Below are 72089 nucleotides of genomic sequence, written 5' to 3' on the forward strand. Positions count from 1 at the left end.
TTTATCCATCAGAAAGAATGATATTGTACCATTCATGAGGAAATGGAAAGACTTGGAAATAATTATAGTAAACAAAGAGAGCCAGATCCAGAGAAACATAGGCTACATGGTTTTCTTCATTTGCGTAGCTAGAATGAGACTATAAATCTACAGGTAAACACACTGGGTGGTAAGCAAGGAGTTACAAAGGAACTGACTGAAGTATAATGAACTCTATGGAGAGCATAAAAAGTGTAATTCTTTAAAAAGATGAAGTCAAAGCTCAATAAAATAAGGACCAGAAATTAGTACTTGCAAGAGGGTAGGGTGGGACCAAGGGGAAAGGAGTAGAAGAATGAAGGAGAAAGTGAGGAGAATACAGGAAAGAATTCAACACAGAATTTAGAAGTATAAGGAAGAGGGTAAGGAAATATAAAGAAGGGAGGTGAATATGTTGAAGTGACGACATAGATCAAGATGCATTGTACATATAAATGGTTTTGTTAAATGGCAAAAAATTCAGTACATAACCTAAAATTAAGGTAAGTAAGGAAAGGGGTAGGATGAGGGAGGGGGAGGGAGGGAAGAATGTTGAAAGGGGTGGCATTGATCAAGATGCACTGTATTCACAATCTGCTTGGGTGAATGGAAACTCATTTGTACAACTGCTTAAAGATAAAAATATTCAAAATAAAATGTTATCAGTTAGAGAGAAACATCTTGCATAATTACAATTTAGTATAAACAACACATTCCATGAGAGAATTTTTGCTTTTTAAGAGATAAGGCATAGTTCTGATCAATGTGCTCTCAGGGAGATGCAATGAGGTATTGACCCCATGTTCATATGTACAAATATGGATTTTGATGTTCATGCAATAATCTTTCAAGTACAATGATGCAAACTTAAATTTTATAATTAGGATGTAGATTAAGCATAGCATAGAATCACAAATTGATCTGCAAATATTTATATGACTATATTAAAATCAAAATATTATTGTGTGCATGATATTACAAATCAATATAAGTACATACATAAACATGAATATGAAAATACTAAGAAGTACATTTATAAATAGGTATTACATTTTTCTTTGTATCTAGCTTGGGAATGTTTTTACAAGTTATATGTACCTGTTTAAAGAAGATATATTCTTTAAAATATATGTAATTAAATCAGGTATGGCTATTTACAAAGTATCAGGATATTAATAGGAAATAGGAAAATAATAAAGCTTTTTGCCATTTGGAAGAAAAGAAATGGATAATCTTTATAAACAAGTGGAAAAACTCATTCATGTGTTTATGTGTTGATATCAACAGAACTATTAGTTGAAAATTTTAGATATATACTTTACCTATTATTCAGTGATTGCTCCTTCACATTAACATTAGAAAATGTACTTTGATTTACTATGAAATTGAAGAAGCCAATCCAGTTTTATCCTCTCCCCTTTTATATGTTTTTCTGAAGTATGTCACAATATTACACAAAAATGATCAGACTTTTAGATCCACAATATTTGAGCTCAGATATTCAGAGAATTGAATTCTTCATGTGCCAATGACTAACTGTAAAGAAAAATCCATTCATGCAAAAGAAAATGCTTTATGACTATCTCACAAGTAGATTATAGTTATATAGTCTTAATTTCATAGATGATTATACATATACTTTAACTAACACCCAGAAAAGCATTTTTATTGAGAAATAAATAGATAAGCTGTAAGTCAGAGGAAATGTTATTTTGGACCACAACTTAACCTACTTTTTCTTTGAGGAACAAATGCATTAACTTCCTCTAAATTCAGTGTCATGGCTGGCAGAAAGGGATATTATGTAATAACTGAAGAGTTGCTTAGTACTTATTTTATATTTGGGATATTATAATATTTTTATATTTTGGATATTAAAATATTATAATGGAGGCATGAGAAAAAATAAGACATCCAATTTGGGCTGAAATAACAAAGCCATTTATTTATTTATTTTTGCCGGTCATGGGGCCTGAACTCTGGGCCTAGGCGCTGTCCCTCAGTTCTTTAGCTCAAGGCTAGCGCTCTACCACTTGAGCCACAGCACCACTTCTGGCTTTTTCTGCTTATGTGGTGCTGAAGAATCAAACCCAGGGCCTCATGCATGCAAGGCAAGCACTCTACCACTGAGCCACCTTCCCAGCCCCTATTTATTTAATATTGCTGGGCCTGGGGTTTGAACTCAGGGCCTGGAAACTATCTCTGAGCTTTGATGTTCAAGGCTAGCACTCTATCACTTGAGGCACACCAACTCTTCTGGCATTATCTGAGTAGTTTATTGGAGACAAAGATTCTCAAAACTTTCTGCCCCAGCTGGCTTTGAGCCCAGATCCTCAGATCTCACCTCCTGAGTAGTTAGGATTACAAGTGTGAGCCACTGTCACCCAGTAACAAAGCCTTTTAAATTGTAGGACTCATTTAGAGTTTACAGGTTACTTTTTTATTTTTATTGTAAAAGGGACGTAGAGGGATTATAGTTGCATAAGTCAGAAGAGTACATTTCCTTTTGAATGAAGGCCACTCCTTTGCTCTCTTCCAGTTTTTCCCCTCCTGTCTTCCCTTCCCTTCAAGTTGTATAGTTTATTTCCAACATAGCGTCTAGTATCACTGCTGAATTAGTTCATCCTTTGTCCCGCCATTTCTATGCTTCCCCTTCCTCTCCCCAAATCAGATAAACTTATATACAAGACAAAAAGTACAGAAATAAAAAACAATGACAAAAGGAAAAAAAAAACAAAGCAAAACAACAACAACAAAAAAGAAGAACCACAAACAGTACAATAAAAAAAACCTCTTGTTTCCATTTCTTGGAGTTCTTTAACAACAAACCAGGCCACACTAAAGCCACCAGGACAACCATCCAGAATCAACCCAGCTGCCCCACAATAGAGAAAAATCAAGAAAATATGTACACACACACACACACACACACACACACACACACACACACACACACACACTGGAATTCTATGCTTCCATCAGACAGAATAACATTGCCCCATTCATAAGAAAATAGAAAGACTTGGAAAAAATTATATTAAATGAAGTAAACCAGACCAAAGAAATATAGGTTGCATAGTTTCCCTCATTTTAAATAATTAGAATGTGCCTATAAAGTTTACTTTTGAAGAACTCATTCTCAGAGAAAATTCTTTTGACAGTGCCTGAAACTGGCTCCATGACTATTTATAAAGCTATTGGTGATGGGTTTAAGTGTTAGATAAATCACATACAGAACATAGGATGGAAACTTTGGCTAACTTAACACTCTGGATCTTCAACTGGCATTTAATTAATTCCCTGCAATGAACAATGAATGATAACTATAAAAACTGTATGTTGTGAATATAATGTACTATGTTCAGCTCGTCATATATTTAGCACGAAAAATGTCCAATACCTGGAATGAAACTGTAATTATTGAAATTAATTGAATGTCTTCAAGTATTTGTTTGACAAAACAAACTAGCTAATTTATATATGCATTTTATTTACTCAAAATCAGGGCTTGTAGAAATAATAGTTAAATAAGAGAAATATTTTAGAAACTATTTCAAAATATTTGATATATAATTAAAAATTCTGAAATATAATTTATAAACTACAGTATTGAGATGGTAGAAGATCTGGTTTTTTGTCAACTGTGGTTAAGTATTGGTAACTTATACTGTAAGCCATGCTATCACGTGTTAAAAATTCATCCTTAACATATTTGAAAGAGTTGGTATAGAAATACATGGCTTACTAAGGGGTATCACATGATACTAAGAAAATTGAGGGGCAGCGGAAGGCTTGGAGGGACTGTGGAGAATGATAAAAGGGTGACAATGATCAAGGTGTATTGTACATATAAACTGATTTGTTGAATAGTAACTTCTTTGAACAAGTTCTTGAAGATAATAAAAATATAATTGAAAATCTAGAGAAAGTAAAATATAAAAATAAGAAAATTTTCATATAACACAGCAGTAAAATTCTTGTGTGTGTGTGTGTGTGTGTGTTGTTTTTAGTTTTTTTTTAATTGTGAAAACAACATACAGAGGGATTACAATTACATGGGCAAGGTATTGAGTACATTTCTTATCAAGCATTGTTACCTCTTTCTTTCGCCCTTCTCGTTCCCCCCCAATTATGAAGAGATGAATTTTAAATTTTACTATAAGTTATTTAAGACTAAATCAATGAAAATAGTGCATGTGAAATTGTAAATTTATTGTCATATAAATTATACTAAATAATAAATACTATACAAAATGAAGAATTAGAATAGTTAATAGTTATGTTGTTTTACATAATAGTGAGTGGAAATTGGTATGAATATGTAAAATTGATATGTAAAATTAATATAATTTTTTAAAATAGAATTTGAAATTAGATTTTGTAAAAATTGTGTCTTCTTTAGTGAGTGGAATAAGTGGTAAATATCACTTCCTTTTCTTGTTTATGTAACATATTTACCCATGCTGTAGATTAAAAAATCTGTTCAGGTTGTTAGCATGTCCATGTATACATGATACATATATATATGTGTGTGTGTTGGGATGGTTAGGAAGTACTGTGCCTATATAAAGTGACCATTGTTAACTTTTTCTTACCTTGAAAGGAAAAAAATGATTTCAGTGATTTAGGAAAAGAAATTGGAATGAAGAGTTTAATAATTTAAATCATCATATAGTTTGTCAACAGAAAAATATTACTTTTTATTGATATTTATTTTATTGATATTTATTTTATTGATATTAAAATTAGGGGAAAGTTCCAGATAAACAATATTTTATAGTTACTAACAAAACATGAATCCTTTTTTCTCAGTGAATCTTCCAGCTAAAGTTGGAAGATTCCTTAAAGCTCCCTTCATGGCTTCATTCCTCAGAATGTAGATCACAGGATTGAGTGATGGAGGGATTATTGTATAGCAAACAGACAACACGAGGTCCAAAGCAGTTGCAGCGTCTGAAGTTGGTTTGAAATATGCACACATGGCTGTGAAGAGGAAAAATGAGACAACAAAAAGGTGGGGCAGGCAGGTAAAGAAGACCTTAGACTGGCCTTCAGCAGAGGGTATTCTTAGAACCGTGGAGAATATGTGGACGTAGGAGAGGGCAATGGAGATGAAACAGGCTGAGGCTGCCAGAGACGTGAATGCAGCCACTCCAATGACTGCAAGGTAATCATTGGAGCAGGAGAGCTTCGCTATTTGAGGGACATCACAAAAGAAGTGGTGAATTACTCTGGCTCTACAGAATGTGATAGAACATGTGGCAGCTGTATACAAGATTCCTGAGATGCCTCCACTTACCCATACAGCTATCACAGCACTCTTACATTTTCTGGCATCCATGATGAGCTCATAGTGCAGCGGGAAGCAAATGGCTACATAGCGGTCATAAGACATCACCGTGAGAATGGCCATTTCAGCACAGCCCAAAGACGTGAAGAAGAACACTTGGAGCATGCACTGAGCATAGGAAATATAGCCATTGCCTGTGAGGGAATTGTGAATGGACTGGGGGACTGTGACAGAGATGAAGGAGAGGTCCAGAAGGGAAAGTTGCTTCAGGAAGTAATACATGGGTGACTGGAGATGCTTGTCCAGGGTTGTGATGGTGATGATGATGAAGTTGCTTGTCAAGGCCAAAAGGTACATCACCAAGAACAGGCAAGCTTGTAACAGCTGCAGCTTGTGATCTTCAGAAAAACCCATGAGGAGGAATCTATTCATATCTGTTTCATTTTTCATAGCCATTGGAAAATATAAGTTGTATGTAGGACCTGGAAAATGAAATCATATGCGAAACTCAGTCAAACAAATTTAAATAAGCCATCCATTTGGTAATCACCATTTATTTCTGCACCTCCTCATAATTAACCTGTCATTTTATATCATATAGATTACTACAAAGATGATTATTACATCTCCTCCTCCTCCTCTTCCTCCTCCTCCTCCTCCTCCTCTTCTTCCTCCTCCTCCTCATCCTGTTATCATTCTTTTGGTGTCCATTCTGGGGCTTGTACTGAAGGCTTGGCACTGTCACTAAACTATTGTGCTCAAAACTAGTGTTTTACCATTTGAGCCACAATTCTACTTCCAACTTTGAGGTATTTAATTGGAGATAAGAGTCTCATGGATTTTCCTGCCTGAGCTGGCTTGGAACCATGATCCTCGGATCTCAGGTTCCTGAGTAGCTAAGATTATAGGTTTGAGCCACCATTTCCTGGATTTGAACAGGCATTTTAAAAGACACAAAGAGACTTTCAGCAAAAAAGTATAATTAAGTTGAATTTATGTCTAGTAAAGGTTTTTCTCTACAACCTACTGATTTCAGAGATATCTTTGAAGAACTTGGAAGATTTTTCACTTGCATAAGCACATGAATATCAGTACTTCTTAATTTAAAGGTTTTTCTATTCATTGCCCATGAGTGTACTAAATATACATGAAATAAATAATGAGTTGTAACATTTGCTCATTTTCAGTGAGCAATGCTTCCTCTCACGTTAGAATTTTTTTTTTCTCTAAACCAATTTGAAAACTTAGACATAGTCTTTCCCTCTTCCTCATTCAAGACTTGAAAACTCACCGCTTGTCTTCTGGGTGTACAGGTAGCTATGGAAGGTTGTCATAACATCTGACATCTCTTCTACAACCAAACAGACTTTACCAATGTTGTTTTCCCAGAGGGTTGGTTGAGGCTTTTAGGGGGAGGTATGGGCTGGCGTCTTTGAAAACACATTCATGCCAAATGAAGAAAATAAATCCTTTCCTCTCTCCCTCTGCCAGTTGGATTTGGGATCACTGAAATTTCCATATAAAGACAGAGTGGGTTGGCAAATATAAGATTTTGTGGCTTGTGTTTTCATGATCGCAAACTATAAAGGACATATGAGGTGTCTAGAGAATTGTGAAAATTCAGGGATTCCCAGTGAGAGCTGGGTAGGAAGCTGCAGCCAGGCTCTCAGGTGCTGCCTGGGCTGCAGGTCTGAGTTCCACAGGGGAAGGAGCACTTCGCTAGCTTAGTCATGTACTTCTGAAAGTCTCACAGGAAAATTTAAAGGAGTTTTTAAAGTAATTGAGCCTCTAAGGGTCGGCCTCCTAGAAACTTAGATGTCAGTGGTTATTTTCATGTTTAACTGTGAGTCCTGGGCATTGAATCTCAGATTTTGGTCAGCTATTTCAGTCATTCATTATGATATTGCAGGAAATGGATATGTTTTCTGAGAGTTCCTGAAAATCATCTAGTGGTATTGCTTGAAAAACGCGCAAAGTGATCCTGGCTATTAAACCTTATCATGATATCTCTGCAATGATATTTATAAACTCTGACATTTCTTTTTTTTTTTTTCCCGACAGCTGTGATTCTTTTTTACTTTTGTCATTTTTCATCAAGCAACAGAGGACCAACAGGACAAGAACACAAATGTGAACGAAACCATGGGCTCCCTGAGACAATGCTGTCCATGGAAAGATCCTCTGGAAGAAGACTCTGAGAGTTACAACTACTGTAGTATAAACGTAGGAACTAAGTTAAACTTGTACATTTCTGTTGATCACTCCGTTACGTTGCCTCAAATAGTTTTAGAAGAGAAAAAAAAATATATCCTTGTTTTCCACACTATGTGTGTTGTTCCCAAAAGAATGACTGCTTTTGTTCGTCAGTGAATTCACTACCCAGGAGAGACTGTGGTGTATTTGAAAGCTGTTGGGTCATGCTGGAGGCATGACGGGCACAGGGGACCTCGTCACCCCAACTCCAGCTTCCAGAATGTGTTTTCATGCCCAGCCTTCATTCCTCCATAAACCTGTCCTTTAGTTTCAGACAGATCTTTATATAGTTTGCGCTTCATAAGCCAATTCCTGTTTTGATTTTGGGAGACTCTTCTCTGAAGAGCTTACCAGTGAAGATGCACACCAAGCGGGGCTCCTTCAGGGCCTAGCCCAGCCGTGGACAGAAAAACCAGAAGATGGGTAGCTTTCCTCCACACACCCAGAAGCTAGGAAGCAGGACCTCCTCAGACACTCAACGCGCGGGATACGGAGGAGTGCGCGTGCGCGGAGACTGTAACAAACTCCCTACAGAGTTCGGTCTACTCATTGTTCCATGTTAGATATTCTATGTGTTTACCTCAATTGAAGAAAAAAAGAATGTTTTGCTAGTATCAGATCTGCTGTGGAATTGGTATTGTATGTCCATGAAATCTTCTTTTCTCAGCACGTGTTCCTCACTAGAAGAAAATGCTGTTACCTTTAAGCTTTGTCAAATTTACATTAAAATACTTGTATGAGGACTGTGACGTTATGTTAAAAAAAAAAGGTGTTAAGTCACAAGGTGCGGTCATAAATATTTCATTTTTGATTTTTTGTTGGGCTTCGGTGTTTTCTCTGGTTTTAAGCGACAGACAGTGTGGAAAGCAGGGGAGTACCCCGCTCGGAAGGTCAACTCACCAGCCATGCTTGAGCGTAGCACCCGCAGCTCTTCCCCTAAGTCCCTGAACAGAACGCCCGCAGGGCGCGAGTTGTGCGGACGTGGCCGTGACGAGCCGCGAAGGAAGTGCACCTTCCTGGGCCGCGGTGCCTGCCCCACGCCGGGAGCTCAGGGGCGGGCTCTGCAGAGGACAAGACAGGGCTGCCGGGCGTGCGCTGAGCCACACATCTCACTCAGGGGTCGGGAAGATGGAGACTGGTGAGGGCGGGTCATTAGCCTCAGCTAGAGACGGGGCCTCCCCTCCGTCACCAACCATTCTGGCGGTGCTGCGGCCTTGGCCTTGTGAGGCCCGGGCTGCTCCTCCATCCGGGCCTCCGGAGCCTCGTGCGCGCTCCATCCGGGCCTCCAGAGCCTCGTGCGCGCTCTCAGGACCTCCGGAGCCTCGTGCGCGCGCTCCTCAGGGCCGGCTCCAGGTCTGGGCCGAGGACCAGCCGGGTTGTGAGGCGGCTGAGGTTCAGACGGCGGCTTTTCCTCGCGCTAGACGAGGGGAGCGGCTGGGACTCGACGGCGCGGGCCTCGAGCCCTTGCTAGCTGAGGCCCGGCCGCCCGCCTTAGCCGCTCGGCCCGGGAGGGGCCCGAGCTGAGGGAAGCGCCGCGGGCCGACGACTGCCGCGGGCCCTGGGACGGAGACGGAGACGGCTCCAAGGCCTGAGGCCTCGGTGAGACACGGGGCGGCGCCCCCGCCTCGCCCGAGGCCAAACTCTGACATTTCTATACTTGGGTTTTTTCTTTAAACTCAAATCAGAAGAGATAGGATCAGTAGGCAAAAATGTTATTGATTTCAAGTTTTCAGTAATTTCTAAAATTACTGTGAAATTTTATATTGTTCTTAATATTATTGAAATTGTTAGACATAAAAATTTATCACTAGTCATGATAACATATTAAATTATGGAAGGCACACAGACTGACATGTTTATTATGAAGGCATTGAATTCAGGTGGCCCAGGTTTAAATCCCACTTGTACAATTTACTTTTTATTTTTTGGCAAAATCCTTGGTTCCTGCCTAGAAAATGATTGAGGCATAATTCAACAAAGATTTTGAAAAAAATGTTTCTAAGATTTTAAGATGTCAATAGCCATAACAAAGCAATGCCTCAACCATTTCATTTCTGTCTTTTTTTATTTTTACTGTGTATTTATGCTTTTATTTTTGTTGATCGTGGGACTTGAACTCTGGGCTTGGGCGCTGTCCCTGTGCTGTTCAGCTCAAGGCAAGTGTTCTACTGCTTGAGCTACAGCGCCACTTATGGTTTTCTAGTGGTTTATTGGAGATAGGAGTCTCATGGACTTTCCTATCCCGGCTGGCTTTGAACTGCAATTGTCAGATCTCAGCCTCCTGAGTAGCTAGGATTACAGGTGTGAGCCACCGGTGCCTGGCTTATTTTTTATTTTTCAGACAGAGACTTGTATAAACTTTTCTTGGACTGGATTGAACTCTCAATCCTCTTGCCTCAATCTATGCCATGCTTTTCTATATTCTTTTTGGAAGAGAATTTTTCTTTGTGTGTGTGTGTGTGTGTGTGCCAGTCCTGGGGCTTGAAGTCAGGGCCTGGTATCATCTGAGTTTCTGTCCTTGATTTTTTTTTTTGTTGTTGTTCAAAACTAGCATCCTACCACTTGAGCCACCGCCCCACTTGTTCCTTATTAGTAGTTAATTGGAAATAAGAGTCTCATTGACTTTCCTCCTTGGCCTGGCTTTGAACCATATTCTCACATCTTAGACTCCTGAGTAGCAAGACATAAAGGTGTGAGCAACTGGTGCTCAGATTTTGAAGAGATTTTATTGTTAATATCATCCTTGTGTGTCTTAGATTCATCTGAAAAATGAAAGTATTCATGTAAATAGATTTACAGAATGACTACAATATTAGATACTTACTAATAAATTCTAATCATTGATGTTTCATTTAAAATGCTAACACACAATATTTTCTAGCAAATGCAAAAGACATAACAACTTATAACTAGTTTTGTTTTTAAAAGGAAAGAGTTCCACAGTTTGAATTGCCTACTAGCTAAAGCAAAATAAATAGAAAAAATATGAATTCGTAACATCTTTAGTACCTGAGAAAAGCTCCAACTACTTCAATCAATATAACAAAGCATTTTCCATATTTCTGTGCTGACATTCACACATTCACAATATATTTTGCTGTTAAAACTAAACAACATTTAAATAATTTGGGGATTATTTTCTTTTTTTAATTTTATTAATTTTTATTGTGAAAATACCATACAGAGAGATTAAAATTACATGGGCAAGGTAATGAGTACATTTCTTATCAAGCATGGTTGCTTCCTCCTTTGTTTCCCCTTCCCATCGCTTCCCATCTTCCCTCCCCAATCCCCCCTCCCCCGCTCCGGCCAAAATTGTAAAGTTTGTTTTTTGACATAAGGTCTTGTACATCTCATTGTTGCAATGGGTCCACCTGTATCCCTATTTAAACAATTTGTTTTTTTTTCCTTCCCCTCCACAAATTATACCAACATCAAATACAGTGAAAGCAAGCTCCCCTATGACCCAGCAATCCCACTTTTGGGCATTTACCCAAATGATCACAAACAAGACCATACTAAAGCTACCAGCACAATTATGTTTACTGCAGCATTATTTACCATAGCTAAGATATGGAACCAACCCAGACGCCCCTCAGTAGATGAATGGATCAAGAAAATGTAGTATATACACACAATGGAATTCTATGCCTGCATCAGAAAGAATGACACTGCCCCATTTGGGGATTATTTTCATGAATTGGAAGTGTTGAGGTATTTTTAGTTGTACTGGGGTTTGGACTCATGGTCTGTACTTTCCAGACAGGTACTTAACCACAACCCTTTTTGCTTTAGTTTCTTTTGAGATATAGTTTATGTTTATGCCTGATCTAGTCTGTTCCACGATTTCCTATTTAGATTTCCCCAAGCTGAATGGTAAGAATATGCCATTATGTTAAGGTTTTTATTGATGTAGATGTGGTTTTGAGAATGTTTGCCTGGGCTGGCCTCAAACTTTCATTCTGCTCTTTTCCACATCCCAATTGGCTAGTACCACCGCTGTGAACTCACTGCAGGAGCCATAGAATGGAAGTTTTGATGTTTTTAAGATATCAATTCTCCTCAAATTGATATGTAAATTCAGCCTGATGATATGAAATTTCAACAGGTCCTGGTGTTGTGGAATTGATAAAATAATTGTATAGGGCTAGGAAGGTGGCTCAGGGGTAGAGCGCTTGCCTTTCACGCATGAGGCCTTGGGTTGGATTCCTCAGCACCACATAAGCAGAAAAAGAAGCTGGAAGTGACGCTGTGGCTCAAGTGGTAGAGTGATAGCCTTGAGCTGAAGAGCTGAGGGACGCACCCAGGCACAGAGTTCAGGCCCCACGACCGGACACCCCGCCAAAAAAAAATTGTATAATAACCTAAAAGTACATGCAACCACATGTCACAACCTGAAGAAGAAACCTAGAGCAAGTATCCATAACCATTATCACCAATATTTATGATGATTAGGTAGGATTTTGGCATAGAGTAGATTATCTAGACTAAGACACACCACACTGGATTTATAATAAATGAGATACTGCAATGATGTGTTTCTTTCCCCATGGTCTTTCAGTGAATTGTTCTGGAATCATTGACTAGTTCTTTGGTTTGGATCTTGTTCTCTGTTATTATTCGTGAAAATGATTTTAGGTGTATTTAGAGCTAAGTGTGTAATGCTCAATAACAAAACTTCCTGAAAAGATATTGGAAAGCACCAACTTTACAATGTAATAAACAAGGACTGATTTGTTTAGGGCAAGAATACATTACCAAAGAGGTGAAGATCAGTGACTAACATTTTATTAAAGTTGACATCTTTATGATTCAATGTATTTGTTGAATTTTAAATATCTTTGAGAATATTTTGACTGTTTTTTGAATTATAAAACTACTGACCTGGTGAAAAAAATTAATTCTTGGGATATTTTAAATGATAGAGATGGATATAAAATATAGAAAATTTAACCACAAATATGTATTTTCTAGATCAAAATATGAGCAGGATCTATTTGGTACTTTGATGATGACAAATACTGTTAAATAATTGTATAAGAAATACAATTTTATTATTGACAAGTTATATAGGTAATTTAAAATAAGAAAATAAAATAGGAAATTTCTAAATAAGTAAAAGAAGTAATGAGATATGATAAGAGCTGAAGTTTTTGAAAGTGAAAACTAAGAAAAATAGAGGGAATTAAAAATGTTCCTCAAAGATAAAACTTTGCTCATTATAATATAAAAATATCCTTTCTAACACAAAACTAAATTAAAGCTGCCAGTGCATAATTATGTAAATTAATGACATTGGGAATGCAAATGGATCAAAAAGTACAGCTAAGTGTGAACAAAATAATCTATGAAAATTTGGCTAGTTTTATTAGTTTTTTCCCTTGTATCATTTCAACCACATCTCCACATCCAGCTTTTTGCTGATTAATTGTTGATAAGAGCCTCACTAACTAACTTTTCTACCCTTGCTGGCTTCAGACTGGATGCCCCCTCTCAGTCTCCTGAGTAGCTTAGGACTATGGACATGAGCCACCAGTGCCTGGTGCCAGCATCTTTTTAAAAGTTAATTGATAAAACCCAATATGTTCCCCGGATAGAGAAAACATTGGCTCTTTATTATGGGTTACACACTCTCAGGAAGCTCCCACTTTGGATGCACTTCGTCCTTTCTGCTTTTCCTGCTTCTTCAGTTCCTTTTCTTGCTCAGAAAACCCTCTAGCTAATCCTTTTGAGCTTTCCATTTACTTATGTATTTTGAATGACTATTGATCTCTGGAATGATCTGATATTTACTAAAATGAGTGAGGACATTCAAATGCATCCATGAGAGTAACAGAATATAAAGAAAATTACTTTATGAACGGAAGATTAGCATTCTACTTAAATCATGCAAAAATTAACAACATCATATTATTTAATGAGAAAAATAATAAAATAAACCTTGCCAACCTTCATTCTAGCTACTTCGGAGGTAAAAAAAATAGCTTTTTTTTATTCCTAAGAGCTAGTCATTTATTCCGCATGGATGTGATGGAATGCTACTGTAATCTTAATTATGTAGGAAGTATGTGTACGAATATGAAAATCTGAAGTTGACTCACTTAAAAGGCCAGACCCTATTGTACATTTAACTAAAGCAAAACCAGTTGGGGGCACAGTTCAAATTTAGAGAGCTTTTTAACAATTATGAATCCCTGAAGTAAAATCTCAGTACCATCAAAAAAATTAATATCCAAATAAAAATATTCAAAATAAAAACAGGTGTAGGAATTAATATATTTGTTATTTCATTCAGTAGGCTCAAAACAACAGATTAATGAAAGCAATCTTTGAAAATTTGTGTAGAGCTGGGTGCCAGTGGCTTAATCCTGAGATCTTAGCTGCTTAGGAGGATAGGGTATGAGGACCATGGTTCAAAGGAAGCCCAAGCAAGAAAGTCCTTAAGACTCTTATCTCCAGTCAACCACCAGAAAACTTGAAGTGGTACTGTGACTCAAAGTGATAGAGTGCTAGGAACAGTTCCAAGGTTCTACATTCAAGCCCCAGCACTGGCACAATAAAAGTTGTGTGGAAAGCTATCATTGGTACACAATTAAAAAAGGAAACATATATATATATGTTATATACATATGTTATGTATAATATATATGTAGATGGATTAAGCCATTAATAACTGAGTGGATACAATATGATAGATAATTTTTGTGCTTATGTTTGTTATATTAGTTAATGTTTTTTGCCATGATTATTAAAACTCATATTCATTCTTAAGGAAAAATACCTCTAACACAAGAAATGAACATGTATGCTTTAGGAAGAGAAAGTATAAACTAAAAATATCACTTTTAAACAGTATTTTTATAATCACTAAGTAAGTGTGCAAAGGAGTTGGCATTTATCAAAGCAGTTTATGGATATAATGTATCTTGCTTGTTTTTTATTAGCACTATGTATTAAAGGAATTCCACTAAAAATATCCTGGTATGTAATATTGGTGATCCAATAATTGCATGAAAAACTCATTTATTTCTTAGTGAATTCTCTAGCCAACATTAACTTCTGTATAGCTGTTTTCATGGCCTCATTCCTCAGGCTGTAGATAACAGGGTTGAGTGTTGGGGGAATTACTGTGTAAAACATAGACAGCAAAATATCTAAGTCAGTTGAGTAGTCTGAAGTTGGTTTGAGATATGAACAGATGCCTGAGGAGATGAAAAATGAGACAACAAAAAGGTGGGGCAGGCAGGTAGAGAAGACCTTGGACCGGCCTTCAGCAGAGGGTATTCTTAGAACTGTGGAGAATATGTGGAAGTAGGAGAGGGCAATGGAGCCCAAGCAGAGTAAGGCTGCTATAATCACTACTATATCCACTCCAATAACCGCAAGGTAATCATTGGAGCAGGAGAGCTTGATCAACTGGGGAATATCACAGAAGAAGTGATGAATTACTTTGGCTTTACAAAATGTGATAGAACATGTGGCAGCCATATACAAAGTTCCTGTCATGCCTCCACTTACCCATACAGCTGTCACAGCACTGTTACATCTTCTGGCATCCATGATGAGCTCATAGTGCAGTGGGAAGCAAATGGCTACATAGCGGTCATAAGACATCACCGTGAGAATGGCCACCTCAGCCGAGGCGAAAGACGTGAAGAAGAACACTTGGAGCATGCACTGAGCATAGGAAATATAGCCATTGCCTGTGAGGGAATTGCTAATGGACTGGGGGACTGTGACAGAGATGAAGGAGAGGTCCAGAAGGGAAAGTTGCTTCAGGAAGTAATACATGGGAGACTGGAGATGCCCGTCCAGGGTTGTGATGGTGATGATGGTGAAGTTGCTTGTCAAGGCCAAAAGGTACATCACCAAGAACAGGCAAGCATGTAACAGCTGCAGATTGTAGTTCTCTGACAACCCCATGAGGAGGAATCCATTCATTCTGGTTTCATTTGTTGTAATCATTCTGAAAATACAAATTATATTAGCACCTGGAAAATTAAATCATATGTGAAATTTAGTCAAAGAAACTTTATATAAATTACCCATATATTAATTACTGTTTATTCTGCAGCTCCTGTTAATTAACCAGTCATATCTGAAAGCTAATATATATTAGTATTATTACTATTAATTTATTTTGTGTATGTGTTTTGTGTGTTTGTGTGTCCATGAACTCATGGCCTGGGCACTGTCATTAAACTGTTGTACTCAAGATTGGTGCTTAACTACTTGAGCCACAATTCCATTTCTAACTGTGTGGTTTTTAATTGGAGATAAGATCCTCATGGTCTATCTTGCAATGATTCTCAGTTCTTAGGCTCCTGAGTGGCTAAGATTACAGGTTTGAGCCAGTTTCCTGACTTTGAATATGTATTTTAAAAGACACAAAGGGATTTTTAGCAAAAACCTGTAATTAAATTGAACTAATGTTCAGTAAAGGTTTGTCTCTATTACCTACCTTTGTCAGAGATTCTTTGAAGAGCTTGGAATATTTCTTTACTCAAACAAAAACATACTTATGAATATTTCCTAATTTAAAGGTTTTCATTTCACTGCTCATTAGTATATTAAGTATACATAAATTAAATAATGAGTGGCAAAATGTGCTCATTTTCTTGGAGCTATGCTTCCTCTCTTTTTAAAATTAAAAATGTTGATTTCCCAAACTGATTTGAAGACTTAGCCTTGTCAGAATAGTCATAGTTTTTCCCTCTTGCTCATTCAAGATTTGAAAACTCACTGCTTGTCTTCAAGGTGACCAGGTAGCTCTGACATTTCTTCTGGAATCATGCAGACTTTATCAACCTTGTTTTCCAGGAGAACAGGGTCGGTTGAGACTTGGGGGAGGTATAGGATGGTGTCTTTCAAAACACATGCATGACAAATGAGGAAAATAAGGCATTTTCTTTCTCCTCTGGCACCTGGATTTGGGATCATTAGGATTTCCATAAAAAGACAGAGTGTGTTGGCAAATATAAGATTTTTGTTGCCTGTAGTTTCATGGTTGCAAACTTTAAAGGACTTATGAATTACCTAGAGAATTGTGAAAATTCAGGGGTGCATGCTGTATATGGAAAAGTTCTGATTCAGAAGGTCTCAGGTGAGAGCTGGAAGGAAGCTGAACACCTGCCAGGCTCTTGGGTGCTGCCTGGGCTGCTGGTCTGAGCTCCACATGGGAAGAAGCACTTTGCTAGCTAAGTCTCACAGCAAAGTTTAACTGAGTTATAAAGTCACTGAGCCTCTAAATGGGTTTCCTAGATACTTCGATGCCAGTGGTCATCTTTATATATAACCTTTTGACCTTGTCAAAATCTGATTCATTATGATATTGAAGGTAAAGAATATATTTTTTTCAGAGTTCCTAAAAACCATCTAATGGTACTGCCTGAAAAACTCACAAGGTGGTCCTGGCTATTAAACTTTACTGTGATATGTCTATAACAATGCTTATTAACCCTGCCTTTTCTATCCTTGGGTATTTTCCTTTAAATTCCAATCAGGAGAAATAGGATTAGCAGGAAAAAATGTTACCGATTTCAAGTTTCACAAATTTCTTTTTACAGTTTCTGTGAAATTTTTTATTGGGTTTAATATTGTTAAAGTGTTGCACAGATAATGATTTCTCACTTGTTATCACGGACTTTTGTGGTATTTTGAAGGAATTAGACTCAGGTGGCCTAAGTTTGAATCTGGCTTCTACAATTTACTTTTCACGTTTTGTCAGAAGCTTTGATTCCTGCCTAGGAAGTGTTTGACGCATAGCTCAACAAAGCTAGTTAAAAACATACTTTTAAGATGTTAATTGCCTCAACAAAGCTGTGCCTCAACCATTTTCTTTATGTATTTTTTTAATTGTTGAGATAGAGTCTTACAAAACTTTTCCTGGATTGGACTGAACTCACCATCCTCCTGCCCCCACCTTCCAAGTAGCTTGGATTAGATGTACATACCACCAATGCCATGCTTTTCTTTACTCTTTTTAGAAGAGACGTGTGTGTGTGTGTGTGTGTGTGTGTGTGTGTGTGTGTGTGTGTGTGTGTGTGTGCCAGTTGTGGGATTTGAACTCAGTGCTTGGTCTCTATCTCTGAGCTCCTGTCCTTGAGTTTTTTTGCTCAAGGCCAACCACAGCCCAACATCTGGCTTTTTAGTGGTCAACTGGAGATAAGAACCTGACTGACTTTCCTGCTTGAGGTAGCTTTGAACTATGATTCTTAGATCTTAGCCTCCTGAGTATCTAGGATTATAGGTGTTAAGCAACCGGTGCCCAGATTTGGAAGAGATTTTTAATACTTATATCATCCTTAGGTATCTTTGATTTATTTGAAAAATGAAAATTTTCATGTAAATAGATTTCTGAAATAACTAAAATATTAGATATTTACTAGTAAGTTATGATTGTTCATGTTTTATTTAAAATACGCCCACACAGCATTTTCTAGAAAGTGCAAGACAGAACAATTTGTAACTAGTTTTCCACTTAAAATATAGTAAGGAAACAGTTTCCCAGTTTGAATTGCCTACTACCTAAAGCAAATTAAATAGGGAACTATGAGTTCATAACATTTTTATCATCTGAAAAAAGCTCCTAATATTTCAGACAGTGGAATAAAGTATTTTCAGTATCTCTGTGTTGACATCCACAACATATTTTGTTGGTAAAATGAACAGTTCACTTAAATAATTTGAGAGTTTTCACATTTTCATGAATTGGAAGTGTTAATGTATTTTTGGTTATACTGGGGTTTGAACTCAGGGTCTTGTACTTTCCTGACAAGTACTTAGCCACAACCATTTTGCTTTAGTTTTTTTTGTTTTTGTTTTTGGTTGTGGGGCTTGAACCCTGGGCCTGGGCGCTGTCCTTGGGCTCTGCAGCTCAAGGCAAGCGCTCTACCACTTGAGCCCAGCACCACTTCCGGTTTTCTATTGGTTTATTGGAGATAAGAGTCTCTCAGACTTTCCTGCCGGGGCTGGCTTTGAACCACAATCCTCAGATCTCAGCCTCCTGAGTAGCTAGGATTATAGGTGTGAACCACCTGCACCTAGCTTTTGCTTTAGTTTTTTTGAGATATAGTTTATGTTTATGCCTGGCCTATGCTGTACCATGATCTTCTTATTTACATTTTTCCACAGTTGAATGATAAGTACACTCTACTATGTTCAGGTTTTTATTGAGGAAGGTGCCTTTTGTGAATGTTTTGCCTAGGCTGGTCTGATCTTCCATTCTCCTCTTTTCCACATTCCAATTGTCTAGGATCACAAATGTGAACTCTTAGCATGAACCATAGAATGGAATGGAAGTCTCAATATTTTTAAGACATCAACTCTTCTCAAATGGATCTGTAAATTCAGTCTGATGGCTATTAAAGTTCAAGTTGGTGTTTGTTTTGTGGACTTGATAAAATGCTTGAATACAAAAACATATTGACCACAAGTCACAACCTGAAGCAGAAAGCTAGAGCATGTGTCCAGCACCAATATCTATAATGTTTAAGTAGGATATTGACATAGAACAGAGTATCTAGACTAAGACACATATGTGCTCTGCATGGGATTTATGATAATTGAGATGCTGCAATAACGTCGTGTTCTCTCCACGGTCTTTCAGTGAAATGTTCTGGAACTGTTGAATAGTTCTTTGGTATAGGACTTGCTCTCTCTCTCTTCTACGACTCATTCATATGATTCCAGGTATATTCAGACCTAAGTGTGAAATGCTCAATAATAAAACCTCCTGAAAATATGTAAGAGAACACATACGTTACTATGGAGTAAACAAAGACTGATTTGTTTAGAGAAATTATATTACCAGGTAGTTGAAGATCAGTGAGTAAAGTTTTATTAGAATTTACATATTTGTGATACAAAGTATTGGGTGCAATTTAAATACTTTTGAATATTTGAGTATATTGACTGAGTACAGTTTGAATATTTTTTGAATTATAAAACTACTGAGCTGGGGGAAGAAAACTATTAAGCTGGGTACAGATGGCTCATGATTCTAATTTTATCTGCCCAGAGGTTGAGATCTGAAGATCACTGTTAGAAGCCATCCTAGACAGACAAATCTGTGACTCAAATCTCTAGTTAACCAGAAGAAAGCAAGCACTGGAACATGGCTCAAGTGGTAGACAGTCAGCTGTGATGAATAAGCTTTACAAGACCATGAGCTCCTGAGTTCAAGCCCTAGTAGAAACGAAAAAACAACTTATTGAGACCTATCACAAAAACAAATAGAGCAAAACATGCTGAGAGCCTGCCTCAAGTAGTATATTATCTGCCTGAAAAGCACAACGTCATGACTTTAAACCACAACATCACGACTTTAAACCACACTACTGCCAAAACAACAAAAAAGCTTTTCTAAATTAATATTGATTTCTATTTAATATTCTAAAAGGTGTCTTTTAAAATATTTGATTAGCACGTATTAGTAGTACAGAGGGCGTTCATTGTGACAGTTCCATACATGCTTACAGAAAGCTTGATCGGACTTCTCTCCATCACTCTTCTCTATCCCCATTTCCTCCTTCACAAAGCAATTGCAACAGATTTCACCATTCTATGCATGTCCATAAATACTAGCACCATATTCCACTTCCGTCTTTGTACCACCTCCATTCTCTTTTCCCTCTCCACATTACTTACCCTACAGAAGACCTATCTTCCATTCATATCATTCATTCATATCTGTTCTTACTTCAAGTTAAGTTCTCAAAGGCTTTTACTATAGTATCCCACAATCTCATATCGTGTACTTTAATAAGATCAACCCCCTTCACTACTTTCTAGTTTCCACTACCCCTTCTTACCTTACTATTATTCAATAGTTTTCAATGAGTTTGATTAGGCCACTTTATAAAATATTGGCACAACTAGAAATGACTTAAATTAAGGAATAGTTACTAATTCTTGGGATGTTTTAAATGCATAGAACATGACATGAAATACAGAAAATTTAATCGCAAATGTATATTTTAATACATTTTTTATTGAAAAAATAGTGTACAGAGGGGTTACAGTTACATGAGCAAGGTAATGAGTACATTTCCTATCAAGCATTGTTGCCTCTTCTTTTGTTTTTCCCCTACCATCCCTTCCCTCCTACCTCCACAACTATCCTCCCCCACTAAGTTGTAAAGTTCGTTTTTAAACATAGTGTCTTGTACGTCTCATTTTTACAATGGGCCAACCTGTATTCCTATTTAAGCATTTTGTTTTTCCCTTTTCCTCTCCAAATTAGAGAAGTGTATATACAAGATGCAGGGCACTGACATTAAATACAGTGAAAACAGGAGTTATACTGTGGGGGAGGAACATACAAAGTAAGAAAAAAATCACATGGTACATTATAAATACATTAGCAACAATAGCAAGAAAGAAAAAAACACTTGTGCTCCTCAGGAGATGAATGGATCAAGAAAATGTGGTATAGATGTACAATGGAATTTTATGCCTCCATCAGAAAGAATGACATGGCCCCATTTGTTAGGAAATGGAAAGACTTGGAAAAAATTATGTTAAGTAAAGTAAGCCAGGCCCAAAGAAAATAGGTTACCCTTATTTGCAATAACTAGTATATGTCTGGGACAAGCAAAAAGGGTCAAAAGCTATGTACATATGACCAGATAAGATGTTAAACAAATGTATATTTTTAAAATCAAAGTGTGAGTAGGACCTATTTGGTACTTTGATGATGACAAATACTGTTAAATAATTGCATAAGAAACACAAAAATTAAGTATTAACAGGCCACATAGGCAATTTGAAATAAGGAAATAAAAATAGTAAATTTGTAAACAAGTGAAAGAAATATTGATATATGACAAGAGCAAACATTATTGAAAGTGAAAACTAAGAATAATAGAGGGGATTTAAAATGTTCCTCATGGGATAACAATTTTAAATATAAAATCTTTAAAATAATATAAAATATATTCTATTTTTATTCCATAATTAGTATAAAATATACTTCAACCAAAAGAATGAAGTAAAGCTCTCAATGTGAATGTGAATGGATCAAAAGTACAGCTAATAGTGAACACAATAAAGTGTGAAAGTTTGGCCTGCTGTATCATTCTTCCTGGTAGCACTTCAGCCACATGTCCACTTCCAGCTTTTTGCTGATTAATTGGGTATAAGACCCTCACTAACTTTTCTGCCCTTGTTGGCTAAAGACTCTGATGCTCCCACTTGAGCTTTATGAGTAGCTAGGACTATAAGCATGAGCAACCTGTGCCTGATGCCAGTATGTTTATAAAAATTAATTGATAAAACTCAGTAAGTTTCCAGAATGAATAGAGAATGCACTGGCTCTGTATTATGGGTTACGAGTCTCAGTTGGCTCCCAGCTATGTATGCTTCTTCTGCTTCGTCAGCTCCTTTTCTTACACAGAAAACTTCTTAGCTAATCCCTTGGAGTTTTTCACTTGCTTACACATTTTGGATGATTATTGATCTCAGGGAATGATCTTATATTTACTAAGATGGATGAGGACACTTAAATTGCATCCATGAGAGTAACAGAAGATAAGAAAATTATGGACCAAAGATTGAGCTTCTACTTAAATCATGCAAGAATTAACAACATCATATTATTTAATTAGGAAAAAATATCCAAATAGGCCGAATCATGGAGGCATAACCTGGCAATTCTAGTTACTTGGGAGGTAAAGAACATGTTTATCATGGTGTAAAGACAGCCTGGTAAAAGCTAGTGACACATTTCCCATTTCAGCATGGATGTGACAGGATGCTATTGTAATGCTAATTATATAGGAAGTATAGGTAGGAGGATTGCAGTCTGAAGTTGACTCATTTACAATGGCAGACCTGTTGATCAAGTGATTACATAAATTTCACAAATTTCACAGTGTTGTGAGATAGTGATACTTAGTTAAAGTCAAAAACACATTTTAACCTTCACAAGGCAAATTGTCATTATCATGGTCTATAATGTTGGTGAATTCTATGAGCTTTGGCAATACAAATATTTCTTCCACATCAGATGATATGTACATTTCTTTCCTTTTGCTTAGTGTTAGCTGTTCCTCTTTCCCTCTCATTCCCTCCCTCCCATCGTTGCCCTTGAGTTGCTTAGTTGGCTCTTTTCAATGTCCAGTGCAGCTGATGGGCCCCTCTGGTGTATATTTTCCTATTTCCCTCTGATTCTGTGCCATCCTGCTAGCTTCCCTCAGATTTGCACGCATGCGTGTGCGCACAAACACACACATACACACACACACCCATATGTGTGGTCAAGGTCATGCAGTCATTTAGAAATGATATGACAAATTGCATGGAGATCCTTCATTTCTTGAGTCCTGTCTACTTTGTTGCATCTCCTTGCATTTTGGATTTAACATCCACATATCAGGGAGACCATGTGTGGTTTGTCCTAGAGACCTTTTCTAGCAAGTGTGAATCCCTAAGTTAAAACTACAGTATCACACAAAGTTAATACTTAAATAAAAACAGATTTAGGAATTGATATTCTTGTTATCTAATTCAGTCAGCTAAATTAAACAACAGATCAATGACAGCAATATTTCAAAAATTGGGTACAGCTGGGTGCCAGTGGCTTAATACTGAGATCTTAGCTGCTCAGCAGGCTGAGATCTGCGGAGTATAGTTCAAAGGCAGCCAAGGCAAGGAAGACCATGAGACTCTTATTTCTAATTAACCACCAGAAAACTGGAAGTGGTGCTGTGGTTCAGTGTGATAGAGCTCTAGCCTTGAACAAAGGAGCTCAGAGACAGTGTCCAGGCTCTGAGTTTAAGCCCCAGAAATGGCATAATAAAAATTGTGTGGAAAGCTTTCATTGTTACACAATTCATAAAGGAAACTTGTAAGTTATTATAGATGGTTTAAATAGTTAATAACTGAGTGGACAAAAGATATGATAAATAGTTATTTGTGCTTCTGTCTGATATATTAGGCTGGTTAATGTTTCTGGCCACAGTTGTTAAAACCCATATTTATTCTTAAGGAAAAATTCTTCTAACATAAGATAAGAGCACGTATGCATTAGAAGAGATACTATTTAGCATAAAATATTGCTTTTCAAAAATATATTTTTTATAATATCTAAGTAATTATAGAGAGGAGTTGTCATTCAACAAAGGAGTTCATGAATAAAATGCATCTTGGTTGATTTTATTGACACTACAAATTGAAGGAACTCTGCTATAGAAATTTCCAGGTCTATAATATCAGAGATCTATCAATGACATGAAAAAACAAATTTTTTCTTAGTGAATTCTGTAGCCAACATTAACTTCTGTACAGCTCTCTTCATGGCCTCATTCCTCAGACTGTAGATAACAGGGTTGAGTGTTGGAGGAATTACTGTGTAAAAGATAGATAGAAAAAGATCAAAGGCAGTCGGAGAGTCTGAAGTTGGTTTGAGATATGCACAGATGCCTGTGGAGAAGAAAAATGACACAACAAAGAGGTGGGGCAGGCAGGTGGAGAAGACCTTAGACCGGCCTTCAGCAGAGGGTATTCTTAGAACTGTGGAGACTATGTGGATGTAGGAGAGAGCAATGGAGATGAAACAGAGTAAGGCTGCCATAGACAAGACAATATCCACTCCAATGACTGCAAGGTAATCATTGGAGCAGGAGAGCTTCACTATTTGAGGGACATCACAAAAGAAGTGGTGAATTTCTTTGGCTTTACAGAATGTGATAGAACATGTTGCAGCTATGTGCAGGGTTCCTGTCATGCCTCCACTTACCCATACAGCTGTCACAGCACTGTTACATCTTCTGGCATCCATGATGAGTTCATAGTGCAGTGGGAAGCAAATGGCTACATAGCGGTCATAAGACATCACTGTGAGAATGGCCACCTCAGCCCAGGCCAAAGACGTGAAGAAGAACACCTGGAGCATGCACTGAGCATAGGAAATATAGCCATTGCCTGTGAGGGAATTGCTAATGGACTGGGGGACTGTGACAGAGATGAAGGAGAGGTCCAGAAGGGAAAGTTGCTTCAGGAAGTAATACATGGGTGACTGGAGATGCTCGTCCAGGGTTGTGATGGTGATGATGATGAAGTTGCTTGTCAAGGCCAAAAGGTACACCACCAAGAACAGGCAAGCTTGTAACAGCTGCAGATCATGATTTTCAGAAAACCCCATGAGGAGGAATCCATTCATATCGGTTTCATTTGTCATAACCATTTAGAGAGTACAAATTGTATTAGCACCTGGAAAATGAAATCATATATGAAATCCAGTGAAAGAAGCTTAAATAATGTACCCATTTGATAATCACTAATTATTTCTGGTTTGTAATAATTTACCTGAAAATTTTTAAGTCTAATATATATTACTACTACTACTTCTACTACTACTATTATTATTATTACTACTATAATTAATTTTTTGTATGGGTTTGTATGTGCATTTTGAACTCGAATTGAAGGTCTGGGCACTGTCACTACACCGTTGTACTCAAGACTAATGTTTTACTCCTTGAGCCAACAGTTCTACTTCCAGATTTGTGATTTTTAATTGGAGATAAGAGTCTCATGGAAGGCTGGGAAGGTGGCTCAGTAGAGCCCTTGCCTTGCATGCATGAGGTCCTGGGTTCGATTCCTCAGCACCACATAAGCAAAAAGAAAAAAAAAGCCAAAAGTGGCTCTGTGGCTCAAGTGGTAGAGCGCTGGCCTTGAGCTGAAGAGCTGAAGGACAGCGTCCAGGCCCAGAGTTCAGGCCCCATAACTGGACCTTCCCCCCAAAAAAGAGTCTCATGGACTTTCACATCTGAGCTAGCTTGGAACCATGATCCCCAGATCTCAGGCTCCTGAGTAATTGCAAGTATGAGCCTCTACCACCTTGCTTTGTACATATATTTAAAAAGACACAAATGAACTATTTGCAAATAAACCTATTATTTAGTTCAATTTATAGTCAGTAAAGGTTGTTCTCTGCTACCTACTGATTTTAAAGATTCTTTGAAGAGCTTGGAAGATTCTTAGATAAACACATAAATATCAATATTTCCTAATCTAAAGATTTTCAGTTCATTGCCTGTAAGTGGAATAACTATGCATATATTAAATAATGAGTAGTAAAATGTGCTCTCTTTCAGTGAGCTATGCTTCCTCTCTTTTTAAAATTAAAAATTGTGGGCTGGGAAGGTGGCTCAGTGGTAGAGCGCTTGCCTTGCATGTCTGAGGCCCTGGGTTCGATTCCTCAACACCTCATAAGCAAAAAGAAAACAGCTGGAAGTGGCACTGTGGCTCAAGTGGTAGAGCGCTAGCCTTGAGTTAAAGAGCTGAGGGACAGCGCCCAGGCCCAGAGTTCAGGCCCCATGACCGCCCCCCTCCCTGAAAATTAAAAATTGTGATTCCCCAACCCAATTCCAAGACTATAAATCTTGTCACAACGTCCATAGTCTTTCCATCTTCATCATTCAAGATTTGAAAACTCACCACTGGTTTTCTACGTGTGCAGGTGGCCATTAAAGGTCATCACAATCTGACGTTCTTCTAGAATAACAAGACTTTACCAATGTTGTTTTCCAGAAGAACAGGGTCTGTTAAAGCTTTTTGGGGGAGGTCTCTGAAAACACATACATGCCAAATGAGGAAAATAAATCCTTTCCCTTCTTCCTTTGCCACCTGGATTTGGGATCACTGAAATTTCCATATAAAGACAGAATAGGTTAGCAAATATAAGATTCTGTGGCCTGTGTTTTCATGGTTGCAAACTATAAAGGACATATGAAGTGTCTAGAGAATTCAGGGATTCCCGGTGAGAGCTAGATAGGAAACTGAACACCTGCCAAGCTCTCAGGTGCTGCCTGGGCTGCGGGTCTGAGCTCCACATGGGAAGAAGAATGTTGCTAGCTAAGTCATGTACTTCTGAAAGTCTCACAGGAAAGTTTAAATAAGTTTTAAAGTAACCGAGCTTCTAAGGGTAGGCCTCCTAGAAATTTAGATGTCAATGGTCATCTTCATGTTTAACTTTGACGCCTGAGTATTGAATCTCAGATTTTGGTCAGCTACTGAAGTAATTATGATATTGAAGGTAATGAATATGTTTTCTGAGAGTTCCTAAAAATCTAATAGTACTGCTTGAAAAACTCATAAGGTGGTAAGTGGTACTGGCTATTAGAACTTATGATATCTCTGTAGCAATGCTTATATACTCTGAATTTTCTGTACTTGGGATTTTTCCTTAAACTCTAATCAGGAGAGACACAATTGTTAGGAAAAAATGTTATTGATTTCAAGTTTTCAGGAATTTCTTTCTAAAATTATTGTGAATTTTTTTATTGTTCTTAACATTTGTTTAATTTTTTTTTTTTTTTTTGGGTCCGGGCGTGGGGCCTGAACTCTGGGCCTGGGCGCTGTCCCTCAGCTCTTCAGCTCAAGGCTTGCACTCTACCACTTGAGCCACAGCGCCACTTCCAGCTTTTTTCTTTTTGCTTATGTGGTGCTGAGGAATCAAACCCAGGGCCTCATGCATGCAAGGCAAGCGCTCTACCACTGAGCTACCTTCCCAGCCCCATCATTTGTTAAATTGTTAGACATATAAAAACCTCACTTTTTATTGCTCTGTACTAAATTATGAGAACCCTCAAGGATTTATATATTTATTATGACAGCATTAAACTCAGGTGGCCCAAATTTGAATTCTGATTCTACAATTTACTTTTTACTTTTTTTTTTTTTTTGGCAAAAAAAAGCCTAGAAAATGGTTGAGGCATAATCCAACAAAGGTATTTAAAAAAGTTTTTAAGATTTTAAGATGTCAACAGCCTTAACAAAACAGTGCCTCAACCATCTCATTTCTGTCTTTTTTTTTTTTTTTGAGATAGAAACTTGTGAAAACTTTTCCTGGATTGATTATAGCCATTCTAACTGGGGTGAGGTGGTATCTCAATGTAGTTTTGATTTGCATTTCTTTCGTGGCTGGAGAGGTTGAGCATTAATTCATGTGTCTATTGGCCATTCTTCTTTCCTCTTCAGAGAAGTTTCTCTTTAAATCTCGCCCACTTATTTATTGGGCAGTTGTTTCTTTGAAAATTTGTTGTAGGGGGATTTAATTTTTTGAGTTCCAGGTATATTTTAGATATGAGACCCTTGTCCGTTGTAAAACCCAATCTGTGGGTTTTTCTATTGATCTTGCTATCTATGTCCTTTGCCATGGAGAAGCTCTGCAATTTCATGCAATCCCATTTGTCCAACCTTTCTTTGATTTGTTGTGTTATTGGGTCTCTATTAAGAAAATTTCGGCCTGTGCCAAGGAGACTTAGGGTTTCTCCTATTCCATCGTGTAATGTTTTCTGAGTGTCTGCTTTGACTCCGAAGTCTTTGATCCATTTGGAGTTGATTCTGGTGCAGGGTGATATATAAGGATCTAGCTTTAGTTTTCTACAAGTAGTTAACCAATTTTGCCAGCACCATTTACTGAAGAGGCTGTCTTTCTTCCATTCTATTTTTTTTGGGGGTCTGGTTGTGGGGCCTAAACTCTGGCCCTGAGCGCTGTCCCTCAGCTCTTCAGCTCAAGGCTAGCGCTCTACCACTTGAGCCACAGCGCCACTTCTGGCTCTTTGCTTATGGGGTGCTGAAGAATTGAACCCAGGGCCTCATGCATGCAAGGCAAGCGCTCTGCCACTGAGCCACCTTCCCATTCTATTTTTTTAGCTCCCTTATCGAAGATTAGATGGCTATTGGTCTGTAGGTTCATTTCTGGGTTTTCAATTCTATTCCATTGGTCCTGAGGTTTGTTCTTGTGCCAGTACCAAGCTGTTTTGATTACTATGCCATGCCTTTCTTTACTCTTTTTACAAGAGAATTTTTATGTGTGTGTGTGTGTATGTGTGTGTGAGAGAGAGACAGAGACAGAGAGAGACAGAGAGAGAAAGAGAGAGAGACAGAGAGAGACAGAGACAGAGATAGAGACAGAGAGAGAGCAAGTGTCCTGGGGCTTGAACTCAGGGCCTGGTCTCTGTGTCTGAGTTTCATTTTTTGCTAGCATTCTACCACTTGAGCCACAGCCCCACTTGTGGCTTTTTAGTGGTTAATTGGAGATAAGAGTCTCACTGACTTTCCTGCTTGATCTAGCTTTGAGCTGTATTCTCAGGTTTCAGACCCCTGAATAGCTAGGCTTAAAGGGGTGAGCAATTGGTGCTCAGCTTTCAAAGAGACTTTAATGGTTATATCATCCTCACTTGTCTTAGATTCATCTAAAAAATGAAAATATTCATGTAAATGGATTTATAGAATAATTTAAAAATTAGATATTAATAAGTTGTGATCATTGATGTTTCATTTAAAATACTAGCACACAATACTAGCAAATGCAACTAGTTTTGTATTTAAAAGTATAATAAGGAAATAGTTGCAGTGTGAATTGCCTACTACCTAAAGCAAATTAATTAGGAATAGTATGAATTCGTAACATTTTTAGTATCTGAGAAAAGCTCCAAATACTTCAGTGAATATAATAAAATATTTTCTATACCTCTGTGTTGACGTTCACAGTATATTTTGCTGGTAAAACTAAAGTACATTTAAATAAGTTGGGAGTTTTATATTTTCATGAATTGGAATTGTTGTGTTTTTGGTTGTATTGTGGTTTGGACTCAATGTCTTGTACTTTCTAGACAGATGCTTAACCATAACCTTTTTCCCTTTAGTATCTTTTGAGATATAGTCTATGTTTATGCCTGGCCTAGCCTGTACCATGATCCTCCTATTTAAATTTTCCCCAAGCTGAGTGATAAGTATTTGCCATTATGTTCAGGTTTTTATTGATGGAGATGTGGTTTTGAGAATGTTTTGCCTGGACTGGCCTTGAACTTCTAGTCTCCTCTTTTCCACATCCCAATTGGCTAGGATCACAGATGTGAACTCACTGCATGAGTAATAGAATGGAAAATTTAATGTTTTGTTTTATTTTGCTTTATTTTCAGTTATGGGGCTTGAACTCTGGGCCTGGATGCTGTCCCTAAGCTCTTTAGCTCAAGGGTATTGCTCTACCACTTAAGCCACAGCACCATTTCCTGTTTTCTGGTGGTTAATTGGAGATGAATCTCGTAGACTTTCTTGCTGGCCTGGCTTTGAACTGTGATATTCAGATCTCACCCTCAGGAGTAGCTAGGATTACAGGCGTAAACCACCAGTGCTCTGCAGATTTGAAGTTTTTAAGATTTGAATTCTCGAGAGTCCGAGTAGTGACCGTGAAGAATTATGACCAGACAAGCATTTAGGAAATCCTTCTTCTTTTTGACCGAGTGTTGGTCGAAAGGAGTGCAGCTGAAACTGTAACCAAAGGAGACATTATGCTTCCAGAAAAATCTCAAGGAAAAGTATTGCAAGCCACAGTAGTGGCCGTGGGATCAGGCTCGAAAGGAAAGGGTGGAGACATTCAGCCAGTTAGTGTGAAAGTGGGTGATAAAGTTCTTCTCCCACAATATGGAGGCACCAAAGTAGTTCTAGATGATAAGGATTATTTCTTATTGAGGGATGGTGACATTCTTGGGAAGTATGTAGAGTGAATCCATCACTAAAATGGCATCATGTGAAGCTGCTCATTCCATGGGGGTTCTGAGATCTTTCATCATGTAAACAATTTCTATATCTCCCTTTTATGATAAACTGATGGTAACTAAACTAATGATATCCATTGTCTCTAAAGTTTAATTTCATGGTTCTGGTATAAACATATCCAAATAAAACATATGAATAAAAATAAAGACCTGAATTCTCCTCAAGTTGATCTGTAAATTCAGTCTGATGGCTATTAACTGGAGAAATCTATCTCCAGTTAACAGAAGAAACAGGCAATGGAACATGGCTCAAGTGGTAGACAGCCAGCTGTGAACAAAAAGCTTACCAAGAGGTCCTGAGTTCAAATTCTAGTATAAACAAATAAACAAGTGAACAACTGATTGAGACCCATCTCAAAAACCCAGAGTAGAATGTGCTGAGGACCTGGCTCAAATAGTGCACCATCTGCCTGACAAGCCCAAAGTCATGAGTTTAAACCTCAGTACTGCCAACCCTCCTCATCTTTTCTAAAGTAAATATTGATTTCCATTAAATATTTTAAAAGGTTTCTTTAATATATTTTATTAGTGCAGATTAGTAATACAGGGTGTTTCAATGTGACAGTTCTAGACATGCTAAAGAGTACTTGATCAGAATTCTCTTTATCACTGACTCTATCCCCATTTCTTCCTTCACAAAGCAATTGCAATAGATTTCACTGTTATACATGTACATAAAGTACTAGCACTGTATTCTACTTCCTTCTTTTACTACCTCCATTCACTTTTTACTCTCAATATTAGTCACTTTAAGGAAGACCTATCTTCCATTCATATCATTCATTTACAAAATATCATTCATTATTTTATGTTCTCAATACTCTTATATCTTGTATGTTAATATTAACCCCCTTTATTACTCTCTAGACTCTTTACTTATGCTACTATAATTCAATAGCTTTCAATGAATTTCATTAGGCTGCCTTATAAAATATTGACACAACTAGGAATAACTTCAATTAAGTTATAGCTACTAATTCTTGGGATATTTTAAATGCATAGAGATCGACATGAAATATAGGAAATTTAATTACAAATATGTATTTTTAAAACCAAAGTGTGAGCAAGAGCAATTTGTTACTTTGATGATGATAAATACTGTTAAATAATTGTATAAGAAACAAAATTTAAGTATAGACAAGCCATATAGGTAATTTAAAATAGGAAATTTCAAAATAAGTGAAAAAAGTATTGAGATAGGATAAGAGCAGAAGTTGTTGAAAGTGAAACTAAGAACAACAGAGGGAATTTAAAATGTTCCTCACAGGATAAAAATTTTAAATGTTGGGCTGGGAAGGTAGCTCAGTGGTAGAACGCTTGCCTTGCATGCATGAGGCCCTGAGTTCCATTCCTCAGCACCACATAAGCAAAAAGAAAAAAACCGGAAGTGGCACTGTGGCTCAAGTGGTAGAGCCCTAGCTTTGAGCTGAAGAGCTAAGGGACAGAGCCCAGGCCCAGAGTTCAGGCCTCATGACCGGACCCCCCCAAAAATTTTTAAATGTTCATGTATTATAAAAGTATCATTTCTAGGGGCTGGGAAGGTGGCTCAGTGGTAGAACGCTTGCCTTGCATGCCTGAGGCCCTGGGTTCGATTCCCCAGCACCACATATGCAAAAAGAAAAAAGCCGGAAGTGGCGCTGTGGCTCAAATGGTAGAGCGCTAGCCTTGAGCTGAAGAGCTGAGGCCCAGAGTTCAGGCCCCACGACCAGACCACTCCCCAGAAAAAAGTATCATTTCTAGCAAAAAATGAATTAAAGCTGTCAGTGCATAATTGTGTAAATTAATGACGTTGGGAATGCAAATGGATCAAAAGTACAGCTAAGAGTGAACCCAATTAAGTGTGTAAGTTTGACCAGCTTTACTTACTTTTTGCTGATATCACTTCAACCCCTTCTTTACTTGCAGCTTTTTGCTAATTAATTGGTGATAAGAGCCTCACTAACAAACTTTTCTACCATTGTTGGCTTCACACTGGATGGTCCCCCTCTCTCCTGAGTAGCTAGGACTATGGGCATGAGCCACCAGTGCCTGGTACCAGAATCTTTTTAAAAGTCAATTGATAAAACCCAATATGCTTCCAGAATAGATAGAGGAAACATTGGTACTGTATTACGGGTTACACACTCTCAGGAGGCTCTATGTATTGACATAGTTCTTTCTGCTTCTTTTCTGTTCCTTCTAGCTAATCCTTTTGAGCTTTCCACTTACTTATATATTTTGAATGATTATTGATCTCAGGAATGATCTGATATTTACCAAAATGAGTGAGGACACTCAAATAGCATCCAGGAGAGTAACAGCAAATGAGAAAATTACTTTATGGACCTTTAATGTAAATCATGCAAGAATCAACACCATATTATTTAATTAGAAAAAAATCCACCTAGATCTAATGAAGAAGGTGTACCCCTGCATTCCAGCTACTCTGCAGGTAAAAAACAGTTTTTTAAAATATTTTAAGGACAGAGACCTTCCCCATTTCATCATGGTCTGGCAGCCTGCTACTGTCATCCTAATTATATATGCAGTATAGGTAAGAAAATCAGTCATATGGCACACCATGTTGTAAATTTAACTAAAGCAAAACCAGTTGGGGCACAGTTCAAGTTGTAGAGAGCTTGTCTAGCAAATAAGAATCCATGAGTTAAAACCTCAGTATCACCAAAAAATTATTAATAGCTACATAAAATATTCAAAATAAAAACAGGCATAAGAGTTAATATACTTTCCATCTAATTCTGTAGGCTAAAAACTTCCAACTAATCTATGAAAGCAGTATTTCAAAAATTGGGTAGAGCGGGGTGCCATTCTCTTAATCCTGAGATGTTAGCTGCTCAGAAGATTGAGATCTGAGGATTATGGCTCAAAGCCATCCCAGGCAAGAAAGTCCCTGAAACTCTTATCTCTAATTAACCACCAGAAAACTGGAAGTGGTTCTGTGACTCACAGTGATAGAGTTTTAACCATTGATCAAAAAAGCTCAGGCACAGCTCCTAGGCTCTAAGTTCAAGCCCAAGGCCTGATACATAAAAATTGTTTAGAAAGCTATCATTGGTACACAATTCAAAGAGGAAACAATGTAGTCATATGTTATTGTAAAGGGGTTAAATAGTTAATGAGCCAGTGGATTAAAGGTATGATATAAATTTATTTGTGGTCAATGTTTCTTGCCATGGTTGTTAAAACTCATCTTCATTCTTAAGGAAAACTGGAATACTAACTCTAAGAGAGAAATGTATTAGGAAGAGATAGTATATACTAGAAAAGATCACTTTTTTTTGTTGGTCATGGGCTTGAACTCTAGGTCTGGGTCTGTCCCTCAGCTCATCACCACAAGGCTAATACTTAAGCCTCAGCACCACTTCTGATTTTCTGGTGGCTTCGTGGAAATAAAAGTCTCACAGCTTTCCTGCCTGGGCTGGCTTTGAACTGCAATCTTCAGAGGCCAGCCTCCTGAGTAGCTAGGATTATAGGCATGAGCCACTCGTGCCTGGCAAAATATCACTTTTTAAAAATATATTTTTATAAGCCGGGCGCTGGTGGCTCACGCCTGTAATCCTAGCTACTCAGGAGGCTGAGATCTGAGGATTGCGGTTCAAAGCCACCCCGGGCAGGAAAGACCGTGAGACTCCTATCTCCAATAAACCACCAGAAAACCAGAAGTGGCGCTGTAGCTCAAGTGGTAGAGCGCTCGCCTTGAGCTGAAGACCTGAGGGACAGCGCCCAGGCCCAGAGTTCAAGCCCCACGACTGACAGACAAAAAAAAAAAACAAAAAAAAAATATATTTTTATAATCTCTAAGTAAGTGTTCAAAGGAATTGCCATTCCACAAAGGACTTTATGAATACTTGCTTTTTACTGACACTGCATGTTTAAGGAATTCTGCTAATAAAAATTTCCTGGTGTACAAGATCAAAGATCGATCAATTGCATGAAAAAAACATTTATTTCTTAGTGCATTGTCTATCCAACACTAACTTCTGTACAGCTCTCTTCATGAGCTCATTCCTCAGGCTGTAGATAACAGGGTTGAGTGTTGGGGGAATTACTGTGTAAAAGATAGATAGAAAAAGATCAAAGGCAGTTGGAGAGTCTGAAGTTGGTTTGAGATATGCACACATGCCTGTGGAGAGGAAAAATGAGACAACAAAAAGGTGGGGCAGACAGGTGGAGAAGACCTTAGACCGGCCTTCAGCAGAGGGTATTCTTAGAACCGTGGAGAATATGTGGAAGTAGGAGAGGGTAATAGAGCCGAAGCAGAGTAAGGCTGCTATAATCACTACTATATCCACTCCAATAACCGCAAGGTAATCATTGGAGCAGGAGAGCTTCACTATTTGAGGGACATCACAGAAGAACTGATGAATTACTTTGACTTTACAGAATGTGATAGAAAACATGACAGCTATGTACAAAGTTCCTGTGATGCTTCCACTTACCCATACAGCTGTCACAGCACTCTTACATCTTCTGGCATCCATGATGAGCTCATAGTGCAGTGGGAAGCAAATGGCTACATAGCGGTCATAAGACATCACCGTGAGAATGGCCATTTCAGCCCAGGCCAAAGATGTGAAGAAGAACACTTGGAGCATGCACTGAGCATAGGAAATATAGCCATTGCCTGTGAGGGAATTGCCAATGGACTGAGGGACTGTGACAGAGATGAAGGAGAGGTCCAGAAGGGAAAGTTGCTTCAGGAAGTAATACATGGGAGACTGGAGATGCTCGTCCAGGGTTGTGATGGTGATGATGATGAAGTTACTTGTCAAGGCCAAAAGGTACATCACCAAGAACAGGCAAGCTTGTAACAGCTGCAGATTGTGATTCTCAGAAAACCCCATGAGGAGGAATCCATTCATTTTGGTTTCATTTGTTGTAATCATTCTGAAAATACAAATTGTATTAACACCTGGAAAATGAAATCATTTTGAAATTCAGTCAAACAAATTTAAATAAACTACCCATGTGTTAATCACTGTTTATTTCTGCAGTTCCTAATACTTAACTGGCCATATTGGAAATCATATATATATATATAATATACTATATATATATACATATATATATTGCTACTTCTACTACTAATTTTTCTTTTTTTGGTGTTCATTCTGGGCATGAAAAGACCTGGGTACTGCCACTAAACTAGTATGTTCAAGACCAGTGTTTTACCACTTAAGCCACAGTTCTACTTCCAATTTTGTGGTATATAATAGGAGATAAGAATCTCATGGAATTTCCTGCCTGAGCTTGCTTGGAATCATGATCCTCAGATCTCAGGCCCTTTTGTAGCTAGGATTACAGATTTGAGCCATAGTTTCCTGGCTTTGAATATGTAGTTTAAAATACACATAGGTACTTTTGACAAAAACTATAATTAAACTGAACTTGTATTCAGTAAAAGTTTTTCTCTATTACCTATCTGGGTCAAGGATTCTTTGAAGAGCTTGGAAGATTCTTTACTTAGACAAACACATAAATACTAATGTTCCTAATTCAAAGGTGGAATTCCAGTTCGTTGCCCTTATGTATAATAAATATTCATAAATTAAATAATAGGTTGTAAAACGTGCTCATTTTTCAGTGAGCTATAGTTCCTCTCTATTTAAAATTAAAAATGTCGATTCCCCAAACCAATTTGAAGACTTAGTCTTCTCAGAATATCCATAGTCTTTCCCTCGTCCTCATTCAAGATTTGAACACTCACCGCTTATCTTCGAGGTGTGCAGGTGGCCATTAAAGGTCATCACAACATCTGACATTTCTTCTAGCATCATGCAGACTTTAAAAGCATTGTTTTCTAAGAAAACAGGGTTGGTTGAGACTTTTGGGAGGAGGTATACTGTGGCATCTTTGAAAACACTACATTCCAAATGAGGAATATAAATCCTTTTTTTTTTATCCCTCTGGTACTTAAATTTGGGATCACTGAAGTTTCTATATAAAGACAGAGTATGTTTTCAAATAGAAGATTTGGTTGTGTGTAGCTCAAGGTTGTGAAAATTTAAAGGACATATGAATTGTCCAGAGAATCAGGAAAATTCAGGGCGCATGCTCTATATGGAAAAGTTCTGATTCAGAATGTCTCAAGTGAGAGCTGGGTAGGAAGCTGAACACCTGCCAGGCTCTCAGGTGCTGCCTGGGCTGCTGGTCTGAGCTCCACATGGGAAGAAGCACTTTGCTAGCTAAGTCATGTACTTCTGAAAGTCTCACAGGAAAGTTTAAATGAGTTTTAAAGTAACTGAGCTTTTAATTGGGCTTTGTAGATACTTAGATGCCAGTTGTCATCTTAATGTATAACTTTGAGACCTGGATATTGAATCTCAAGATTTTGTTCAGCTATTTCAGTCATTCATTATGATTTTGAAGGTAATGAATATGTTTCATCAGAGTACCTAAGAAAACATGTAATAGTACTACTTAAAAAACTTACAAGGATGGCCCTGGCTATTAAACTTATCATGTAGAATTAGCACCATGGCTCAAATAGTAGAGCACTAGCCTTGAGCTGAAGAGCTCATGGACAGTGCCCAGGCCCAGAGTTCAAGCCTCAGGACCAACTAAAAACCTCCCAAACAAACAAAACAATAAACAATGCTTATAATCAGGAGAGATAAGATTACTAGGGAAAATGATACAGATTTCAAGTTTTCAGAAATTTCTTTCTAAAATACTGTGAAATTTTTATTGCTCTTAATCTTATTTGTTAAAGTGTTACAGAGATAAGGAATCTCTCACTTGTTATCATTAAAAACTAAATTACAGAAAGTACATGGACATGTGTTTATTATGAAGGCATTAAACTCTAGTTGCCCAAGTTTGAATCTTGGTTCTATAGTTGGTTATATTTTGGCAAAAACATTCTTGCCCAGGAAATGTTTGAGGCATAGCTCACCAAAGCTATTTATTTTATTTTTTTTTGAGATAGTTGCTTGCTAAACTTTGCCTGGACTGGATTGAACTCTTGATAATCCTGCCTTAATCTCCCAAGTAGCTTGGGATAGAAGTGTGCACCACCATGCCATGTTTCTCTTTTCTCTTTTTGGAAGAGACTTTTTTGTGAGTGTGCAAATCCTAGGGCTTGAACACAGGGCCTGGTCTCTGTCTCAAAGCTTATGTCTTTGAGTGTTTTTGCTCAGGGCTAGCCCTCTATCAATTGAGCCACTGCTCTACTTCTGGAGATAAGAGTCTTCTCTTTCTTGGAGATAAAAGTCTTAATGACCTTATTGCTTCAGTGGTTTTCAACAATGGTTCTCAGATCTCAGCCTCCTGAGTAGCTAGAAATACAGGTGTAAACAACTGGCACCCAACTTTCAAAGAAATTTCTTTTCAAGTTTCATTGTTTTATTTATTTTCTTTTTTTCATATATATGCCCCTTTATTATTCTTTTTTTTATTTCTTTTTTCATTGTGAAAATACTGTACAGAGGGGTTACAATTATCTGGGCAAGATAATGAGTACATTTTTTTTTTTTTTTTTGGGGTCCGGTCGTGGGGCCCAAACTCTGGGCCTGGGAGCTGTCCCTCAGCTCTTCAGATCAAGGCTAGTGCTCTACCACTTGAGGCACAGCACCACTTCCGGCTTTTTTCTTTTTGCTTATGCGGTGCTGAGGAATCGAACGCAGGGCCTCAGGCATGCAAGGCAAGGGCTCTACCACTGAGCCAACTTCCCAGCCCCAATGAGTACATTTCTTTCTTTTTTTTTTTAAATTTAATTTAATTTTATTTGTGAACATACTGTACAGAGGGGTTACAATTACATGGGCAGGATAATGCGTACATTTCTTACCAAGCATTGCAGCCTCCTCCTTTGGTTTACCCTTCACATCCCTTCCCAGTCTCCCCTCTCCCCGCCAATCCCAATCCTTCTGCTTCCCCCCCCCTTCCCCATGAGTACATTTCTTATCAAGCATTGTAGCCTCCTCCTTTGTTTCCCCTTCCCATCCCTTCCCATCCTCCACCCCCCCCAACCCCTGACCCAATCAAAGAAATTTCTTTATATCATCATATGTATCTTTGATTTATCTGAAAAATGAAATTATTCATGTAAATGAATTTACAGAATAACTACAAAAATTAGATACTAATAAGTTATGATCACTGATGTCTCATTTAAAATTCTACCACATGTAATTTTCTAGCAAATGAAAATGACACTGTAATTTGTAACTAGTACCTAAAGCAAATGTAGTAGGAAACTTATGAATTCATAACATTTTCAGTACCTGAGAAAAGCTCCAAATACTTCAGATAATGCAATAAACTATTTTCAAAATCTATATGTGGACATCCACAACATCTCTTGTTAGTAAAACTGACAGAGCCCTGAAATAATTTGGGAAATTTAGCATTTTCATTGATTGGAAGTGTTAATGTATTTTTGGTTGTCCTGGGGTTGGAACTCAGGGTCTGTACATTCCAGACTGGTGCTTTAGCACGTTACAGCATAGCCATAACCCTTTTGCTTTTCCTCCTTCACAAAGCAATTGCAATGGATTTGACTGTTCCATGCATGCATATAAAGCACTAGCTTCATATTCTCCTTCCTTCTTTTACCATCTTCATTCACTTTAGCTCTCAATGTTACTCATCCCAGGGAAGAGCTGTCTTCCATTCATATCATTCATTCTCAAGTTATCCTTCTTTATTTCATGTTAAGTTCTCAAGAGGCTTTTACAATATTATCCTATACTCTCATAAAATGTACTTTAATATGATTGACTCCTAGTTTCTACTACTCCTTACCCTGCTATTATTTAATAGATTTCAGTGAGTTTCATTAGGCCACCTTATAAAACACTGACAAAACTAGGAATAACTTCAACCAAACAATAGTTACTAATCCTGGAGATATTTTAAATGCATAGATATTGTCATGAAATACAGGAATTTTAATCAGAAATGTAATTTTTAAAATGAAAGTGTGAGCAGGACTGATTTGGTACTTTGATGATGAGAAATACTGTCAAATAATTGCATAAGAAACACAATTTCAAAGTGACAAGCCAGATAGGTAACTTAAAATTTAGAAATAAAATAGGAAATCTCTAATATGTGGAAGAAATATTAGGATATGATAAGAGTCATTGAAAGCAAAATTTAAGAAAAATAGAGGGGATTTAAAGTGTTCATAGGACAAAAATTTTAAATGTTCATTATTGCACAAAAACATTTCTATCCAGAGTTAATGCTGTCAATGCATAATTGTGAAAATTAACGACATTTTGAATGCAAATAGATCAAAAGTACAGGTAACAGTGAACAAAATACATTGTGAAACTTTAGACCGTTATGTTTTAGTTTTTTTTTTTTCTAGTACCTCTTCAACCACATTTCCACTTCCAGATTTTTGCCGATTAATTGGCGATAAGACCTCACTAACTACCTTTTCTACCCTTGTTGGCTTCAGATTGGATGTTCTCAGTCTCTTGAGAAGCTAGGGCTATGAACAAAACCACATATGCCTGGTGCCAGCATATTTTTAAAAATTTATTGATAAAAGCCAGTTAAGTGTCCAGAATAAATTGCGAATACATGGGCTCCATATTTTGGGTTACAGATTCTCAGGAGGCTTCTACCTATGGATGACTTAGGTCCATTCTTTTTAAAAATTATTTGTTGTAAAGGTGATGAATGGGGGATTACAGTTACATAATTAAGGTAATGAGTATATTTCATTTAGAATATTGCTAATCCCTCCCTCATTTTCTCCCACTTTCCCAACTCCACTCCCTGCGGCGAACGCCTTCTCGGCCAGCGAGGAAGAACGACCACCACACCAGGAGTCTTCTCAGATCACACTTTATTGGAGAGCTTTTGAGTTGATGGGAGAGCTTGAGCGAGAGACCCCGTGTACAGAAACGTGGCCGCTTATTATGGAATAGGAACACGGGTCGTTCTATCATTGGTCGTCTGCCTTTCACCGTCACCAGGTGCCACGGGATTGGCTGGGGACTCTACGTGGCTCGCGCATGCGCAAAGCCCGGGACCCACAGTCACGCCAAGCACTGCCTAATATGGAGTTGTTTACCTCAGAGCTGCAAGGAAGTGGGCGCCATCTTGTAATGGCATTCGTCCCGGCTCCCCGCAACTCCCCACCTCAAGTTGTAAAGTACATTTCCAACCCAGAGTCTAGAGAGTATCCTTATTGCATTAATTCATCCTTAGTCCTGTTGTTTCTGTGATTCCCTTCCCCTCCCCTGATCAGATAAACATACACACAAGACAAAGGGTGCAGAAAACGAAAAGAAAAAAACATTGAAATAACTGCAAACAGTATATAATAAAAGCCTCTTGTTTCCGATTCTTCGAGTTCATTTTGATATGTTGCTTTATATATGGTCACATGCACCTAGCAGTTGGGCAATTGTGATCCTCTGCTAAGAATACCATGGACATATATATTCTAGTTATTACAAATGTGGGAAGCCATGCAACCTACATTTGTTTGGGCCTGCCTTGTTTTGCTTAAACTTTTTCTGCTTCTTCAGCTCCTTTTCTCATGCAGAAAACCCCCTAACTAATCATTTTGAGATTTCCACTTACTTTTAACTTTTGAATGATTACTGATGTCAAGGAATGATTTGATATTTATGAAAGCAAATGAGGACATTTGAATTGTATCTATGAGAGTAACAGAAGATTAAGAAAGTTACTTTATGGTACTCGTTATCTTGCCCATGTAATTGTAACTCCTCTGTACGGTATTCTCACAATAAAAGATAAAATAAAATAAAATATAAAAAAAGAAAGTTACTTTATGAACCAAAGATTGGCCTTCTACTTAACTCATGCAAGAATCTACCACATAATATTATTTAAGAAGAAAAAAGACTAAATAGAGCCAATCCTTGAGGTGTTGCCCTGAAATTTTAGTTATTTTGGAGGTTAAAAACACGTTTGCATGGTTTAAGGACAGATTGGACCCCATTTCAATATGGATGTATTGGCATGCTACTGGACTCCTAATTATGTAGGAGGCTTAGCTGGGAGGATCACAATCTGAGACGGACTCATTTAAAATGTCAGACCCTGTTTTAAATTTAACTAAAGCAAAATCAGTTGGGGGCGCAGTTCAAGTTACAGGGAGCTTTTCTAGCAAGTGTGAATCCCTGATTTAAACCCTCAGTATCACCAAAAAATTAATACCTAAATAAAAAATAATAAAAATAAAAACAGGTATAGGAATTAATTTTTTTGTTATCCAATTCAATAGGCCTAGTAAAACAACAGATCAATGAAAGCAATATTTCAAAAATTGTGTATAGCTGGGTTGCCTAGTTGCTCAGGAGGCTGAAATCTGAGGATCCTGATTCAAAGCCAACCCAGGCAAGAAAGTCCATGAGACGCTTATCTCCATTTACCACCAGAAACTGGTGCTGTGCCTCAAAGTGATAGAGCACTCGCGTTGAACAAAAAAGCTCAAAGAGAACTCCCAGGCTATGACAGAGTTCAAGTCCTAGAACTAGCACAATAAAAATTATGTAGAGGGCTGGGAAGGTGGCTCAGTGGTAGAGTGCTTGCCTTGCCTTGCATGAGGCCCTGGGTTCAATTCCTCAGGCACGACATAAGCAGAAAAAAGCAGGAAGTGGTGCTATGGCTCAAGTGGTCAAGTAGCTTTGAGCTGAAGAGCTGAGGCCCAGGCCTAGAGTTCAGGCTCCACGACCGACCAAAAAAATTATGTAGAAAGAAATCATAGGAAACTGATATATTTATGTTATTGTAGATGGGTTAGATAATAACTGAGTGGATAAAAGATATACATAAAGTCATTTGTGCTTATATCTGGTGTATTGGGCTGGTGAATGTTCATATTCATTTTTACATACAACTATCTCTAACACAATAGAAGAACCATACATGTACTAGGAAGAAAGAGCATATACTACAAAATATTACTTTATTAAATATTTTTATTATCTTTAAGTAATTGTAGAAAGGAGTTGTTATTCAACAAAAGAGTTTATGATTAGAATGTATTTCAAATGCTTTTTTTAAACTTTATTTTATTTTATTTTTTTATTGTGAAAATACCGTACAGAGTGGTTACATTACATGGGCAAGGTATTGAGTACATTTCTTATCAAGCATTGTTGCCTCTTCCTTTGGTTCCCCTTCCCATCTCCTCCCCCCCCCCCCCAAAGTTGTAAAGTTCATTTTTCAACATAACGACTTGTATATCTCATTGTTGGAATGGGTCCACCTGTATCCTGAAGGGACAAAACAAATCGTTCAAATGCTTTGTAGTAACACTACATGTTGTAGGAATTCAGCTGATAAAATTTTTCCTTATACATGATATTGGAGAACCATTAATGACACCACAAAACATTTATTTTTCAGTGAATTTTCTATCCAACACTAACTTCTGTATGGCTCTCTTCATAGCATCATTTCTCAGACTGTAGATAACAGGGTTGAGTGTTGGGGGAATTACTGTGTAAAAGACAGAAAGTAAAATATCTAAGTCAGTTGAGGAGTCTGAGGTTGGTTTGAGATATGCACACATGCCTGTGGAGAGGAAAAATGACACAACACAAAGGTGGGGCAGGCAAGTGGAGAAGACTTTAGACCGGCCTTCAGCAGAGGGTATTCTTAGAACTGTGGAGAATATGTGGAAGTAGGAGAGGGCAATGGAGAGGAAACAGGCTAAGGATACCATAGACATGAATGCAGCCACTCCAATGACTGCAAGATAATCATTGGAGCAGGAGAGCTTGATCAGTTGGGGGATATCACAGAAGAACTGGTGAATTACTTTGTCTCTACAGAATGTGATAGAAAGTGTGGTAGCTGTGTACAAAGTTCCCGTGATACCTCCGCTGACCCATACAGCTATCACAGCTCTTGTACAGTTTCTGGGATCCATGATGAGCTCATAGTGCAGTGGGAAGCAAATGGCTACATAGCGGTCATAAGACATCACCGTAAGAATGGCCAATTCAGCCCAGCCCAAAGATGTGAAGAAGAATACCTGCATTTCACATTGAGCATAGGAAATATAGCTATTGCCTGTGAGGGAATTGCTAATGGATTGTGGGACTGTGACAGAAATGAAAGAGAAGTCCAGAAGGGAAAGTTGCTTCAGAAAGAAATACATTGGAGATTGGAGATGAGGGTCCAGTGTGGTGATGGTGACAATGATAAAGTTACCTACTAAGGCCATTAGGTACATCACTAAGAACAAGAAAGCATGTAAGAGCTTCAGTTCACGACGGTCAGAAAACCCCACGAGGAGGAATCCAGGCACTGTAGTTCCATTTGTCTTCGTCATTTTGAAAATATAAATTGTGGCAGCAGCTGGAATAACAAAAGATAGAGAAATGTGGTAGAATTATAATAAAATAAATTATGTATTTATTATTCTTTATTCCAGTGATTAATGTTGTAAGTACTTGTTATGTACTAGATTGTTATTTATTTGATGTTGATAATCCAAAGGTGAAAAATATATATTTCTAGTCTATGTGGAGTATTCAATTTACAGTCGTAAACAAGGAGTAACTTTTGAGTGTAAATATGTAGAGATGTGTAAATGGGTGTAAATTTGCATTCAAGGGAAAAATGTGTGTGTTTGCTACTTGAGAAACAGTACTCCCTTTACAGAGGAAATCCATTGATTTGATCAAAAGTAATCAACACAAATATTCAATGAGTGCTTGGTGACAGATTTCTAAACATTGGGTGGGTTATGTTTGTGTTATTAGCATATTTGTTTTGTATTACTTATTACTTATATATTAGCTATGATTAACTAATACTTCTTTACTTCCTAGTTAACAATACGATCATTTCCTTGAGAGGTTCCATTATTTTGGAACCAAAGGCTAAAATAGGTAATATAATTGCCCTTTTAATTACAGTTTAATTAGCTTGATATTTTATTTAAACAAAACAAGAGAAAGAAGTTACATTCTACTCTCAATTTGGTATCTCATTTGATTGTATGACATATCTAGTAAGCTCTCTTTCAACACTTTTTAAAATAACTTTTTATTGAGATTAAGTGATTACATAAATTTCACAAATGTCACAGTATTGTGGGTTAATAATAGTGAAAGTCACAAACACATTTTAACCTTCACAAGGCAAATTGTCATTACTATGGTCTATAAAGTTTGTGAATTCTATGAACATTGACAATACAACTATTTCTTCCACATTGGGTGATATGTAATTTCTTTCCTTTTCCTTTTCTTTCCCTTTGCTGTTTCCTCTTTCCCTCTCATTCCCTCCCTCCCATCGCTGTCCTTGAGTTGCTTTAACTGCTCTTTATTTACACTTCAGGTGAGACAATCAAATTGGTGTTCATTGTATACTACAAAGGACCTTTAGAAAAAGACAGTTCTTTCTTTAATTTCTTTTTATCTTTAGATCTAACTTTTATCTCAGTTGCTCTGGTATAGTTTTAAAGTCAATAGAAAATATATCAACTAAAAATTTTTAGGAAGAGGTTAGAAATAGATAGTAATCAACATTTCAGAGAAGTGAGGCTTTCTAGTTCTTTAGGCAGGATTTTGTACTTTATAGAATGGAAATACCCATTTGTTCTTCTGTCACTAACTTATTTTTTTTAATTTAATTTTTATTTATTTTTTATTGTGAAAACACTATATAGAGGCATTACAATTACATTTCTTATCAAGCATTGTAGCCTCCTCCTTTGTTTCCCCTTCCCATCCCTATCCATCTTCCCTCCCCCCACCCCCCACCCAATACTAGCTTCTATATTAGCATTTAAGGATTAATTAGTAATTGATCTAATGTTATCATATACTCTTCCATTCTAAGTAACAAATGCAAAATTTTCTATATCAGTCTTTAATAGTGTTTGTTCTAAACCATGTAAAATCTTACCTGATAGCTTTTTGTGGCTCAACAAATCATCCTTTAAGAAATGATATCTAGAGACTATTAAACTATAAGGTGAAGACTCTACTTTGATTACTGACCAAACTGAAAGAGCATTTTTTTGTCATCTTATTCCTGCCTTTTCTATTAACAGTGCAGAATCATTGTGGCTCCTCCTCATCTTTGCTCTGTTGGAGAATGAACTTAGCATTTTGATTTTATTGACTGGGACACTTCACTAGCTTCAGATTGCAGTACAAATTGTTGTTAAGTTGTTGTTGTTATTATTGTTGTTGTTTTTTTGTCTGTCATGGGGCTTGAACTCTGGGTCTGGAAATTGTCCCTGAGCTCTACAGCTCAAGGCTAGCACTCTACCACTTGAGCCACAGCTCCACTTCCTGTTTTCTGGTCGTTCATTGGAGATAAGAGTCTCTTGGACTTACCTGCCTGGGCTGGCTTTGAACTGTGATCCTCAGATCTTAGCCTCCTGAGGATTACAGATGTGAGCCACTGGCACCCAGCTGGTTGTTAAGTTTATGAAAAGATTTCAATTTTTGTTTTACCTGCCACGCTTGAAGATCTCATGACTCTTATCCTATGACTATGAAACAGATTTATTTTACCTAGAGTGTTCTCAAATTTACTGATTTCCACTCAAATATCAGACCATGTGAGAAAATATGAAGCATTAGAGATCAGGTTAGCATTTTAACATAACTCTTTTGTTTCTAGGTTCTAAATTTTATTTTATTTTTTGTTATAACAATGGTCCTTGAACCCAGATTCATGTGATCTTTAATCAAGGACCGAATGGTTGAGATTAACTTTGAGCACTTTCCTTTCCATTTTGGTTTTGCAACAAGATCTTGCTCACTTTGCCCAGGATGGACTAGAACTGATAGTCCTGCTGTTTCTGCCACCCAACTAGGTACATAAACAGATCAAGGACTATTGTACCTTGCTCCATGTTCTGCTTTTTTGCTACCATCTTTTCTTCAAGTTTATAAGATGATAAACAGAATTCTTTTCCATACGTAATTTTGTTTTATTTTGTATTTTAAGCTGCCAAATTTATACAAGCAATCTCAATAGAAGTAATTAAACAGAAATTTTGAGTGTTTGTTTTTATAGGTCAGGTAACCATGCCAGGTTGAATCTATCACAATGTATTTTCATCTGATTGCTACCATATCAATTCAGTATTTGAATGCCTAGGTACTGGTGGCTCATGCCAGTAGTTCTAGCTACTCAGAAGGCTGAAATCTGAGGACCATGGTTCAAAGGCAGCCTGGGCAGGAAAGTCTATGAGACTTTTATTTCCAGTTAAATACCAAAAAGCTGAAAGTGGAGAAGTGGCTCAAGTGGTAGAGTGCTAGCCTTGAGTACAAAAACTTAAAGCTCACGGACAGTGCCCAGACTGAGTTCAACCCCCAGAACAGACAACAACATGTAATATTTGAATCTGTATTTTAACAGGTTAAAAGTTATGTGTCAGAATTCTTATATAAAAGAATTGAGATGTAAACTCTAGGCCTTGGCCTTTGCTTATTTAACTGATTACTTATATGTAAAATTTATCAATACTAATAAAAAGCATGAAAGAACACAGCATAGCCACAATTAAATTCCATGTATGTACATCTAACGTTTTGCCCCCCAAATAACATCAGAGATGTTAAAGAAGTTTTTATAGATGTTTTACATATATAAACACATAATCATAAGCTTTTTTCCCATTTACAGGTTTCTCATATGTAGCCCATTACTTTAAATACATTTATGAGAACAAAATATAAAGACTTCATTAATCTGCTCATTAGGGAGGTAAGCTTCTTTCCTTGTTTAAATTTATGGTCTTATTTTCTAAATATACTATGAACCATATTAGGTTTGTCATAAAACCTTTCCCTCTTTTCTTACCCCCAAACTGGAAAAACTCACCACAAGTGTCCTTAGTCTGCTAGTAGATATCCAAGATGGTCATGAGCTTCTAACATTTCTCCTCTCTAATCCCACATATCTTTTAAACCATGTTTTTATTTCCCTAGAGAAAAAGTTTGTTCAAGTTTTCTTTGTTTGAGGACCAGAATATTTTTGGAACTGGAACTTTGAACTAAATGACAAAAATATTCTACAACACTATCACCTGAGAGATGAAGGTCTCCACACTAGTGAGGAATGGTTTGGTAGGCTGTAATATTTGTCCCACGTCAGTGGCTCCCAGTGTGCCCATGATATGTAAATTGCCAGGAGAGCTTGTTAAAACTCAGGAATCCGCGATCCACATTCAGAAATTTGGATGCAAAAGGTCTCATGGGTCACCCAGGAAGTTCAATGTCTGCCAGAAACCTAGATGCTGCTGTAAATGGTCTGAGCACCACATGTGGAGAACACTTGGTTAACTCATGTATTTCTAAAGATAAAGACACTTGTTTTCCCCTACATACATGAATCTGAAATTTCAGGCCTGTTGTAAAACTAGAAATTAATGCTTATATTCATCTATGAAACTGGATTTATATGTTGAATCTCAGATTTGAGTGGTTAGGTTGGTGATCCATTATGATGCTAAGGATGGTGAAAATGTGATGGTGAATGATATGTGATGTAGCGAATGCAAATATGGGACAGAGTGATTAAAGAATAGTGAAATCCTGTTAAAGGAGCATTGTCACCTGGGAAGATCACACCTGGGAAGATACATTGAAATTGACTAAAATATTTGCAGCAGCTTTCTAAGTTATTGGAAATAAATGTAAATCCACATTCTCTCGGTGATTTCTGAGTACTCCTCCTACTTTTATAGGCATTGTTAATTTTCTGTACAAGATCCTATCATCCGTAAATGGAAATAACTTGATGTCTTTATTTCCTGCTTGTATCCCACTTCTTTCTTTCTCTTGCTTTATTGATCCAGCTCAGAATTCAAACACTGTTCAATAAGAATACAGAAGTAGGCATGTTTGTCTCCTTTCGAACTTCAGAGGCAATGATTTCAATTTTTTCATTTAGCACAAGGTTAGGTTGTGCATACATAACCCTTGTTATTTAAAGGGACATTCTTTGTGTTCTTAGTTTCTCAATGGATTTTTATCCTAAACGGATATTGAATTTTGTTAAAGATATGGTTGTATCTATTGAGTTGATCATTTGATTTTTGTTGTATTTATGTGTTATGTTACATTTTTGAATTGGTATAATTTGAACTATTGTTACATACATGGAATGGTGCAAGCAATATTTGTGCATGATATTTTATTACTCTATTTTTGAAGTGACATGTTTTTGTAATATGGGGGTGGTGATGGTTACTTATTGTATTTCTATACAATCACCAAGTGTACTTTAGAAAATTTTATAATGTATTTAGATCTACTTTAGCTTAAGGTATGAAGGTCTTGGTCCTGCCTGGAAATAAATACAAGAATCTAGGACAAAGCTGCTCTTAAGACTTTCCTAACATGCCCAGACATCCATAAAGACCCTGTCAGAAAGAAGAGACCAGGGAATTTGAATGATTTGAAAGATCTAGATAGCTGTAAATCATATCTAGCAGAAACACATGTAGTGTTTACTTTTCTGAGGCCATGTGAGCTGTCCTCTATTTCCACAGAGACATCTAAGGGATAGACTAATTCCATATCAGGTGGGACCATGCCCTTCACTGGACAAGTTATCCACGGTATAAACTTCTCAGTAGGTATATATCAGATCTCTCCATCTTGTCTATGGTCATCTCCAACCCTGACATTATAACCATGTGTTCATATGCTATCTGGCCTACTGTTTTGTCCTAACTGTAATCCAATGTAATTCCCCAGTGTGATTCAATATGGAACAACATGCTACCTTTCATTACAGTGCCTCACTCTATACCTCTCTGAGATATTAGAAGCCATAAACTATCTTTCTCCTGCTTGTCTTACAGGACAAGTCACTATCACACCTAATCCCCAATATGAGTTTAAAGGGTGTGGGATATATTGGTTTATTTTGTAGCAAGATTTTGCTGTTCTGTTTCCAGAACTGCTGCCCTTTCTTTTTTTTTTTCTGTTTTGTATTTGCATCTCCCTCTTGATCAAGAAGCTGGGATTATTTTTCAGCCTCCTTCTCACTATTCTGTTTCTCTTGGCTTGATTGATATCCTGTCACCTCTTTTTTTCTTTATTCCAACATGCCTCCTCTCTGAAATACATTGTATCCTATATGTTCATATATGTTTGTATTTTAGCTTTAGTGTCCACATAGGAGGGAAAATAATCCACCTTTGTTTTTCTTAACCTGACTTATATTTACTAGCTCAGACAAAAGTTCTCCAGACCTTACTTTAACCAATAGAAGTTGAGCACAGTAGTGCATGTCTGTTACTTCAGCTATGAGTGTGTAAATTTTGATCATGGACCAGGCCAGCTCAACTGACTTTATTTATTTATGTATTTTGGTTGTGGTGCCTGAACTCTGGGCTGGGTGCTGTCCCTCAGCTCTTCAGCCCAAGGCTAGAGCTCTACACCTTGAACCACAGCACCACTTCCAGCTGTTTTCTGCTTATGTAGCACTGAGGAATGGAGCCCAGGGCCTCATGCATGTAAGGCAAGCACTCTACCACTGAGCCACCTTCCCAGTCCCTCAACTGATTTTATAGAGCTGGCATAAAAATAAAAGACATGAAAAAACCGACATTAAGAGATATGGAAATGAAATAGAAATGTCAATAAAAGACCTCCCATCCAAGAAAAGCCTTGGACCACATGTATTCACAGCTGAATTATACAAAGTCTTCAAAGGAGAACTCCAATACTCCTCCAACTCTTCAATGAAATTGAAAGGGAAAGATCACTACCAAACTCATTCTATGAAAACCTTCATAATCCACATTCCAAAATCAGACAGGGACTCATCAAAGGAAGAGAACTACAGACTCATCCCTTTGCTGAACAGATACAAAACTTCTCAATAAAATTCTGGCCAACTGAATTCAAAAACTAACCACAATATCATACACTATGATCAAACAGGATTAAATGTATGCAAATCAATTGATGTAATTCAACACATCAACAAGAGCAAGGACTAGAGCCATCTCAATAGATGCAGAAGAGGTGACAAGATGCAAGACCCTTTAATGATAAAAGTCTGGAGAAGCTAGCAATCCATGGAACATTCTTCAATATAATAAAGGCAGTATATGGCAAACTTAAAGCCAGCATTATCCTTAATGGTGAAAAGTTAAAACCATTTCTTCTAAAATCAAGAATGAGTCTAATCTCTCTATTGCTCTTCAATATAGCACAGTACAGGAATTTCTAGCAAGAGCAATAAGGCAAGAAATAAACATAAATGGGATCCAAATAGGGAACGAAGAAGTAAAACTATCCTTCTTTGCAGATGCATGATTCTGTAAAGAACTGTATAAACTGGTGGCCAGTGGCTAAAGCCTGTAATCCTAGCTACTCAGGAAGCTGAGATCTAAGGACTGAAGTACAAAGCCAGCCTGGGCAGGAAAGTCCGTGAAACTCTTATTTCCAATTAATCACCAGAAAACTGGAAATGGCACTGTGGTTCAAGTGTTAGAGTGCTCACCTTGAGCTGAAGAGTTCAGGGTCAGCACCCAGGCCCAGAGTTCAAGACCTATGGCTGACAAAAAAAAGAACCCTATAATTTCCTCTCCCAAGTTACTTGAGCTGATTTGAAACTGCCAAAATAGCAGGGTATATAATTAACCTACAAAAACTCAGCAGCTTTTCTGTATACCAACAATGAAAAGAACAAGATTGAAGTCAGGAAAGCAAACTACATTTGTAATAGTCTCAAAAATACTTAGGAATTAACAAAACATGTGAAGGACTCTATGATGAAAACTTTAAAACTTGAGAAAGGAAATAGAAAAATCTTCCATGCTCTTGGACTTAACACATTAATATCATGAAACTGGCAATAGCTATTTGTGGATATCCATTTACGGAGAGCTATCCATAAATTTAATACAATACTCATCAAAAATCCTAACAATATTCTTCAATGATATGGAAGAAGCAATCCAAAAATACGTATGGAATAACAGAAGACCTTGATTAGCAAGAACAATCCTTAGCAGGAAGAACAGTGCTGGAGGAATATCAATACCAAACTTCAAACTCTATTACACTGCCATGGTAATAAACACAGTTTAGTACTGGCACAAGAATAGGCCCGAGGACCAAAAGAATAGAATAGAACACACAGACCTACAGCCACCTAATATTTGGGGAGGGAAGGAGGAAACAAAGAAATGGGACAAACGGTAAATCAACTTAGCAATGATACTCACTAGACACTACTTTGGAAATGCACTTTGAAATGTGTGGGAGTGGCAGGTCAGGAGGGAAAAAAACTGGGAGGAAACAAGAGGAGAGGTGACACTGTTCATAAAGTAATGTATTCAATACCTGACTTATATACTTGTAACCCTCTGTACATGATCTTCACAGTAAAATTTTAAAAAAGAAATATGAAAAAATTGTTCCTTATTCAAACTGGGCATAATATTTTATAAAGACTTCTATAAAATAAAAAATGTTTAAACTATGATAAATAATCTAGAAAATGATTTTTTCTTAGTCCTTAAACATTTGAAAATATTAGGAATGGTATAGTATTGCAACTATAAAATATACTGAACACTTTCTAATGATGTATATACCTTAGCTAGTGTAAGTATTTGTGTTTTAGGCACAATATTCTGAAATATTTGAATCATGAAATGATAAAATCATGTAAGTTATAGAGTGGCATGGCCATACTTTTGCTGATATATACTTAAATGGTTTCACAGATTTGGAAACAATATGGTCAAGTTGAAGAGTTTGAGAATTTATGGCATTATTTGTTGGACTTCAGAAGAGGTAAGCTGTTGAGTTTTACCATGAATTATAAGATAATACACTGAAAATAACTACTACATGTCAAATTGTTAAAGATTTAAATTATTTTCTTAAAAATTATATTGAATCTTAAGGATTCAAGGGAAATACAGTAGGTAAATTTTGCTGATGAACTTAGTAATGAAATACATATTTGTACTAGTATGTAAAAGTGATGTGTAAATCACAATAGTTTTTAAATGGACATTTGAAATTAGATGATTTTTGTAAAAATTATGAGTTGGGTTGTTGGTAGATATTATGACTTTATTTTCTAGTTGTCATTGTAATTTTGCACACTCCTGGGTTTTCTCAATGTACCTTGGCTGTTGTTGTGTTCACATGTGGATATTTGGGTGTTTTTATATTGGGGATATTAGAAAGTATTGGACCTAAGTGATAAAGTCACAGTTGTTAACTTTTTTTATTTTAAAAGAACAAAATGGCTTCAGTGACTTAAAAATGGAATGGAGAGTTTATATAATGAACACACACATATATTATATCACTAATCTATAGAAGAGACATTACTGCTGTCCATTGTCATTAAATGATGAAGAAATTGCAGTTACTAAAGGAACATATATGCATACTATTGTAAACACACTAACAACGCTGGAGATAAGCTTTTTCCCCAGTGAAATAGCTTCCCAGCAGTAACTTCCCTAAAGCTTTCCTTATGGACTCATTCTTCAGGCTGTAGATTATAGGGTTGAGTGTTGGAGGTATTACTGTGTAAAAGATGGATAACATAAGGTCCAGAGCAGTTGGAGAGTCTGAAGTTGGTTTGAGGTATGCACAGATGCCTGTGGAGAGGAAAAATGACACAACAAAAAGGTGGGGCAGGCAAGTGGAGAAGACCTTAGACCGGCCTTCAGCAGAGGGTATTCTTAGAACCGTGGAGAATATGTGGATATAGGAGAGAGCAATGGAGACAAAACAGGCTAAAGCTACCACAGCCACAAATGCAACCACTCCAATGAGTGCAAGGTAGTCATTGGAGCAGGAGAGCTTGATCAACTGGGGGATATCACAGAAGAACTGGTGGATTATTTTGGCTCTACAGAATGTGATAGAAAATGTGGCAGCTGTATACAAGATTCCTGAGATGCCTCCACTTACCCATACAGCTGTCACAGCACTCTTACATTTTCTGGCATCCATGATGAGTTCATAGTGCAGTGGGAAGCAAATGGCTACATAGCGGTCATAAGACATCACCGTGAGAATGGCCACCTCAGCCCAGGCCAAAGAAGTGAAGAAGAACACTTGGAGCATGCACTGAGCATAGGAAATATAGCCATTGCCTGTGAGGGAATTGTGAATGGACTGGGGGACTGTGACAGAGATGAAGGAGAGGTCCATAAGGGAAAGTTGCTTCAGGAAGTAATACATGGGAGACTGGAGATGCTCATCCAGGGTTGTGATGGTGATGATGATGAAATTGCTTGTCAAGTCCAAAAGGTACATCACCAAGAACAGGCAAGCTTGTAACAGCTGCAGCTTGTGATTCTCAGAAAACCCCATGAGGAGGAACCCATTCATTTTGGTTTCATTTGTTGTAATCATTTTGAAAATACAAATTGTGGCAGCACCTGGAAAACAAAAGGTTATGGTAAATGAAAAAAAACACTGAAAACAGTTATTCATTTGTTTATCATTGTTTATTTCAATAATTAATGGTTAATTAATTGGTATTCCTCAGCTAGAGTTTTGAGAAACTGTGATATTTATTATTAAATCTTGAGTTGTTTGAATATTCTTCATTCCTGAATCCTTCCTAGCCAACAATACAGTTATCATTTTGGGGGGTGGAGGTAACTTGTTTATTTATTATTTTTTATTGTAAAGGTGATGTACAGAGGAGTTACAGTTAAATAAGAAAGGAAATGAATACAATTCTCAACAAATATTGTTAAACTTTCCCTGGTTTTCTTCCTCTTTCCCCCCATCAACTCCTCTCTTCCCCAAGTTGTAAAGTTAATTTTCATCACAGTGTCTTGTGAGTATCACTGTTGCATTGGTTCACCCTTTGTCCTTTGTCTCATCATTTCTGATTCCCCTTCCCATTTCCAAATCAGATAAACTTACATAAAAAACAATGGTACCAAAACGAGAAACAGTGATAGCAGGTAGTAAACTAAAGTGTGGAAAATGAAAGAAAAAAAATAGCTTCACACAGCACACTAAAAAAGAAAAAAGAAAAAGAACTCTTGTTTCCATATCTTGTAGTTCATTTTGATTAGCATCATTTTATCACGTCATATGTACATAGCTAATAAGCTATTATGATTATGGTCATCATTTTGCAAGGCTTATTTTGTATCCAGTGTCCTAATGAACAGAGTCAATGCTGTTCCTATTACTATTTTATTTAATTGATGTGCTACTGAAATCAATATTACAAATTCATTGAGAACTAAGTGCTTATTGTGGCTTACGTGTGTAATCCTAGCAACTCAGGAGGCTAAGATATGATGATTGTGGTTTGAAGCCAGCCCTGGCAGGAAAGTCTATGAGACTCTTAACTCCAGTTAACCATCAAAAAAAGCCAGAAGTGGGGCAATGTCATTCTTTCTTAGGAAATGGAAAGACTTGGAAAATATTATATTAAGTGAAGTAAGCCAGGCCCAACAAAACATAGGTCCCATGCTTTCCCTTATTTACAATAACTAGTATATGTCTGAGACAAGCAGAAATGGTCAGATAAGTTGATGTTAGGTGAAATGAACCCCAAGATAAGGACTCAAATGATTTTTCCTTCTTGCTATTTCTTTGTTGCTTTGTATGTCCCTTCCCCACGGTATAACCCCTTTTTTGGCTGTATTTGATGTTGATATAATTTGTGGAGGAGAAGGTGGATCCATTGCAACATGAGATGTACAAGTTGTTATGTTGAAAAACGAACTTTACAACTTTGGCAGGGGAGAGGAGGATGGGGTTGGGGAAGATGGGAAGGGATGGTAAGGGGAAACAAAGGAGGAGGCAACAACGCTTGATAAGAAATGTACTCACTACCTTGCCCATGTAATTGTAGGCCCTCTGTATGGCATTTTCACAATTAAAAAAAAAGCCAGAAGTGGAACTATGGCTCAAGTGGTAGAGTACCAGCCTTGAAAAACATTCTCAGAGCTCAGTTCAAACCCAAGCACTGAATTTGAGACCCAGAATGAGTGTATATGTCTGTGTGCATGTACTCTCTCTCTCTCTCTCTCTCTCTCTCTCCCTCACACACACACACACACACACACACACACACACACACACACACACACACACGCTCACGCGGAGATGAAACCCCCAAACCAAAAATATTACAAAAAATTTAAAAATATTTGATGTCTAATTTTATTGTGTGAAATATTTTTAGTATACAGTAACTTCTATTTGATTCTTTGCTTTATTTCACAGATCTTAATATGATTTGTTATCAAATGATATAATCAAATAATTTTGACCACTTGCTACAGTAAAGAAATACAGTGAATTACTTTGAAATGATGTTCAAGTGTAAGAAAAACATTCAAATACCCACTACATAACTTCTGAAAGAGATTGCAGATATACTTGATTGATATTTCTGATAAAGACAGGAAACAATTTTCCCTTTATGATCCAGAATTTTGACCATTGTGGGATGGAAATTGGAAGAACTCATCCCTCAGTGCAATGTAAATATGTATATGTGTGTAGTCATTAATAATGACTCCCATACTTTTGTGTATTTTTACTGCTATCTAAGAATTAAGTCAACAACTGAAAAAAAAAAACTGCTGTGATAGTAGTTTGAAACTTTCCAACTTTCCAGGTGATGTGAAATGCTATAAGTGAGATTTTAGGTTGTGTGTGTGTGTGTGTGTGTGTGTGTGTGTGTGTGTGTGTGTGTGTGTGTGTTAAAACGTATCTTATTCTGAGAACGATACGTAGGAGAATTGTAAACTTTGACGTTCCTGTGCTTCCCCATTACTTATCAGTATACGAGGTATTTTGCCATCTCTTTCCCATCTCTTGTTGTCTTTCTCACAACTTCTCTTTTGTGAAGAATGACATTGCCATATAAACTTTCCTTTTCTATATTCTCCAGCCTGTCAGACATCAGTGGTTTCACATTGCAGTGCATATGGCTCCTAAATTAACTTCAAAAGTTTCTAAATGTTGCTTTAGCTGCCATATCTGAAAGCCCCTTGATAGTTATTCCACAAATATGAATCACAAGTTGAATCTAACTTGAGTATCATGAGACATTATTTCCACATACAAGAACTTACTTTCCATGTTCTGAATTTTTGTGACACTGTTCTTTAAAATGTTTCAATCATACAAAGCATCATTGCCATCAATTTTTATTGATATAAATGGTTTTCAAGAAACTACAAATAAAAATATTGAACATTGACTGTTTTGACCATTTTTTTGTGATAGGCAGTGTGATAGATTTCATCAAAATATGGACTTCAATTCACAAAACTAGTTTACTCTACTTTAAGTAAAGCCTCCTTAGTCTCCTTTTCATAGGAAATATGAATTTCATAACATTTATATACACAATTGGGACATGCATTCCAATCCTTGGCTTCAATAATTCATACCACTTCCTTTTACCTAAAATCTATGAACACTCACAAAGGGCACTTTAGAACTTTAGGGGAAAGCCACAGTAACATTAGCAAACATCTATGTAAAGCTTCGTCTTTCCTACTGATACCAGTGATTGTCTGCAGTAGTGCTACTCTTTAGTTACAGAAAAACAAGAGCTGTTAACCTTTTCCAATTTCCTGGTTTTCCTCCAAGGGTGCCTAATTGTAATCTATTTGTATGAACTAACCATGTAGACATGGCCACATTTTCTTAAGGCCACCTCTTTCTTGTGGGAATGAATACTTTTGCTTTTGTTAATTCAACTTGAAGGATATAATATTTAGTCAGAATTGCCATAATCTTTTACCTCTTCCTTGATCCCAGCTTGGAGAACATACCATAGAGTTCTTGACGTCTGGGTAGTCCTGTGAGAAGCTGATACCAGCTTCAGATGTATCTTGTCTATAATCACAGGGGTTTTTAAAAACACACTGCGTCCCTTGAGGAAGAGCTGTTTCTTTTTTTAAGAGAGGAGGCTATGATGCAAGATTTTAAATTGAATGATGAAAATATTCTGCCTCTCTATGGACTTGGAACCATTGAAATTTCCACACAAATGGATCTTGGCATGGAAGGCTGCGGAGGTAGAGGTTTTTTTTTTTTTTTTAATCGATAATTCAGTCTTTGACTGATATAGACCAGGTTGGTTTTCTTTCTCATTAAGGCTTTCCTAAAGAGAAGCTAACTTGACAGGAATAGACATTTATTTTTATTTGCAGATATAAGAATGTCTGCAAATACAAATACATTTCTAGTGAAAGGAGCATATAGTAAAGTCTGGCACATGTGTGTAGTCCTAAGACTTTCCAATGAGAGAAAAAACACCACTCACACATTATGATCACCTCAGCCTTGATGTTTATGGTCACTCTTCAGACAGAAACTGCAGGAGCAAATTGGAAAAACACCAAAGAATGCATAGACAAAAACACTATGGATGCACACAATTTAATATTTTTCACCAATTACAAGTGAATTCATTATGGACATTGTATAAAGGGAACTTAGCTCAATAGGGGGCTAGAGAGAATAAAAAGTTGAAATTACAAATTTTTCAAGCAAGAGTAAAAGTAGCTTTGTAAGTTTGAGGAAGGGTGTGTGTGTGTGTGTGTGTGTGTGTGTGTGTGTGTGTGTGTGTGTGTGTGTGTAGACATTAAAACAATCATAATGGAAAAAATCTGGAGTGCATCAAAAAGGAAGAAATTTTGATTGATAAATATCAGACAAATAAATCAATTCCCCTATACTTGCAGACATATTATGATATATGTGCATAAGTGAATATCTATAAAACCCTCACTTGAAAATAAGCAACCATGGGACCTATGTTTCTTTGGGCCTGGCTTACTTCACTTAATATAATTTTTTCCAAGTCTTTCCATTTCGTTATGTGGAAAACGAACTTTACAACTTTGGTGGGGGAGGGGGGGGTTGGGGGGAGGGGTGCAGGGAAGATAGAATAGGCAGGGGAAACAAAGGAGGAGGCTACAATGCTTGATAAGAAATGTACTCATTATCTTGAACATGTAATTGTATCCCCTCTGTACAGTATTTTCACAATAAAAAAAAATAAGCAAAATCGGGGCTGAGAAGGTGGCTCAGTGGTTTTGAGATATGGTTTTGAGAATGTTTTGCCTGGACTGGCCTTGAACTTCCAGTCTCCTCTTTTCCACATCCTAAATAGCTAGGATCACAGATGTGAACTCACTGCATGAGTAATAGAATGGAAAATCTGATGTTTTGTTTTATTTTCGGTTATTGGGCTTGAACTCTGGGCCTGTATGCTGTCCCTGAGCTCTTCAGCTCAAAGGTATTGCTCTACCACTTAAGCCACAGCACCACTACTTCCTGTTTTCTGGTGGTTAATTGGTTACACTTTCTTGCCGGCCTGGCTTTGAACTGTGATATTCAGATCTCACCCTCATGAGTAGCTAGGATTACAGTCATAAACCACCAGTGCTCTGCAGATTTGATGTTTTTAAGATATGAATTCTGGGGAGTCCAAGTAGTGACTGGGAAGAGTCATGGCCATACAAGCATTTAGGAAGTTCCTTCCTCTTTTTGACCGAGTGTTGGTCGAAAGGAGTTCAGCTGCAACTGTAACCAAAGGAGACATTATGCTTCCAGAAAAATCTCAAGGAAAAGTATTGCAAGCCACAGTATGGCTGTAAAGGAAAGGGTGGAGAGATTCAGCCAGTTAGTGTGAAAGTGGGTGGTAAAGTTCGTCTCCCCGAATATGGAGGCACCAAAGTAGTTCTAGATGATAAGGATTATTTCTTATTGAGCGATGGTGACATTCTTGGGAAGTATGTAGAGTGAATCCATCACTAAAACATGGCATAATGTGAAGCTGCCCATTCCATGGGGGTTCTGAGATATTTCATCATGTAAACAATTTCCATATCTTCCTTTTATAATAAGCTGATGGTAACTAAACTAATGATATCCATTGTCTCTAAAGTTTAATTTCATGGTTCTGGTATAAACATTTACAAATAAAACATGTAAATGAAAAAAAAAGATATGAATTCTCCTCAAATTGAGCTGTAAATTCAGTCTGATGGCTATTAAAATCCAACAGATCTTGGTATTGTAGAATTGATACAAATAATTGTATAATAACACAACCTGAAGAAGAAACCTAGAGCAACTGTCCATCACCAATATCTCCAATGTCTATGACGATTAGGTGGGATATTGGCATAGAGTAGATTATCTAGACTAAGACACACCACACTGGATTTACAATAAATGAGATACTGCAATGATGTGTTTCTCTCCACATGGTCTTTCAGTGAATTGTTTTAGAACTGTTGAAAGTTCTTTGGTTTGGATCTTGTTCTCTGTTATTATTCATGAAAATGATTCTAGGTGTATTTAGAACTGAGTGTGTAATGCTCAATAACAAAACTTCCTGAAACGATATTGGAAACCACCAAGTTTACAATGTAATAAACAACTTGTTTATTACATTTGATTTGTTTATTATATTTGATTTGTTTAGGGAAAGAATACATTTGATTTGTTTTGTTATATTTGTTTATTATATTTGGTTTGTTTAGGGCAAGAATACATTACCAAAGAGGTGAAGATCAGTGACTAACATTTTATTAAAGTTGACATCTTTATGATTCAATGTATTTGTTGAAATTTAAATATCTTTGAGAATATTTTGACTATTTTTGAATTATAAAACTATTGACCTGGTGAAAAAAATTATTGAGCTGGGCACTGATAGCTCATGACTATAATTTTATCTAGACAGAAGGTTGAGCTCTGAAGATCAAAGTTTGAAGCTAGCCTAGACAGAGAAGTCTATCCCCAGTTAACCAGAAGAAACAGGCAATGAACATGGCTCAAGTGATAGACAGCCAGCTGTGAACAAAAAGTTTACCAAGAGGTCCTGAGTTCAAATTCTAGAATAAACAAATAAACAAGTAAACAACTGATTGAGACCCATCTCAAAAAACCCAGAGTAAAATGTGCTGAGGGCCTGGCTCAAATAATGGACCATCTACCTGACAAGCCCGAAGTCATTAGTTTAAACCTCAGTACTGCCAACCCTCCTCAAATTTTCTAAAGTAAATACTGATTTCCATCAAAGATTATAAAAGGTTTCTTCAATATATTTTATTAGCGTAGATTAGTAATACAGAGTGTTTCATTGTGACAGTTCTACACATGCTTAAGAGTACTTGATCATGGGCTGGGAAGGTGGCTCAGTGGTAGAGCGCATGCCTTGCACGCATGAGCACCACATAAGCAAAAAGAAAAAAGCCAGAAGTGGTGCTGTGGCTCAAATGGTAGAGCACTAGCCCTGAGCCGAAGAGCTGAGGGACAGCGCCCAGGCTCAGAGTTCAGGCCCCACGACTGGACCCCCCCCCCAAAAAAAAAGAGTACTTGATCAGAATTCTCTTTATCACTCACTCTGTCCCCATTTCCTCCTTCCCATAGCAATTGCAATAGATTTCACTGTTAATATATGTACATAAAGTACTAGCACTGTATTCTACTTCCTTCTTTTACCCTCTATTCACTTTTTATTCTCAATATTACTAGCCTTAAGGAAGACCTATCTTCCATTCATATCCTTCATTCATAAAATATCCTTCATTATTTTATGTTAAGTTCTCAATACTCTTATATCTTGTATGTTACTATTAACCCCCTTTATTACTCTCTAGACCCTTTACTTACTCTACTATAATTCAATAGCTTTCAATGAATTTCCTTAGGCTGCCTTATAAAATATTGACACAACCAGGAAAAACTTCAACTAAGTTACAGTTACTCATTCTTGGGATATTTTAAATGCATAGAGATCGGCATGAAATATAGGAAATTTCATTACAAATGTATATTATTAAAATGAAAGTGTGATCAAGATCAATTTGTTACTTTGAGGATGATAAATACTGTTAAATAATTATATAAGAAACAATATTTAAGTATAGACAAGCCATATAGGTAATTTAAAATAGGAAATTTCAAAATAAGTGAAAAAAGTATTGAGATATGATAAGAGCAGAAGTTGTTGAAAGTGAAACTAAGAACAACAGAGGGAATTTAAAATGTTCCTCATAGGATAAAAATTTTAAATGTTCATTTATTATAAAAGTATCATTTCTAGCAAAAAAGAATTAAAGCTGTCAGTGCATAATTGTGTAAATTAATGACATTGGGAATGCAAATGTACAGCTAAGAGTGAACCCAATTAAGTGTGCAAGTTTGGCCAGCTTTATTTACTTTTTGCTGATATCACTTCAACCCCTTCTTTACTTGCAGCTTCTTGCTGATTAATTGGTGATAAGAGCCTCACTAACTAACTTTTCTACCCTTGTTGGCTTCAGATTGGATGGTCCCCTCTCTCCTAGATAGCTAGGACTATGGATGTGAGCCACCAGTGCTTGGTACCAGCATCTTTTTTTTTTTTTTTTGGGGTCCGGTCGTGGGGCCTGAACTCTGGGCCTGGGTGCTGTCCCTCAGCTCTTCAGCTCAATGCTAGCACTCTACCACCTGAGCCACAGCACCACTTCGGCTTTTTTCTTTTTGCTTATGTGGTGCTGAGTAACTGAACCCAGGGCCTCATGCATGCAAGGCAAGTGCTATACCCCTGAGCCACCTTCCCAGCCCCGGTACCAGCATCTTTTTAAAAGTCAATTGATAAAACCCAATACGCTTCCAGAAGAGATAGAGAAAACATTGGCTCTCTATTGCGGGTTACACAATCTCAGGAGGCTCTATGTATGGACTTAGTTCTTTCTGCTTCTTCTGCTTCTTCTGTTCTTTTTCTTACTCAGAAATCCTTCTAGCTAATCCTTTTGAGTTTTCTACTTCCTTATATATTTTGAATGATTATTGATCTCAGGAATGATCTGATATTTACCAAAATGAATGAGGACACTCAAATAGCATCCAGGAGAGTAACAGAAGATGAGAAAATTACTTTATGGACCTTTAATGTAAATCATGCAAGAATCAACATCATATTATTTAATTAGAAAAAAATCCACCTAGATCTAATGAAGAAGGTGTACCCCTGCATTCCAGCTACTTTGCAGGTAAATACCAGATTTAAAAAAAAAATGTTTTAAGGACAGAGCTAGTGAGACCTTCCCCGTTTCATCATGGTCTGACAGCATGCTACTGTCATCCTAAGTATATAGGCAGTATAGGTAAGAAGATCAGTCATATGGCAGACTCTGTTGTAAATTTAACCAGTTGGGGCACAGTTCAAGTTGTAGAGAGCTTTTCTAGAAAATAAGAATCCATGAGTTAAAACGACCAAAAAATTACTAATAGCTATATAAAATATTCAAAATAAAAACAGGCATAAGAGTTAATATACTTTCCATCTAATTCCGTAGGCTAAAAAAAAACCCCAACAAATCAATGAAAGCAATATTTCAAAAATTGGGTAGAGTGGGGTGCCATTCTCTTAATGCTGAGATGTTAGCTGCTCAGGAGATTGAGATCTGAGGATTATGGCTCAAACCCATCCCAGGCAAGAAAGTCCCTGAAACTGTTATCTCCAATTAACCACCAGAAAACTGGAAGTGGTTCTGTAACTCACAGTGATAGAGTTTTAACCATTGATCAGAAAAGCTCACGCACAGCTCCTAGGCTCTAAGTTCAAGCCCAAGGCCTCACACATAAAAATTGTATAGAAAGCTATCATTGGTACACAATTCAAAGAGGAAACAATGTATTCATATGTTATTGTAAATGGGTTAAATAGTTAACGAGCCAGTGGATTAAAGGTATGATGTAAATTTATTTGTGCTTATGTTTGGTATAATATACTTGCCAATGTTTCTTGCCATGATTGTTAAAACTCATATTCATTCTTAAGGAAAACTGTAAAACTAACTCTAAGAGAGTAATGTATTGGGAAGAGATAGTATATACTAGAAAAGATCACTTTTTTGTGAGTCATGGGCTTGAACTCTAGGTCTGGGTCTGTCCCTCAGCTCATCACCACAAGGCTAACACTTAAGCCTCAGCACCACTTCTGATTTTCTGGTGGATTAGTGGAAATAAAAGTCTGGGCTGGCTTTGAACTGCAATTATAAGAGGTCAGCCTCCCAAGTAGTTAGGATTATAGGCATGAGCCACTTTTTATCACTTTTTAAAAATGTATTTTTAAAATCTCTAAGTAAGTGTTCAAAGGAATTGCCATTCCACAAAGGACTTTATGAATACTTGCTTTTCACTGACACTACATGTTTAAGGAATTCTGCTAATAAAAATTTCCTGGTGTACAAGATCAAAGATCGATCAATTGCATGAAAAAAACATTTATTTCTTAGTGCATTGTCTATCCAACACTAACTTCTGTACAGCTCTCTTCAAGGCCTCATTCCTCAGGCTGTAGATAACAGGGTTGAGTGTTGGGGGAATTACTGTGTAAAAGACAGAGAGAAAAAGATCTAAGGCAGATGGAGAGTCTGAAGTTGGTTTGAAATATGCACAGATGCCTGTGGAGAGGAAAAATGAGACAACAAAAAGGTGGGGAAGACAGGTGGAGAAGACCTTGGACCGGCCTTCAGCAGAGGGTATTCTTAGAACCGTGGAGAATATGTGGAAGTAGGAGAGGGCAATGGAGATGAAACAGGCTAAAGCTGCCACAGCCATGAGACTATCCACTCCAATGACTGCAAGGTAATCATTGGAGCAGGAGAGCTTCACTATTTGAGGGACATCACAGAAGAAGTGGTGAATTTCTTTGGCTGTACAGAATGTGATAGAACATGTGGCAGCCATGTGCAGGGTTCCTGTGATGCCTCCACTTACCCATACAGCTATCACAGCACTCTTACATCTTCTGGCATCCATGATGAGCTCATAGTGCAGTGGGAAGCAAATGGCTACATAGCGGTCGTAAGACATCACCGTGAGAATGGCCACCTCAGCCCAGGCCAAAGATGTGAAGAAGAACACTTGGAGCATGCACTGAGCATAGGAAATATAGCCATTGCCTGTGAGGGAATTGCCAATGGACTGAGGGACTGTGACAGAGATGAAGGAGAGGTCCAGAAGGGAAAGTTGCTTCAGGAAATAATACATGGGAGACTGGAGATGCTCGTCCAGGGTTGTGATGGTGATGATGATGAAGTTGCTTGTCAAGGCCAAAAGGTACATCACCAAGAACAGGCAAGCTTGTAACAGCTGCAGATTGTGATTCTCAGAAAACCCCATGAGGAGGAATCCATTCATTTTAGTTTCATTTTCTGAAATCATTCTGAGAATACAAATTGTATTAGCACCTGGAAAATGAAATCATATATGAAATCCAGTGAAAGAAGCTTAAATAAGCTACCTATCTGTTAAGCACTGTTTATTTCTGCTGTTGCTGATAATTAACCTGTCATATCAAAACTATAATACATATTAATCCTACTACTATGAACTTATTATGTGTGTATGTGTGTATGTGCGTGTATGTATGTCCATGAACTCAATTCCTGGGCACTGTCACTAAACCATTGTACTCAAGACTAATGTTTAACCACTTGAGCTACAGTTCCATTTCCAACTTTGTGGTGTTTAATTGGAGATAAGATTCTCATGGAATTTCCTGCATGAATTAGCTTGTAAGCATGATCCTCACATCTCAGGCTTCTGAGTAGCTAGGATTACAGGTTTGAGCCATCGTTTCCTGGCTTTGAATATGTATTTTAAAAGACACAAAGGGTCAATTGGCAAAAAACTGTAATTAAATCAAACTAATGCTCAGTGAAGGTTTTTCTTTGTTACCTACCTGTGTCAGAGATTCTTTGAAGAGCTTGGAATATTCTTTACTTAAATGAAAACATATCAATAAACTTAATTTAAAGGTTTTAAATTCATTGCTCATTAGCATAATAAATACACATAAATAGTGAGCTGCAAAATGTGCTCATTTTTCAGTGAGCTATGCTTCCTCTCTTTTCAAAATTAAAAATCTTGATTTCTCAAACTAATTTGAAGACTTGGTTTTATCAGAATATTCATAGTCTTTCCCTCTTCCTCATTCAAGATTTGAACACTCACCGCTTGTCTGCTAGGTGTACAGGTAGCTTTGAAAGGACATCACAATATCTGACATTTCTTCTAGAATCACACAGATTTTAACACCTTTACTTTCCTGGAGAACAAGATTGGTTGAAGCTTGTCAGAGGTATGAAGTTGTGTCTTTGAAAACACATACGTTCCAAAGAAGGAAAATAAAGCATTTTCTTTCTCCCTCTGGCATCTGGATTTGGGATCATTAGGATTTCCATATAAAGACAGAGTGTGTTGGCAAATATAAGATTTTGTGGCCTGTAGTTTCATGATTGCCAACTTTAAAGGACTTATGGATTGCCTAGAGAATTGTGAAAATTCAGGGCGCATGCTCTGTATGGAAAAGTTCTGATTCAGAAGGTCTCAGGTGAGAGCTGGGAAGGAAGCTGAACACCTGCCAGGCTGTCGGGTGGGGCCTGGGCTGCTGGTCTGAGCTCCACGAGGGAAGAAGCACTTTGTTAGCTAAGTCGTGTACTTCTGAAAGTCTCATAAGAAAGTTAACATAAGTTTTAAAGTCACTGAGCCTGTAAGGGTGGGCCTCCTAGAAACTGAGATGTCAGTGGTCATCTTCATGTTTCATCTTGATTCCTGGGTATTGAATCTCAGGTTTTGGTCAGCTATTTCAGTCATTCAGTATGCTATTCCTAAGAAAACATGTAACAGTACTCTTGAATAACTCACAAGATAGTCCTGATTATTAAACTTTACCTTGATATTCTGTAACAATGCTTATATCTTGGATTTTCTATACTTGGGGTTTTTCCTTCAACGCCAATCAGGAGAAATAGGATTAGTAGGGGAAAATGTTATTGATTTCAAGTTTTCACACATTTCTTTTTAAAATATTGTGAACTTTTTATTGCCCTTAATATTATTTGTTAAAGTGTTACACAGATAATGATGTCTCACTTGTTATCATTTGTACTATATTGGCTTCTGTGGTATTGTGTAGGCATCAAACTCAGGTGGCCAAAGTTTGAATCCTGGTTGTGCAATTTACTTTTTATTTTTTGGCAAAAACTTTGATTCCTGCCTCGAAAGTGTTTGAGGCATAGGTCAGCAAAGGTATCTAAGTAATATTTTTAAGATATCAATAGCCTCAACAAAGCTGTGCCTCAATCATTTTCTTTTAATGGTTTGTTTGTTGTTGTTGTTGAGAAAAAGACTTGCCAAACTTTTCCTCAACCTCCCAAGTAGGTTAGATTGGAGGTATATACCACCAATGTCTTTTTGGAAGGGACTTTTTTGGTCTATGTGTGCCAGTCATGGCACTTGAACTCAGGGTCTGGTCTCTGCCTCTGAGCTTCTGTCTTTGAGCCTTTTTGCTCAAGGTCAGACACAGCCTCACTTCTGGTTAATTGGAGATAAGAATCTGACTGGCTTTCCTGCTTGAGATGGCTTTGAACTATGGTATTCAGATCTTAGCTTCCCAAATAGCTAGCCTTACTGGTGTGGGAAACTGGTGCCCAGTTATGGAAGAGATTTTTAATACTTACATCATCCTTAGGTATCTCTGATTTATCTGAAAAAATGGAAGTATTCAAGTAAATAGATTTACAGAACAACTAAAAAAATTACTTACTAGTAAGTTATGATTATTGATGTTTTATTTAAAATACTACCATACAACATTTTCTAGAAAATGCAAGACAAAACAATGTATAACTAGTTTTGTACTTAAAAGTATAATAAGGAAACAGTTGCCCAGTTTGAGCTGCCTACTACCTAAAACAAGGGAAAATATGAGTTCATACATTTTTATCATCTGAAAAAGGCTCTTAATGCTTCAGACAGTTTAATAAATAATTTTCAATACCACTGTATTGATATCCACAGCATATTTTGCTGGTAAAATGAACAATGCACTTAAATAATTTGGGAGTTTTAACATTTTCATAAATTGGAAGTGCTAATGTATTTTTGGTTGTACCGAGGTTTGAACTCAAGTTCTTGTACTTTCTAGACAGATACTTATCCACAACCCTTTTGCTTTAGTTTTTTTTTGAGATATAGTTTATGTTTATGTTTATGCCTGGCCTGACCTGTACCATGAGCTGCCTATTTATATTTTTCCATAGTTTAATGGTAAGTACACTCCACTATGTTTAGATTTTATTGATGGAGATGCGATTTTTATGAATGTTTTGCCTGGGCTGGACTTGAACTTCTGTTTTCCTCTTTTCCACATTCCAATCAGCTAAGAAAACAGATGTGAACTCACTGCACGAGCCATAGAATGGAATGGAAGTTTTGATTTCTTTTGGGGGGGGGGGGTACGGTTGTGCATGGGGCCTGAACTCTGGGCCTGGGCTGTGTCTCTCAGCTCTTCAGCTCAAGGCTATTGCCCTACCACTTGAGCCACAGCACCACTTCCGGCTTTTTTTTTTTTTGCATATGTGGTGCTGAGGAATCAAACCCAGGGCCTCAGGCATGCAAGGCAAGCGCTCTACCCCTGAGCCACCTTCCCAGGCCCAGTTTTGATATTTTTTAAAACATCCATTCTCCTCAAACAGATCTGCAAATTCAGTTTGATGGCTATTAAAATTCAAATAGGTCTTGGTGTTGTAGAATTGGTAGAATGATTGAATAATAATACAAAATATATATGACCACGTCACAACCTGAAGAAGAAAGCTAGAGAATGCATCCATCACCAATATCTATGATGCTTAAGTAGGATATTGACATAGAACAGAGTATGTAAATTAAGACACATATGTACACCGGCATGAGATTTATGATAATTGAGACACTGCAATAATGTGGTGCTCTCCCATGGTCTTTCAGTGAAATGTTCTGGAACTGTGGAAAATAGTTCTTTGATATGGGACTTGTTCTCTCCCTTCTACTATTCATTCAAATGATTCCAGGTATATTCAGAGCTAAGTGTGAAATGCTCAATAATAAAATTTCCTGAAAATATGTAGATGAACACATGCATAACTATAGAATAAGCAAAGATTGATTTGTTTAGAGAAATAATAATACATTACCAGCGAGGTGAAGATCAGTGAATAAAATTTTATTAAAGTTGACATCTTTATGATTCAAAGTATTTGTTGAGTTTTGAATACTTTTGAATATATTTTGAGTATATTTTTGAGTACATTTTGAATATTTTTTGAATTATAGAACTACTGAGCTGGGGAAAACAGTTATTGAGCTGGGTACTGATGGCTCATGACTATAATTTTATCTATCCAGAAGGTTGAGATCTGAATATCACAGTTAGAAGTTAGGCTAGACAGACAAATCCACGACTCTAATCTCTAGTTAACCAGAAGAAAGCAGACAGTGGATCCAGACTGAAGTGCTAGACAGCCATCTGTGAACAAAATAGCTTAGCAAGAGCACGAGGTTCTGAGTTCAAGCCCTAGTAGAAACAAAAAACCAAACAACTCATTGAGACCTATCTCAAAAATAAACCGAGCAAAATGTGCTGAGGGTCTGTCTCAAGTAGTACCTTGTCTACCTGAAAAGCACAAAGTCAAGAATTTAAACCACAGTACTGCCAAAAACAGTAAAATCTTTCCTAAATTAATATTGATTTCCATTAAATATTTTAAATTTTTTTTTTTTTTGGTCGTGGGTCTTGAACTCTGATCTCTGGGACTGGGTGCTGTCCCTGAACTCTTCAGCTCAAGCCTAGTGTTCTACCACTTGAGCCACAGAGCCATTTTCAGTTTTCGGGTGGTTATTTGGATAAGAGTCTCGTGGCTATTCCTGCTCTGGCTGGCTTTGAACCGTAATCCTCAGATCTCAGCCTCTTGACTAGTTCGGATTACAGGTGTGAGCCCTGGTGACCCGGCTCCATTAAATATTTTTAAAGTTTCCTTTAACATATTTTATTAGCACAGATTAATTAAAGTACAGGGGATTTCATTGTGACATTTCCATACTTGCTTACAACATGCTTGATCAGACTTCTCTCCATCACTCTCTATCTCCACTTCCTCCTTCCTAAAGCAATTGCAACAGATTTCACCATTCTATACATGTACATAAAATACTAGCACCATGTTCACCTTCCTTCTCTTTACCACCTCCATTCACTTTTCCTTCCCAATAGTACTCATCCTAAGGAAGACCTACCTTCCATTCCTATCGTTCATTCATAAGATATCCTTCCTTATTCACGTTAAGTTCTCACAGGGCTTTTACCATAGTATCCTACACTCTCATATCTTGTATTTTAATAAGATTAATCTGCTTTATTACTTTCTAGGCCCACTACCCCTTACTTAACCTACTATTATTCAATAGCTTTAAATGGGTTGGATTAGGCCAACGTATAAAACATTGACACAAATAAGAATGACGTAAACTAAGGAATAGTTACAAATTCTTGGATTTTTAAATGCATAGAGATTGGCATGAAATAAAGAAATTTAATCACAAATGTATATTTTGAAAATCAAAGTGTGAGCAAGATCTATTTGATATTTTGATGATAACCAATACTGCTAAAATTGCATGAGAGACACAAGATGTAAGTATTGCCAAGACATATAGGTAAAATAAAATAAGGAAACAAATTAGGAAATTTCTACATAAATGAAAGAAATGTTGAGGTATGATAAGAGCAGAAGTTATTGAAAGTGAAAACTAAGCCCTATAGAGGGGGTGTAAAATGTTCCACATGGGATAAAAAATTTAAATTATATTATCATACTATATTTAGTGTAAAATCATGCAAAAGAATGAATTAAAACTGTCAATGAATAATTGTCTAAATTAATGACACAGTGAATGTGAATGGATCAAAAGTATACCTAAGAGTGTGTGAAAGTTTGGCCAGCTTTATTTTTGTTCCTGGTACTACTGCAGCCACACCTCCACTTCCAGTTTTTTACTGATTAATTAGCTATAAGAGCTTCACTAACTTTTCTACCCTAGATGTCTTCAGATTGAATGATCCCCTCTTAACCTCCTGAGTAGCTAGGACTATAGGCATGTGCCACCAGTGCCTGGTTCCAGCGTGTGTATAAAAAAACCCAGTGAGTTTCCAGAATAAATGGAGCACACACTGGCTCTGTTTTATGGGTTACACATTCTCAGGAGGCTCCCACCTCTGTATGGATGTAGTCCTTTTTGCTGGTTTTGCTTCTTCAGCTCCTTATTTACTCAGAAAACCACCTAACTAATCCCTTGGAGCTTTTCAGTTTCATACACATTTACAGTGATGATTAATCTCCAGGAATGATCTGATATTTACTAAAATGAGTGAGGCCATTCAGATTACATCTAGGAGAGTAACAGAAGAAAATTACTTTACTGAGATCTAAGGACTGCAGCTCAAAGGTAGCCTAGGGAAAGAAGTCCAGGAGAGACTTATCTCCAAATAACCATTAGAAAAGCAGAAGTGGTTCTGTGGCTCAAAGTGATAGAGCACTAGTCGTGAGCAAAGGAGCTCAGGGACAGTGCCCAGGATCTGAGTTCAAGCCCCAGTGCTGGCACAACAAAAATCCTGTAGAAAGCTATCATTGGTACAAAATTCAAAAAGAAAACATATATTTATAGGTATCTGTAGATGGGTTAAATAGTAATTGAGTCTGTAAAAGATATGATAGTCATTTGTGCTTATGTCTGGTATATTAGGCTGGTTAATATTACTTACCACACTTGTTAAAACTCATATTAATTCTTTTTTTTAATTTAATTTAATTTTATTTGTGAACATACTGTACAGAGGGGTTACAATTACATGGGCAGGATAATGCGTACATTTCTTACCAAGCATTGCAGCCTCCTCCTTTGTTTACCCTTCACATCCCTTCCCAGCCTCCCCCCTCCCCCCCAATCCCAATCCTTCTCCTTGCCCCCCTTCCCCCCCCCCCACACCGACGTTGTAAAGCTCGTTTTGGACATGTCAACTTGTACTTCTCATTGTTGCAACAAGTCCACCTGTATCCTTAAACAACTGGTTTTTCCCCATCTCCTCCACAAGTTATACTGACATCAAATATAGTGAAAGCAGGGGTTATACTGTGGGGGAGGGACATACAAAGCAACAAAGAGATAATCTTATAAATGCGTTAGAAACACATGCATGAAAGAAAAAAACATTAAAATACATATCTAAGGGTTCATTTTCCTGACATCACATTATCTGACTTCTTCGCTTGACTCATACATATACTATTAATTCTTAAGGAAAAATTCCTCTAACATAAGAGATGAACACATACACTAGGAAGAGATAGTATATACCATAAAATATTGCTTTTTAAAAATGTATTTTAAAATATCTGCGTAATTGTATAGAAGAGTTGGCACTCAACAAAGGAGTTTATGAACACAATGCATCTTGGTTGCTTTTTATTGACACTACATACTGAGGAATGCTGCTAATAAAACTTTCCAGATGTATAATATTGAGATCTATCAAAGGCCTGAATAAAACCACTTATTTCTCAGTGAATTCTCTGTCCAACATTAACTTCTGTATAGCTCTCTTCATGGCCTCATTCCTCAGGCTGTAGATAACAGGGTTGAGTGTTGGGGGAATTACTGTGTAAAAGATAGATAGAAAAAGATCGAAGGCAGTTGGAGAGTCTGAAGTTGGTTTGAAATATTCACACATGGATGTAGAGAGGAAAAATGAGACAACGAAGAGGTGGGGCAGACAGGTAGAGAAGACCTTAGACCGGCCTTCAGCAGAGGGTATTCTTAGAACTGTGGAGAATATGTGGATGTAGGAGAGGGCAATGGAGCCGAAGCAGAGTAAGGCTGCCATAGACAAGACAATATCCACTCCAATGACTGCAAGGTAATCATTGGAGCAGGAGAGCTTCACTATTTGAGAGACATCACAGAAGAATTGGTGAATCACTTTGGCTGTACAGAATGTGATAGAAAACATGACAGCTATGTACAAAGTTCCTGTGATGCCTCCACTTACCCATACAGCTGTCACAGCACTCTTACATCTTCTGGCATCCATGATGAGCTCATAATGCAGTGGGAAGCAAATGGCTACATAGCGGTCATAAGACATCACTGTGAGAATGGCCACCTCAGCCCAGGCCA

The 72089-nt window shown here is 37.3% G+C and overlaps 7 protein-coding genes and 2 pseudogenes across 7 annotated transcripts in view; 1 reads left to right on the forward strand and 8 right to left on the reverse strand.

Moving 5' to 3' along the window:
• Positions 1 to 4801: 4801 nt before the first annotated feature.
• On the reverse strand, positions 4802 to 5764 carry LOC122111194 (olfactory receptor 14J1-like). The gene has a single exon (XM_042683922.1). It carries the CDS (start codon positions 5762 to 5764, stop codon positions 4802 to 4804), a length of 963 nt encoding a protein of 320 aa, XP_042539856.1.
• Positions 5765 to 14584: 8820 nt separating this feature from the next.
• LOC122111438 (olfactory receptor 14J1-like) lies at positions 14585 to 15526 on the reverse strand. The gene has a single exon (XM_042684274.1). The coding sequence runs from the start codon at positions 15524 to 15526 to the stop codon at positions 14585 to 14587; it is 942 nt and encodes a 313-aa protein (XP_042540208.1).
• An 8257-nt stretch (positions 15527 to 23783) lies between these two features.
• Positions 23784 to 24746, reverse strand: LOC122111197 (olfactory receptor 14J1-like). Its single transcript, XM_042683925.1, has one exon. It carries the CDS (start codon positions 24744 to 24746, stop codon positions 23784 to 23786), a length of 963 nt encoding a protein of 320 aa, XP_042539859.1.
• Positions 24747 to 34073: 9327 nt separating this feature from the next.
• On the reverse strand, positions 34074 to 35015 carry LOC122111199 (olfactory receptor 14J1-like). The gene has a single exon (XM_042683926.1). The coding sequence runs from the start codon at positions 35013 to 35015 to the stop codon at positions 34074 to 34076; it is 942 nt and encodes a 313-aa protein (XP_042539860.1).
• A 7382-nt stretch (positions 35016 to 42397) lies between these two features.
• LOC122111200 lies at positions 42398 to 43402 on the reverse strand (annotated as a pseudogene).
• Positions 43403 to 52484: 9082 nt separating this feature from the next.
• LOC122111201 (olfactory receptor 14J1-like) lies at positions 52485 to 53447 on the reverse strand. Its single transcript, XM_042683927.1, has one exon. The coding sequence runs from the start codon at positions 53445 to 53447 to the stop codon at positions 52485 to 52487; it is 963 nt and encodes a 320-aa protein (XP_042539861.1).
• A 5093-nt stretch (positions 53448 to 58540) lies between these two features.
• On the forward strand, positions 58541 to 58835 carry LOC122111506 (annotated as a pseudogene).
• Positions 58836 to 63314: 4479 nt separating this feature from the next.
• On the reverse strand, positions 63315 to 64256 carry LOC122111202 (olfactory receptor 14J1-like). Its single transcript, XM_042683929.1, has one exon. The coding sequence runs from the start codon at positions 64254 to 64256 to the stop codon at positions 63315 to 63317; it is 942 nt and encodes a 313-aa protein (XP_042539863.1).
• A 7210-nt stretch (positions 64257 to 71466) lies between these two features.
• LOC122111203 (olfactory receptor 14J1-like) overlaps positions 71467 to 72089 on the reverse strand; it is a 942-nt gene continuing 319 nt past the window's right edge. The window contains exon 1 of the mRNA XM_042683930.1: positions 71467 to 72089. This exon is cut by the window's right edge and continues 319 nt beyond it. Within this exon, the coding sequence (XP_042539864.1) occupies positions 71467 to 72089 (623 nt within the window).

Source organism: Dipodomys spectabilis, unplaced genomic scaffold (assembly GCF_019054845.1).
Source record: "Dipodomys spectabilis isolate Male_0828 unplaced genomic scaffold, ASM1905484v1 ptg000085l, whole genome shotgun sequence".
Lineage (NCBI taxonomy): Eukaryota > Metazoa > Chordata > Mammalia > Rodentia > Heteromyidae > Dipodomys > Dipodomys spectabilis.

Excerpts from the sequence above, each read along its gene's own strand:
- LOC122111194 (XM_042683922.1), bottom strand. The coding sequence starts at position 5,764 with ATGGCTATGAAAAATGAAACAGATATGAATAGATTCCTCCTCATGGGT.
- LOC122111438 (XM_042684274.1), bottom strand. The coding sequence starts at position 15,526 with ATGATTACAACAAATGAAACCAGAATGAATGGATTCCTCCTCATGGGG.
- LOC122111197 (XM_042683925.1), bottom strand. The coding sequence starts at position 24,746 with ATGGTTATGACAAATGAAACCGATATGAATGGATTCCTCCTCATGGGG.
- LOC122111199 (XM_042683926.1), bottom strand. The coding sequence starts at position 35,015 with ATGATTACAACAAATGAAACCAAAATGAATGGATTCCTCCTCATGGGG.
- LOC122111201 (XM_042683927.1), bottom strand. The coding sequence starts at position 53,447 with ATGATTACAACAAATGAAACCAAAATGAATGGGTTCCTCCTCATGGGG.
- LOC122111202 (XM_042683929.1), bottom strand. The coding sequence starts at position 64,256 with ATGATTTCAGAAAATGAAACTAAAATGAATGGATTCCTCCTCATGGGG.